We start from the raw sequence: 72,089 nt of genomic DNA, 5'->3' as shown, positions 1-72,089 counted from the left end.
AGAAATATTACTGACTTTGGCATCGGAGTGTCCCCGGCCGATCCCAACGGCGCCTCACAGGGAAGTGCTCCGATCAAGGATTTTTCCACAAGTTATCAATTATATAAAATCCTTCTTCATACTTGAACTTTTTTCAGATTTATGTGGGATTCTAAAACAAAACCTACATATTTTTTTCATATTTTTATATTTTTTTAATATTTATTTTACATTCGGCCAGTTTCGATTAACTACAGTTTTTGAAATATTAAAATTGTAACCATAACTATTAACCATTATTTTTAAAATTAAAAATCGTACACTAGTCCATTGGTTTCAGTTAACCTTATTTTCAGTTCAGTTCAGTTTTCTGGATTTTTATGTACACCCTTAGTAGTAGTTGTAAGCAAATAGACCTGTTATCATTACTTATAAAGGCATATCCTAACTAAATACTTTATCGCTAAGGAGACAAACATACTATAACCTGCATCATTATATTTACTGTTTTATCACTCTATAATTACTCTCTTTCCATTAAGGCTTATTTAATGCTTTGACATTTATGCTTTTATCCCCACGTTATCCCTATTTAGTTAGTTATAAGGTATAATCCTAGCGAGGGCTTTAATGTCTTTTGTCTTTATTTTAGGAAGGTATTAAACCCCAAACTTTGTAAGAATGTAAATGTTTATCAATAAAAAATATAATTTCTCTTTGAGAATAAGGTTTTATACATATATCTTGGGTTAACTCTACTAGTTTAGCTAGTGAAAAAATTCTTTGGTTGATTTAAGATGAAAATCAATATTATCGTCATGAATCTGTATCGCCTTTTATCAAAATCAAATGTGACCATTATTTCAAAATGAATGGAGTACTAGATAACGACATGGTACATATATCCCTTAGTTGAGACATTTAAGCGTGTAGCTTGAAACTCTCTCACTAGTGAACACACAACTGAATTTTAATAATGCCTACCACCCCTGTACGGATGGGAAAACTGAAATAATGGATTGTTCTCTAGGCAATTTGCTAAAGTGCTTGGTTGGGGAATATGTGAAAAGTTAGGATCTGAAGTTATGCCAAGCAGAGTTTGCTCATAATCATGCAGTTAGCCAGAGTAATGGATGTAGCACTTTTGCAGTAGTGGACTCTGTTGTTCCTAGAGGACCGTTTGATTTGCTGCTTACTGAACTAGACTCGAGTTCATGGGAGAGGAGAAACCTATGTGCAAATATTGCATGACATTCATCGGGCAGTCCATGATAACCTATTGAAGACAGCGAGCATGTATAAGTAAGCTGTTGATAAAAAGCGGCGTCATGTTGAGTTCGAATAGGAGATTATTATGTATGGGTTGTTCTTACTAAATAGAGAGTTTTGTAGGTGATTATAACAAGTTGTCGGCCAAGAAGATTGGGCCAATGCAAATCATTGAGAAGATTAATCCTAATGCATACTATTTATAGTTGTCGAGTCATATTTGCATATCGAATGTTTTTTTATCTCAAGTATTTGATTTCTTTTACACGTACTCTTCTAATGAAGAAAATTCGAGGGTGAATTCTATTCACTCTAGGGAAAATGATGCGGTTGAAAATCAAGCTTGCAAGTTTATGGAAAGATTTGATGCAATGGCAAATTAGTAATTTCTGTCAATTTTGAGATTACGGATTTTGGCGTTTTCGCATCTTATTTTCATAGAAATAGATCAATGTCAAAACTCGTCAGCTTTGGTCATAAACTACATGCCTTTTTGGTCAAATTCCATCGTTTAGGTCTCCAAACATATAATTTAATGTTTTTGCTTTATTTTCGTATTTTCCTTTATTGTCTTTCCTTTTCCGTTTAGGATTCGATTTTATTTTTACATTTAAGATTGTGCTTTAAGGTTTTGCTACTTAAGAGCTTGGTTTTTGTTGTAAAGATCAAGTTTTGATATTATTAATAGATCGATTCTATTTTTCAAAGATCTCTGAATTATGAAGGTTATTAATAGACAATCGTGTGCGATTCAACTATTAGTAACAAATTGTTTTATTATGTTACATCACTCCATAAGGAATAATAGGATATAAATTTTGTGCCTGAACCTATACAAACTTTAAGCTCTTGTCTTTGTACGGAAGAGGATAAGGGCATTGCTGGAAAAATCTTGATTTCCGATGGAATGCTTTCCATCATAAATCCTAGATGGAACTATGTTAGAAATCAAAACCGTAGTAATGCAAACGAAAATTATTGAGGGGATAGAAAGTTCGTGCAAATTATGGCGTAACATTCCCGTCACTTTTCAAACAAAATTTTCTCTCTAGAACTATTATTGATTTCCAATGGAAAATTCCCGTTTCCGTGAGCACCTTTTAGTGGAATTATTGACGAAATTATATACATACGCATTCTATGCTTACTTTGTTTTTTACAATTCACCATTGGATGATGGAGATGATGGAGTGTAAAATTAATCCAATGGTGAAAACACACAAAGTAATGCTTACTTTGTGTGGAACATCAGTTTGTCAAAAATAAAGTAACTGTATTTACAACACATGAAGACAATGGTTAGGATCTTGATCGAAGATCAATTTGTAGAGAATTTCTTTTTTTATGTTTCTAACACATCATCATATTGCCCGAGCTTAATATAAGATCTATGGTCTATGATTAACTAGTACAAAAATGGCCTTTTGCAACAGTTTTTCTTGGCTTTAGGGTCGGTGTTAAAACCGTTGCCAAAAGAGTGACGCCATTGCTGGCATCGGTTGTAAAATCGACACCAAAATATTACTTTTGGCAACGATTTTTAATTCATACCGTTGCCAAAGACTACCGATGGTATCAGTTTTTAGTAAAAATCGATACCAAAGGTAAGATCTTTGGCAACGGTTTAGGAAAAAACATATGCCAAAGATCTATGACATTTTAAAAACCGTTGCCAAAAGATAAGAACTTTGACAACGATTTAGGAAAAAACCGATGCCAAAGACCTAAAGCTTGTCGGAACGACATTATTATTATTTTTATTGAAGGGAACTAAATTATATTCATTAGCATCAGGAACAAAAAAAACAAAACTAAATAATCTTAACCCATGAATGATCATTAACTATTTGAAATTTCGAACAAATGACTACTCTAAAATAAAATAAAAATACTATATGTAAGAAACTTTGATTTTGTAATTTATTTCCTCAATCGCCCAAACTAATCTTTAACTCATGAATGACCATGCAATTATAAAGATATTCTTTAAATGTAAGTATAAATTCCTTTAATGAATCCTCAAATCATTTATCACACAAACCAATAGCAAATCTCGATAAATTTGGAGTGTAAATCAAAAGATAACGTAAGATCTAAAGGACTTACTATTCGGGATTCATGACCGTGAGAGGAAGCTTAACTGGAAATCACATGTACAAGGAAGGTGACGAAGAGCGAGAGCGAGAGCTTTACAATTCGTAATGTAGAAATAAACAAAGTGGAACCCTAAAACTGGAAGTGAGAGTTTTACACGTTCGTTTGAAAAAAAGTATTGGGATCAGTTTTTATAAAAAAAATGATGCTAATGGAAAATCATTGAGGTCGATTTCTTAACCAAAACCGACTCTGATGACAATTTAAATAAAACCAACGCCAAAGATCATTAGAGTCGGTTTTTTAAATAAATCGTTTTCAATAAAGCGTCACCAAAAGTCATTTCTGTACTAGAGATTGAGTTTTAACTATTAGCTTGAGTTTTTAGTTCAATTGTTATGGTATTATAGCCTCTTGAAATAAATAACAAATACCATTATAGTGTGCTGCCTATTCACTACAACATTTGGAGTAGAATAATGTCATAACATATAAAGATCTAATGGATTAATCTGGAATGTTCGCATGGACCTTAATGATCAAATGAATGTGGTTATATATTCACCGGTAAATCTAGGCTTATTAAATCTAAATTTTAGGATGCTTTGAATCTCCACCCTAAGTTTTAATAATAAGACTAATTTAATAGTGAATGACCAAATATACTATATGATCATTAAGGTCATGTGATCAAAACTGATGGACTAATAGTAATATCTCTATAAAAAGTTTCAATATTATTTTGATAGACAAATTTAAAATATGCAGGTACCCACACATTAACTTATAATGGGGCCAAACAGTTGAATATATTATATGTAAAATTTATTAAGAGATGAAAGGGTATGACAAATTATTCAACATCCATTACATAAGAAAACTTTGAAAAAAAAAATTCCTCTTTATTGAGATAGCCACATTAATTATTTAGTAGAGCAGCATACATAATAGAGCAAGAGCAGATTTGAATGGGGAAAGAGGTGATTAAGCCTTGTGATTGAGAATAAGTTCATCCACCTCCTTGAAGTTCTTAACCACAAAATCCTTAATGATATGTGGAACTTCAACTTCATCACTTGCCTTCTCATACTCACACATCCAACTAACCAAACATCCTTCTCCCTTTGGTACAACACTAATGTGACCCTTGAAAGTCTTGTAGTATTTGAGCAGATCACCTTCTATGACACTGTAACTCACTGTTTTCTTCTCATCATCTGCTGCATCTATCTTCTCTTTTGATGTCTTCACTAGTGGAGAACCTGCACATAATACATTTATTCAACCAATTCAACATTAATTAATTATAATCTGTAGTTAGTGTAATAATAATTACGTACCTTCAGCATAAGTGAAGAGACGAACAGAGCCAGCAGCCTTTCCATCGCCTTCAAGGACTTGAATGGACTTGTATTGATCTGGGAATTCTTTTGGGAAGAGAGATGTCGAATCCCTAATGCTGCTCCAGAACTTCTCTGCTGATGATTTTAGCTCTATTTCTACATCAAGCTTTCCACTGCCAGCCATTGCAATAAACAAATGAATTCTAGCTAGATTGTAATCTGTGAGTTGAGAGATGTTCAACTAAGCTTTCATATATAAGTGGGAGGAAAGCATAAGCCTTTCAATGACAACTTTAAATTCGTCTAATTAATGAAGTTCAACCGCTACTTTCTCTGCTATTAAACACCTCCAATCTTTTTTATTTTCTTTTCTTTTTTTCTTATCCTTAATTTATTACTGGTTGCAAATAAGGCCTAATCAAATAAAATAAATATGTGCAGAACAAGTTTGTAAAATTTGAAATGTTTCTCTTGAACCACAAAATTTATATTTGTAATTTAATTTTATAATAAAAGAAGGAGGGACAGTCTATCTTAATCTATGAGATTTTATGTCAAATTGATATACAAATTAAAGGATGTTAATGTAGGTATAAAATGTTATCGAAAATCTTTGAATAAGGAAGATGGGTGGGTCACCATGCCATGCTTGATAGTTGTACTGCAATTAATTTTCCCATCTACTCTTTTTATGAACCAAAATAATACAATAAAAACTAGAGAATAAAAAAAAAAAATTATACAATAAAAATGTAAACTAATAGTAAAATATAAATATAATTTTTCAAAGTAAAAATAAAAAAAAGGTTCACTTAAATTCATTCATTCATTCATTCTTTCATCCAAAATAGTCACTTTAAAAAAAATTATAAAAAAAGGAAACTAAAATTTCATCCAGAATAACTAAACAAAATAAAATTTTAAGGTTATAAGAATGTATTTTTTAAGTAAACTAATAAATCTAAAAAAATTAAATTGGCATTAGCAAATATTTTGTTATACAGTAAGCAAAACTATTATCTTATATAAGTTAGTACATAAAATTTAAAAACAATTATGATTTTTTTATATAGTTTATCCAATTTCTTAGATCGATGATCACCGAATACCTTTTAGGTAGATCCTCTTCCAAATTAAACTTTTTTTGCATATGCTAGGACTCGAACTCGATATAATAGTACATTTTTTTCATGATAGAATTAAATGAAATTACAACAATTTTGTTATACTTCTTTTGAGAAAATATTTATTATACTTGGTTCCTTGAAAAGAAAACATATAGACCGGAAGAAGAAGAATGGGAACTTTTATTATCAACACAAAACAGGTGTAATAATGGTACGCCCAAAGTAGTAACTACATTAATATTAATTAGATCCAGCTATTTGTAAATTGTATTTAGAGCAAAGAAACCAGAAGTTTCGGCCTTAATTATGTCAATCAAGGGCCGGTTCCCTCGCCTACAAATCGCCTTGTTTCCTTTTATAGCTCATCCATGTGAACTCAATTAATTAATTAATTAGGTTTAGGCCCATTCATTTCCATGTCCATCTCCAAAACTAACTTATATTTATATTATTACATATTTCTCTGTTTCAAATCATAACGTATAAACTTTAATCTACTCGATAGGAGCTAGATGAAAAAAAAAAACACTAACGGGGCGTTTGGTATTCTAGTGGGATAAAGATAAGGATAAAGATTGGGACAGGGATAGAGATAAATGGTTGGGATAGAGATAAAAATATGATAATCGAAAATTATTATTCAATGTTTGGTATGTAGGATAGGAATATGGATAAAATAATACATTTTACTATTTTAACCTTATTTAAACTATATAACATTAAATTGAGGGATAAGATGGACTTTTCTATCTTATTAAAATCGCAGGAGCTTATCCCACCTCCTTATACCACCCTCCTCTTGGGTATAGGATTTGAGGGATAAGAGGCTTATCCTCGTCTGTCTCACTTTTCTATCTCTCAAACAAATAAATGATCACTTATCTCGTGTTTTTTTATCTCTATCTCACCTCCTAAATCCCTTCTAACAAACGCCCTGTAATGGTACAAATTGAGTGTAATCTGAAGAAAGTTTAAGAAAGAATCTGTTTTTTTTTTATCCACAGTAGATGTCTTTCTAAAAAACTTTTTTTTCCATCATACATGACGTTTTGATTCAATTCATGCACATTATTTGACGTTTACCAACTATACCCTATTTAAATTGTCATTTTACTTTGGGAATAGATAAAAATTAATTAGTGGATGCAATTAATATAAGGATAACAAAGTTTTTAGTTAAAATTAATTGCATTTCTTATTCTTATGTCTTAATCTTAAAAAAAAACATCTATTATGGAACATAAAGAATATTCTAAGACTTTATTATTGATCTTCTCCGATTCTGATATGTATTCATTGAATTCTTACAATGTGTATGCTCTGAACGTTAGGTTGTAGTATTATTTCATTTCTTCTTGTTTTTTTATTTTATCTTTCAACTTTGGAGAAGATAGAAAGTTCACAAATAATAAGGTACATCTCGAAAGATCTTTATGGTTTTTTTAATTCTTTCAGGCTTATTTGAAACAATTTTCATTTTGGTTTTTTTATTACATGAATTTTTAAATTGATTTGAAAAACCATTCCCAACAATCATCATTTTCTAAGTCCATTATTCCAAATCTCAGTGGAAAGATCATATTTCCTTGACAATAATTTGTTAAAAAAAATATACATTAGTGTTTACATGATGTTATTTGTTTACATCTAGCGTACATGTTGTTATTAGTGTTCCACCATAGTATGGTTTGAGGAATGTGGAATTAACAATTACAACCAGTTGCAATGTTTTCATCCCTCTATTAAAGCAAAAAATGACGCAAATAGATAGAGGAACTTGTTTCCTAGGTATGAAGGTTGATTAATATTTTAGGATTTGGTTTTTTCAGCATAGGTAGGTAAGGAGAAAGCGTAGGGTATGGATATTAAAATATATATCATATTCTATTTTTATTATAGTATAAGCATTCAAAATTTCTATTATAGTATAAGCATTCAAAATCGAGTGGAATTTTAAAAAGACTCTTTTTTACTTATCCTTTTTTGTAATTTTGATAAGAAAGCGCTCTTAGTTCAGTTCGGTAGAACGTGGGTCTCCAAAACCCAATGTCGTAGGTTCAAATCCTACAGAGCGTGATTCTCTTTTTGGTTTGTTAGGTCAAAATTTATATGGAAAAATAGAGGAGCACTCTGAATTTGACCTCCTCCTTTCTTTAATCCGCAGGAGGTCAAAAAAAACACGGTATTATTTAATATTAATCAAAGGTCTAGCTGATCACCACGTCTATATTGTAAATATGCAGTTACGAATAATCCGGCCAAAGTAATAGGAATTAGCCCTAAGACAATTCCAAAGAGAAAAACTTCAATCATTTCAATTTTTGTTGCCTCGAATTATACTGAGTGCTTCTTATTTGGATATCCAGGCAATTTGGTAATTGATCTTTACTCGTGGTTTTTCTCTCGTATCATGCATTATATCTTTTACCGTGTTGAGCCTCAAAAAGTTATGTATAATCATTGTTGATATTACTTTCTTTTGGATTCTCTTATTATTGTGCCTGGTGTATAGGTTGCATGTGTTGTTAATATATTATTGTTCGATATATTAATATATTCTTGTTTGAAGCTTTGAATTTCTAATCATATTTATCATTAATAAATTTGAGGAAGTAACTTGTTGGACATGATCTTTTTATCTTGAATTGAACATTGTTATTTATCGCATAATGTATATGGTTGCTTATTTGAAGACTTACTTTTTTTTTTTTTTTTTTGGTACAAGTTTGTCCGTCATGAAATTCTTCTTGGTTGGGGTCTACAATTCTTGTTTCTTTCTATTGAGTATTATTGTAATAGCAGATTTTTCAGATAGTGTTTTTAGTGAAGGTTTTTATGTAAAATGTGGGGCCATGATGTTGGCATATGTAATTTGCATTCAAACTTGTTTAAACTCATGTGTAACATACTTATCAGCTGGTTGGTTAAACATGAGTAAAATCAAGTTCCATAATAGGTTAAACTGAGTGAAACTGATTTAAAGTTGTATAAAAAACATATTAAAAAATGTTCAAACCCATCCCTTTAAACCTTTCCATGATTTTTCCATCAGTTTAACATGAGTTAACTCCAACCTAACAATAGGTTAAACTAGATGAAACTAGTTTAAAGTGATGCCAAACTGCATGTTTAAACTCATATGTAACTTGAGGAATGTGAGAGTTGCTTTTTTACGTTATTGATTGTTGTAATATTCTTGAATTATGTTTTTCGAATCACATGTGATGTATAAAAGATACTCTATTAGGTAAGTTTATTACCTTTAGATGGAGGTATAATTTAATTGTCATGTCATTGTTGATTGTCATTGATTATTTCTTTTGATTTCTTTTTGTTGTTGATTTATTACATATTATGCTTGATTGTTGATTAAAAAAAAGGTTTAATAGGCACCCAACCTCCTAAACTTGTAACTTTTTTTCACCTGGCTCCCTCAACTTAAGGGACAACCTCTCAACCCTCTCAACTCTCCAAAAACATCACATACAGCCCCTTACACCCCTATGTTCGGTCAAAATATTGACCCGTGTAGAAAACGCACTTGACTGTTGACCTCACCAATGCCACGTGTCATTTTTTATTAAATTTTTCCATTGAGACCCCTACTCGGCGAGCAAGACCAATTGTGCTCGGCGAGCAACTACAAGAGATGGATTTCGATCAGAATTCTTATGGCAGAATGGAAAATTTTAATAAAAAAATGACGCGTGACATTGGTGTGGTTGTCAAGCGCGTTTTCTACACGGGTCAATATTTTGACCGATTATAGGGATGTAAGGGGTTGTATGTGATGTTTTTGGAGAGTTGAGGGGGTTGAGAGGTTGTCCCCTAAGTTGAGGGGGCCAGGTGAAAAAAAGTTACAAGTTTAGAGGGTCAGGTGTCTATTAGGCCCAGGGGCGGATGTAGGGGGGGTCAAAGGGGGCATTTGCCCCCCCCCCCCCCCCCCCCCCCCCTCTTCATCCCACTAAAAAAAAAAAAAATTTAAATCCAAAAATAAAGGTTAAAGTGCAAAAATACCCCTAATGTTTTGGGTCAGGATCAATTTTATCTCTAACGTCTAATATGGTACAATTTTATCCCTAATGTTGGAAGCCAAGAGCAATTTTACCCCTAACGTTGATAAATTGGGTCAATTTGAGAAATAATTCATCAAACTGTCTTCTCGGTCATGAATAATAGTGTCTGAAATTAATCCAATTTATCAACGTTAGAGGTAAAATTGGTGCAAATTTACAAAATTGATATGCAATTGGTGCAAAATAAAAAAAAAATGACTGTATTTTATAATAGTGTTTGAAATTGATCCAATTTATCAACGCTAGGGATAAAATTGCTTTTGGCTATAAACATTAGGGATAAAATTGCACCATTTTAGATGTTAGGGGTAAAATTGCACCTGACCCAAAACGTTAGGGATATTTGATGCGTAACAATCCGAGAATCCCGGAAATGGATGATTACGAGTCGGAAACATTATAATTTCCGTTTTTTATCAAAAAAAATCATGAAAATAATACATGACGATTGAACGATTTTGCATTTTTCGTCACCAAAAATTGAACAATTTTGCATTTTTTGTCATAAAAAATTGAACAATTTTACATTTTTTGTCTAAATTTTTTTTACGTAGAATTTTGCCCCCCGCTCCCTCAAATCCTGGATTCGCCACTGATTAGGCCTAAAAAAAAATAGTCAAATGTATATGTTCTTCAAATCAGAACTCCAATTGTTTATAGTTGATGAATCAGTTATGTTGATTCCTAACTACTTTTGTGAAGTATTAAAATTGTAATTTGTTCCATTCATGTGTTTTACTCTTGTTATTTCTGAATCATTGTTGTTTTTTCCGATTAAATTGCAGTTGTTCGTAATGGATATTGGTAAATTCAATTTGTTAGAAGCATTATTTTTTGTTCCATTGTGTTCAATCTCTTGAGTTGAATGTGAAATATGTTGAAGAATTTAGATGTGAGATTGGAATGTAGAGATCGGTAATGGAATGTTGCTATTTGAGTGAGCTGAAGAACTGTTATGAAAGAGATTTAAGAATGTTTGTTTGTATAATGCTTTATGTAGAATGTTGATTTTAACTTTCTGATATTTGAGAAATTTGTAACTTTTTTGATATTTTAGTAACAACTTTCTATTTTAATGGCAGTTAGGTGAAATCCTTTTATATATGAGGTCGGGGTTCCAACTTCCAAGCTTGGCAGGGCTCGAACCCAACCTAACCCATGTGTGAGCTACCAGACTGAGTTTATGCTACTCATTGCATATATATGTCAACCCAATCAAGACTGACCCAGTCCACCTAGCCAATAGTTGTGTTCTGCTTTCTCCTATCCTTCCATTTCCTATTTTATTCAAAGTATGTTTTTGTAATTTTAATTGTCATATATATTGATCGAAGAAGTTCCTCGTTTATTCTCCAAGCTTGGTGCTAATGCTAATCTCTGTTCTGTTTTGTAATCCTTTGGGTTGAATAGGGGGAAATGTCTAAATTCCTTTTTTTTATTTATTTTGGGTATAATACCCATTTGGCTCTCCAAACTAAGACTTCAAAATCAAATAGGACCTTAAACTATCAAAATCATCAATCAGGTCCCTAAACTAAGCAAAAATCATCAATTGAGTCTCTATTCTAAATAAAAATCATCAATTGAAACCTCATCGAAAATCATTGGGTTGAACAGTTTCACACCATCTTCTCCAAACTCATTTTGAACCAATATAATATTACAGTCTATATCAAATAGTCATAATTTCTAATTGTAGGATAGAATGGAGACTCAATTGATGATTTTGTTAAGTTCAAAACCCTAATTGATGATTTTGATAGTTTAGACCTAATTGATTTTAAAACTTTAGTTTAGGAAACCAAATGCGTGTAATACCTTTATTTTGTGTTAAATTATTACAAAATTCTGCCATGCTAAACGCCTGAATTCATGAAAGGAAACTTTATTGCTCGAATTCTAAATTATTATTATTATTATTGAAAACTCAGAAAGAAAATCAATTATGAATCCAAACAATGATAAATTATTAGTACATACAAACAAAATCAAGAGCTGGTTTTTTTCTTATTTATTTCTCTGTATAGTATTAATATTGAAGTCTTGCCTTGGCCGTTTAAAATAATAGCAGTAAACAGTTGCCAGTCTCTCTCATCCATCTCAAATATGAACTTCAAAATTTGAAAAACTTCAAATTATTTCGAATGATAATAAGCTTCCAAATTTATACCCTACATTGCCTTTTCAAATCACATTCAAAAATCAAATCAATTGAAACAGAACAGGACATGTTTTAATTAGGTAGTGAACAATAAATATTAGTATTGTTAATTAGCTCAATTTTCATTTCAAAATCAATATTAATTATTGATTAACTGTTCTCAACAATTTGATTTAAGGGGAAGGATTTGTTTCTTTCTTACAAATACAAACCCTTTTGTAAAGGAAATGTGGCATCTTACAGAGCAGGACAATCTAGCCTGAAATAAAGAAAGGGATCCTACTTTAAACCCACATCAATGCTCATCATCTTGTTGACATCTAATTCCTTTGTCACTTTCACAAAAAAGTTTGGGAGCTATAGAATTATATAAGCAAAATTATTAAGAACAAAAAGATTTAATACATCACCACCCTTGTACTTATTTCAAATAATCTGATTGGCCCTTGATCTTCGAAAATGCTCAATAGCCCCTAAACTTGTTTAAGATGACATAACTAACTCCTTAAATCATATATTGCAAAGCAAATAGAGATTTGGAGAAGTTGAAGCATCTATCTCTTTCAGTGGGTCAATAAGTTACTTTAACCAAGTTCAGGAGAGTTATTTGGCCAAGTACATGGACCCCAAGGTGTTAAGCCAAGAAATAAGGAAATGAATGAAAACAGCCTCTCAACGGCCACATCAGAAAGAAAAATGAAATTTGAAAATAGAGGGAGATGCTTCAGCTTGTATATCCTTTTCAAAACACCACCATACCTACTTTTCCTTTATCTTCAAGTATTTCTCTCTAAAACTCCCAACTTCAAGTAGTTGAAATATGCAGTTGAGTATTCTCCTAATCTACCTTACCTTGCTCAATGCCTACTCATAAAGCTCATTCTCCTTCTTCCAGACAATACTTTATAATCTTTTCCCATTTTTTTCTATTTCCTTTTCCTGTACTGAAAAATCTAGAGCTTATTTTAATCTGCATATTCAAAATACATCTCAAGAAACGTTGTTTCTTTTCTGTTCTACACAATACAACTCATTCCACTTCATCCAATCCTCAAACACAAGTTATATTCATCTAGGGAGGGAACAACCACTATGCCATTTGGATTAGTTTCTGCGTGGAACAAACGCAGGCGCAGCAAGTCCCAGGATCACTCGGATCCTTGTATGTTTTTTCTCTTCTTCACCCTTATCATTTGATAGCATAAAACAAGCCCCTTACTTGTATTCTGTTGTAATTTCACAGTTGAATCATGTATCCATGTTCTTTCCAGGGGTTTATAAGCCTGTGGAGTTCTGGCAACTTGAGGATCAGACTCCCCAGACCACAAAAAGACACCATGGATCTTCAGTTTTCACTCTCAAGGAAATGGAAGAGGCAACCTGCTCTTTTCGCGATGACAATTTCATCGGAAAAGGAGGATTTGGCAAAGTTTACAGGGGCATTTTACGGTCAGGAGAGGTATACTCTTAAGGATTTATTTTTTCAATATCAACAAAATCATAATAACACTGAGAGTTACCCTTCGATAGAGTCACATATCAAACTAAAACATCCCAAACATATCACTAATTGAATAAAGTTCTTGCTTATAGAAAAGAAAATATAGAAGAGTTGGTAATCATCAAAACTAATTCTTTGTCGACCAACAAACTTTGTTCTCTTCTACCATATGAAGGTTGTGGCAATTAAGAAAATGCAGTTGCCATCATTTAAAGAAGCTGAAGGAGAAAGAGAGTTTCGGGTGGAAGTCGATATCCTCAGCAGACTTGCTCACCCAAATCTGGTTTCCTTGATAGGATATTGTGCTGATGGAAAGCAAAGGTTTCTAGTGTATGAATATCTGAAAAATGGGAATCTACAAGATCACTTAAACGGTTGGTATCACTCAAAATCCTATTCTAGACTCAAACTTATTACATTGTCAAATATAGTATTTGAAGCTGTTTTGTAGGAATTGGGGAAGCAAAAATGGATTGGCCAGTACGGCTGAAAGTTGCGATTGGAGCAGCAAGGGGACTAGCTTATCTCCATTCAAGTTGTGCTGTTGGGATACCAATTGTTCACAGAGATTTTAAATCTACCAATATTCTCCTAAGTACTAATTTTGATGCAAAGGTAGAAACAAAACTTGAGGTTTTTTTTATGATTTTTACTCGTATATTTGAATGTTGACTAGCATATGATTAAACTAGAGATCTCTCCTCAAAATTACAACTAACCAATAATTATAAGAAATAGCATAATGATGATCTATAACTATACTTCTTACTCTTTACAGATATCTGATTTTGGACTAGCCAAGTTGATGCCAGAGGGCCAGGATATGTTCGTGACAGCTAGGGTTCTTGGCACATTTGGCTATTTCGATCCAGAGTACACATCGGTAAGACAAATATTCTTGACTTCCTCATCACCATATGCTTTAAGAGCAGCAGGAATCATTGTTGCTTTGCTAACGATAACATAAATTCGTGGAATTGTAAGTAGGATATGCCTTGACAATTTAATATATGAGAAATAAAGTTGGCAAAAACTGAACATAGAATTCCAACAGATCAGTTTGTGTGTTTCTAAAATCCATAAAGCAGAATCCAACAAGATTATTACACTGCAAGTACTTCAACCTGTCAAGATATTCTAAATTCCACTTAAGCTTTCATTATGGTGGACTTGCAACTGCAATCTCAATGTTGCATGAACTTTATTAGCGTTCATTAGTTTCCAACAACGAAAAAAGTTGACTTTCGTTGCTCCACTGACCCTATTTTGAACCTAGCTAGAGACATAAATGATAATCATCCAACTTTTAAGCCATTAAAAACAATGCAAAACATATAATGCTGTTCTAAACAGATTAGTATATACTATAAAAAGGGCGGCCCGGTTCACTACGCGTCCCCGCTAAGCGAGTGACCTCTCGGTCACACGACAACAACTTTATCGTTGCGCCAAGGCTTGCCCTCAGATTAGTATATACTATATATTAAAAAAATCAAGCTAGTTCATTGTCGAATAGAAATAAGAAACTCAGAATTTATAACTACTAGCAACCATAGTTTATCACTTATATCACACCATGAGTATGCATGCGCCTTCGATCAAGTAAAAGTAGCATGTAGAATTTTTTTCGGATCCTAAATTTTTTACTTCTAGTTTGTGTAGAAAATGAGATGTAACTTTATGCTGATCTCTTTATGACAGACAGGGAAACTCACTTTACAAAGTGATGTATATGCATTTGGCGTGGTTCTTCTTGAGCTTTTGACAGGACGAAGAGCAGTGGACTTAAGCCAGGGTCCAGCTGATCAAAACCTTGTACTACAGGTAGGCGACAAAGTTTTCTTTTCAGGTTCAACGATATCGGAAGACTAAGGATGAAATTGACAGAGCTGTAAGTGAATGATTTTGTTTTCAGGTTAGACATATATTGAATGATCGGAAGAAGTTACGTAAGATAATAGATCCAGATCTAAGTAGGAATTCATTCACAATGGAATCAATAGCCATGTTTGCACATCTGGCGTCGCGGTGCGTCCGAATTGAAAGCAGTGAGAGACCCTCTATGATTGAATGTGTAAAGGAACTCCAAATGATAATATATACAAATTCAAAAGCCTTGGGAATGGGACTGCATTCATTCAAAATGACCCAATAGAGTTTGATGAGTTATCAGCGGACACAAACTGTATTACTGAAAAATAAGTGCTTTATTTATATTTTGTCGTTGAACTCTAGTACTACCATCATCAGTGATGATTTAGGAGGGTGATATGACGGCAAAGAACTTGAACCTCCAAAGAAGAAACTAAACATAGTTGGAAAGAAACATTCATTTGTATGTAACAGCCCAGTGTAGCATCAACATTTTTAAATCAGGATATACATTTTGGCTTTGAAAATTTATGTATTATATACTACTTAAAAGGAGATCTTTCTTTCCTTTTTTTAATTAAAAACAATGGTAATCTTCTCCCTGTGTGTTTTCGGCACCTAGTTTCAGAATACTTTTTTTCTTTTATTCTCTTCTCTTTGGAATTTATTTTCAAAGAGCTCTTGCTAGAATATTTCTGTTAAACCATATACATATACATGTACCGTGAAGTTTTCAGTGTCAATGAATGTAAGAAGTGAAAGTACCTGATGCAGATACCTGTAACACAAGAGGTCCTACAACAATAATGGAAAATTACAAGCTTGGTGACATCATACGATCAGAAGAACTTCCTAGCCATCATCAATCTGATTCTATGATCAACTTAACTGATCTGACAATATCCTGAAAAGTTGAAACCACCATTTTCAGTTAAAATAAGGAAATGAAACAGGCAAGATTCTGTCAGAAGTAGGAATTTCCGACGTTAGAATTGAGTACAGAATTAGGTTTAGGAAGAATTTAGAAGAAGAAGAGAGAGAAAATAGTACAGACTTTGAGAGGGAAAATAGTTGTTTGATAATATTTCATTAGTTCCCCACATTCCTTAAACATGACCTTAATATGCCATGTACAAACAGCTGGCACAATTTCCACTAAAAGACAAATTAAGGTTTCACCTAAAGTAACGATGACGCTAAAGGAAAGGAATTTAACAGAAAGCAATAACAGAATCAATCTAACACAAACAACAGCTTTAATCCTTCTACTTGTTTCTCTTATTTCTCCTGGTATACGTAACAGATTCATGTGTTCCTAAATGCAAAACAAAGAAATTATGACTTTCAAGAAGTGAATGAGAAAGGAGTGAATGGATATATACACATATAGTGGATGAGAGAAACTGCTAAGGCATGACATCTATGTATCCAATTGTGACGAAGTTTCCCTGTCAGAGCCCAAAAAATCAAGTTCTGAATAGCTTTTCAAGACTGGAAGTTTCTTGGACATCAAATGTTTGCGTCTCTGCAACATCAGTAGAACCAATATGCTATCTGTCTTAACGACACTGTATCCTGCTTTAGTATACATGTTAAAAGGGGCCAAATCAATCATTCTGCAATGCAGGTACACCTCTCTTGTGCAACCCATCTGAGAAATTAACTCCTCACTTGCCTTCAGAAGATTCCATCCAATGCCCTTCCTGGGAGTTCCACAGGCATACATACACACTCAGAAACGGATTCCAATTCAATAGATTTTACAGAAATGCTTTATGTTTGAAAGCCAGAACAGTATCCTAGATTCTTCTCACATAACAGTAAGTTACATATTACAAAAAAGTCAAACTAATGAAGCTGAATGATGATGATTATGGGTTGATAACAGTACCAAGTGCATACCATCTAGCCATAAAGGCCATCAACAGTTAATCAAGCTCTTATACTCACAAATTCTCTCATTTAGGCATATGAAGCTCTTAGGAGTTTCTCCAGACTAGATTCATTATTTGTCAGCATAGTTGGTTATTTGGTTTGAATCTCTATTGCCTCAGTTCATTTATGGTAATTGGGATAGGAAACAGAACAGAAATGAATTTAGAAAAATATGGTGAACCAAATTTAGAACCAGCGCCAGCATATCTACTTCAGATTCGAGATTTAAAATTGCCCTTCCATAAAAAAAAAAAGTAGCATAAAGTTGATTGTCATTTGACATTCTTAGCTTGCAACTACTTGGATAAACAGTTATTAAGAAACAGAAAAGGTTCTACCTCAAAAGAGAACTGTGAATTTAAACAATTCAATCGGCAATAAAATGACTCATTATGCACAAATTCAAGCGGAATATATATAAAAAAGAGAAAGACAAACCTACGAAGTGAGTCCTTAACAGTCATATTGCAAATGTAAGGAGAATTTTTGGGAGGAGTTGGTGTAGGAGGAGAAGCATTAGCACCTCTTTTATCAAAACAAACCTCGACGGTCCCAGCCAGACCCCCATCCTCTTCTTCATTTCCATTTTCCTCATCTTTCCCTCTGTAAAACCCAACAAGTGTAACAGCATAAGGCATCATACCTCTCCTCTCAATCAAGTACTGCTTCACCAAAAACCTCAACAAAGATACATATCCAACAGGAAGAAACATCGACTCGGCAAATGACTCGGCTAGCAATTTCACAGTGACATCGATCTCTTCGGACCTCATTACCCGAATAGACAAGGACCCAGTATCCAGTTGTTGATCATATTTAAAATTTTGGAGGGTATTAAGCTTTTGAAGCTCTTCGTTGGTCAAAAACTTGCGAGTTCTAAAAGATTCCTCGAGATTAGAATAGATATCTGAAGAAGTGATTTCTGATGTTGAAGGAGAAGTGTGAGAGGAGGAAAAGGACTTAACAAAGAAACTATTAGATTTGTGGAGAGGAAGTACTGTGTGAGTTTTATTTGAAGATGATAAAATGAAGGGTAGTCTTTGAGGATCTGAGTAGAGACTCAGAGAGAAAGTGAGTGCAGCAGCCATGGAAAGATTGGTTCCCTGTTCATTAGTTATCCCTTTAGTTTAGACTTTTTAGTTGCAGCGGTGGACAATAATTTCATGTTTTATTTTAGGGAAATTACAATCAAACGGAGACCTTTATATATTTAGACCAATTATTCAGATCATTACATCTATTTATTTGTGACTTTTTCAAAATGTCTTATATATATATAACAATTTAGAAATTTATTACTCTTTTTTTTTTTCTCTTCGTTTCTTTCTTAGTTTGCGAATTTAACACTCCGTTTTTAATTATCAACTCATATATACATAAAATCTTTCTTCCCTAGTGTGCTTCTAGGACATTTTGGAGGAATGATTAGCAAAATGTTCTAGAAGCACACTTCCTCCCTAATATGCTTCTAGGACATTTGGGAGAAAGTGTGCTTCCAGAACATTTGTTAAGAAGTTCATAAGCAAAAGGAACTACAACATTTGGTTTTCACCATCTTCATCACATCTCAATCACCCCTCACTGTGATTGATGTCTTTGTATTCAAGATAAACAAATCACTATGATTGATGTTTTGTATTCAACTTTCACAAAAATTAAGTCATTTTAGGAAAATAATGAAAAAAAGCTTCACAAAAGGCGAAACTGCAAAGTTTGCGAAGAGAAATACACCTGCAAAATGATGATTTTGCTTTGCAGAAAGAGAAACTGTGAAGTCTGCAAAGAGAAATATACCTAAAAATGATTATTTTGCTTCGCCAGAAAGCGAATCTGCAAAGTTTGTGAAGATAAATACAAGCTAAAAATGATGATTTTGCTTCGCAGGCTTCGTAAAATGTGAAGTAAAATTATTTTGTGAAATTTTCTGGAGAAAATACTACTTCAGAATATGATTTTGCTTCACAAAATGTGAAGCAAACTCGTTATACGAAGCCATTTTCTTGAAAGAGAAGAAGATGAAACATGGGAATATAGTAGATACTTACCTTATTTCTGTCTTTTGCCATTAAAATCAACAATAAACATATGATAAACGCAAAAGAACGTCGAATAACGATTCATTGGATTCGCACAAGAAGAAAGAAACAAAGACCCGAAAAAGAAACAAGAAGATGAAGAACCATGTCTTCACAAAAATAGAGAGACAAAGAGAGGAAGAAGAGACAGGATGATGAAAAATGGAGGTGATTCGCATAATATAAAAGAAGGGTGAAGATGAAGCGATGGACATGGAGAGGGAAGATGAAACGATGAAACCGATAGAAAGGAATGGAGAAATGAAATGTTTGGATATTTCGAGAAAATCGTAAATAAATAGTCTAAATATATAATAGTTTGGATAATTGGTCTAAATATATAAATCCACCGTCCATTTCACTCAATTTTATAATTTTTCCTTTATTTGAAGCGTAATACATCTCTTACACAAGTACTTATCTAATCACATTCCTTTACTCCATATGTCTCACTGGAATTTATTGGATATGTATAAATAGAGAGACTAGTTTTGTTACGTGTCAAACTACTCCCCACCTATAAAAAAAATGTGAGTGGTTTATTCAATATAACTGGATAATAATATGTGTTATGAAATGCCAATTGGACATAAATATAATGTCATTTTAAACTTTTAAAATTTTTGAACCAAGTAAGAGACAACACATGCATTAAACTTTTATTTTACTACTTATGCTTTACATTCATGGTTGTAAAAATCGGATCGGTTAAAGATTTGAAATAGATAAAGTATCAAAAATTTAAGTTTTAATTAATAAAATTTAAGGTATTTCGAAAGTACTATACGTGACCATAAAATCGTTTGGTGTTGTTATATCAAGTCACCAATTCCCACCCCTAGCCCCATGAAATGACAAAACTGCCCTTATTAGTTTTGATCTTTATAAATTTTTTTTCTCTCTACGAAACACGGGCGTATGGCTATCACATGCCTCACCACGTGGTGGAGCATGTGAACATCATGTCTCATCACGTCTCACGACGTGATGTTCACATGCCCACGTGTGATTTTTTTTTCAATTTTACATTTTAATTATTATTATTCTAAATAATTATAATTATTATAATTATTCTAAAAAATTCCAAATATTATAATTATTAACATTATAATTAAATAATCTGAGGCGTGATGTTCACATTCCCACGTGTGGATTTTTTTTTCCAGTTTTACATTTTGATTATTATTTTTCTAAACAATTATAAATATTATAATTATTCTAAAAAATTCTAAATATTATAATTATTAACATTATAAGTAAATAATATACGTGAAGTATCAAACATGTATTAAAATTGTCACACCCGACCCTAGACGACCTCAATCGGCATCGGACGTGAAATAGAAAGATCACAATCGACACTTATGAGTCTCCAATTTATCCCAATGTCATAATATCATATTATATTACAATTGAAATACCAAAGTTCTAACCATAATTCTAACAATAAGCAGTCAGCTTCCAAACCTCGCCTAAACGATCGATAACCTTCTCTATATCATGTACTTTCTCACCTAAAAACATTAAAACATTTAAAAAGGTGAGACAAAAATCTCAATAAGAAACTATCAGCTATAAAAACCAACTTTACTTAACATAGCTACATATATACATTTATAAAGGGATTTAATCAAAACCTTATAAAATATACTCAAAACTTTAAATGTTTTTATCAAACCAACTTGTAATCAAATAAGTGTTTTATCAAACCAACTCATATTTAATCAAACGTAAAACCTTATATCAAAATCAATCATAACCGAAAACATAATCCAAATAAACTTAAAACATTGTATCCATCCTCGAGTTTCTCCCCTTAAGTATCAATCCATAACCACATAAATAATCGAGACGTCTCTTAACATTGCCTATCTCATATGGTCTTACCCAACACTTCGCTGCCATACCCAATAGGTCTTAAAACTGTGTACACATGCCATGTCCCTCACTGAACATGGTCTTCAAATATAAAACCACCGATCCGGATAACTCTCGATGGATATAAAATCATAAAATCATAACGTACCAAATTTCCTTTCACAATCAAATTCCAAACTATTTCATAACCATAAATTATTTGGCTTCAATTAGCCCTTTTATACCATAAAAAATCATATTTGGACTTCAATCCAAAATAATAACAACAATAACCGCAACAGATTTCTCAATCCAAAAACAATTCGTAAGAAATCATCAAATTCATTTTGTTCAATATGGATATATATTGAAACCAAAAACATATATGTATATATGTAAATCAACCAAATTAAATCTTAAATCAACATAATCAAGTAAAATCTAAAATTCACATAGAAGCATAGTCAATAGCTTCATTTGAACCATAATTTCACAATAAAAAGTAAAATCGTGAAAAACCCCAATTTTATAAAATACTTGTATAACCTTAAAATATCAATTTTTGAAACTTCATTGATTACATTGATTATATATATATCTGTATATATAAAACTCAAAATATAGTTGATAGTTACTTACCTTGGCTGCTAATCGAAGAAAATACATCCGATCGATTCGCCGCTAAATTCTGTCTAAGACGTTTCCCTCCAAATACTTCCGAAACTCAAAAACTCTTTGGTTAGGACTTAGATCTATATATAAGGATGCTATGGTTCCAATTTCGAGTGATTCGGACGGTCGAATCTCCGTAAATCAAAGAAACGATGGAGAAACGGTTCAGAGAAACGGATAATAAATATAAATTAAAAAAAAGGAAAAAGAAAAAGAAAGAAAATTGATAATGATCACCGCCTCGTATTTGATTGAGATATATATCTCAAACTTGGCGAATATCCCGTTTGATCCTTTATCTTTATATAATCTTTTAAAATTATCCTAAACTTTTAATTTACACATAAAAACATCGACTTAACTCCAAACTTTTCCTATAGCACCAAATTAATATCATATACCCAATAATTATAATATATACTAATATCAAGATATAAATTCTAGAAATTTAGACACGGACGTGACAAAAATGTGTTAAAAACAATAAGTTCTAAAGAATTCTAAATATTAACAAATTACAACAAGCCAATTCGTTCGGTTCCATTACTCAATGAATCGGTGTGTGATAGATTTAAGAAAGACTGTTCACATGCTCACGTGTGAATTTATTTTTCCAATTTTACATTTTAATTATTATTATTCCATGGAACCGGACGAATTGACTTGTTGTAATTTTTTAATATTTAGAATTGTTTAGAACTTATTGTTTTTAGGGTTAAGGTGCAAAAATACCCCTAACATTTTGAGTCAGGAGCAATTTTACCCCTAACGTCTAAAATGGTACAATTTTGTCCATAATGTTGGAAGCCAAGAACAATTTTACCCCTAACGTTGATAAATTGGGTCAATTTGAGAAATAATTCATCAAAGTATTTTCTCGGTCATGAATTTTGTCATCTACACTTCACACATGCGTTATTTTATCAGTAACAAATCACAAACATATGTTGGGATGTGAAAAAAATAAGAAAAAAATATTCAAAATATACTATCTTTTATACGAATTAGAGTAAAAAATTTAAAAAATTCACCGAATTTATAAATATTAATCTCCAATTTTATTATTAAATTATAAAAAACATTATATCATTTTTTTAGAACAAATTGATATGCAATTGGTGCAAAATAAAGAAAAAAATGATTGTATTTTATAATAGTGTCTGAAATTGATCCAATTTATCAATGCTACGGGTAAAATTGCTCCTGGCTACAAACATTAGGGGTAAAATTGTACCATTTTAGACGTTAGGGGTAAAATTGCTCATGATCCAAAACGTTAGGGGTATTTTTACACTTTAACCCTTGTTTTTAACACATTTTAATACATATTTGATACTTCATATATATTATTTAATTATAATGTTAATAATTATAATATTTAGAATTTTTTAGAATAATTATAATTGTTTAGAATAATAATAATTAAAATATAAAATTGGAAAAAAAAATTCATACGTGGGCATGTGAACAATATGCCTCCACCAGTGGTGGAGGCATAATGTTCACATGCCCCGATACTGAAAATTTGATATTTTAAAAATCATTCGATTTTACTATAAACAACCATAAATAAATAAAAATTCGAACAAAATTACGTATCATTAGTCATTTCCCATGTTTTTTCTTTACCAAATTAGTCCGGATTAGATTTTAGAGAATTTTGAGGTTTTGGAAATTTGAGAGGATTTGGGAATTTGAAAAAATTAGTGAATTTGTTGCAAGGGTAATTTCATCTTTTCATGGGGCTATGGGGTGGGAAATCATGGCTTGTTTTACTAATCCACAAAAAAAAAACCATGAAAAATTCAAAAAATCCGACCTGCCGGATTCGAACCAGCGACCTAAGGATTACATCCAGGTTATACACCTACTACAGTCCTCCGCTCTACCAACTGAGCTAAGGTCGGTTGATGTATTTTATAATAGTGTCTGAAATTGATCCAATTTATCAATGTTAGGGGTAAAATTGCTCCTGGCTACAAACATTAGGGGTAAAATTGCACCATTTTAGATGTTAGGGGTAAAATTGCTCATGATCCAAAATGTTAGGGGTATTTTTACACTTTAACTCTTGTTTTTAACACATTTTAATACATATTTGATACTTCATATAAATTATTTAATTATAATGTTAATAATTATAATATTTAGAATTTTTTAGAATAATTATAACAATTATAATTGTTTAGAATAATAATAATTAAAATATAAAATTGGAAAAAAAATTCATACGTGGGCATGTGAACAATATGCCTCCACCACTAGTGGAGGCGTATGAACATCATGTTGAAACACTTTTCCACATAATTTTGATTTGACAAAATTGTTTAAGTACAATTGAAATACATATTCTAAACACACTAAGTTTAAATGTTTTGATTTATTCTACTAATGTGTTTGTTCAAATGTTGAGTTAAATTGTTTATAAGACACAAGAATTAAAAGGCCCAACCCAATACAAGTGTCAAAGCCCAAGTCAAACAACTCAGTACAAGTCGGCCCGCGTTTGTCAAAACGTTGTCGTTTTGGACAAAACGCAACTCAGTGAAAGAAGGATCTAGAAGACCTTCGGGAACAACTTCAAGATGAAGCTGCTGAGTAGACTCGACAAACGTACAAGACAGCAGCTGGCTAAGGAAAACTTCCAGACAAAGTATTTCCTCTTTGGGTAAAGATCAGACGACACAGTATGCTGTCCAGTTGACTTTACCATAAAAGGAGAGACAGTCTGCTGAGCTGACCGAAAACAGAAGATACACTAATCTGATTGGCCGAGAGTTCTGAGCAAGTCAGGATGACAACGACAGGAAGCCGTTTCCCTCCAACGGTTATTTCGAAATTCGAAATGACCGATGCCCAGACGTCTCTATAAATAGAGTGCCATCAGAAGCTTTCAACTTACAGAACTTGATCAAGCCATTACGCTGACCAAATCTCTACGCAAAGTTCTGCAAGCAAAAAGCAAAGCAATCTTACACTACATTCAATATCTTTTGTGTAAAAGTCTAGAGTGATTATTTAATCATCTAAGGTGTCTTAGCAAATCATTGTTTAGGACAAACACTTATCATTTCTAGAGATTAGAAAGGAGAGGCTGAGTACTCGGTTATAGTACTCAGCAAGAGATTAGGATTGAGTAGAGGTATAGAGGAAGGTACTCTTGTTATACTCAGTTGCTAAGATTGTAAAAGGTTTGAGGCTCTACCTTTAAAGAGCTCAGTAGAAGATTTGAAATCTCGGAACGTGTTCCGGGGATAGGACGTAGGCTTAGAAGAAGCCGAACTTGGATAAATCTGCTGAGTAACGTATTTCTTACCTTAAACTCCTTATATATATTGCTTGCTTAAATAACCAAAACTGACCAAGTAAAAAAGGTCAAGCTGAGTTGTGCGCATCGAACATCTGAGCTCAAGAATAGACTTTAAGTGCTATCTCCTGACTCAAGTCAAGAAACTGACCTAGTCACCAGTTGACTAACCCAGTATCTTACTGATCACTCAGCGCCGCTGTTAAAAGCTTTTCTCTTAAGAAAAGAAGTTTGCCCAAACTTAAGAAAAAGTTTAAATAGTTCCTAACCCCCCCCCCCCTTGGAACTATACTTGCACTGTTATAAGGGACCAACAAGTGGTATCAGAGCCTAAAAGCTCTCTGTAAAAGGTCTAACAACCTTAAGCTGATCCCTACCATGGGCGAAAATAGTACTCGGTTTCTCCCAGGAAACCAAACAACTCAAATACTGCCTGAGGGGCTGTCCATCACTCGGCCTCCCCTATTCTTCGGGTCTAACTATACCTTCTGGAAGAATAGGATGAAAAATTTCATTCAGGCTACAAATATGAGTGCCTGGCTATCTATAGTTCAAGGCTCATTTGTATCTGTCGAAGTTGTGGCTGGCCAAACAGTTGTAAAAGCTGAGGCCAAATGGACAGAGGATGATCTTAAGAAGCTTCAAAATCACGCTTCGGCTATCAATATGCTTCACTGTGCGCTCGATGCTGTAGAATATAATAAAATCTCAGGTTGTGAGTCGGTGCAATAGATCTGGAAAAAGCTGGAAGTCACCTACGAGGGAACCAATAAAGTAAAGGAGTCAAAAGTGAATCAGCAGATGAGACTGTACGAGCTGTTTGAGATGAACAATGATGAGGGCATCTCAGACATGAATGCAAGGTTTACCAACATCATTAATGAGCTCAAGAGACTTGGGAAAATCTTCACTGAGGAAGAACAAGTCAAAAAGATACTCAGGAGTCTTCCTAAAGACTAGCAAGCAAAGAAGACAGCTGTTGAGGAAGCTCAGGATTTAACCACCTACAAATATGACGAACTCATCGGCTCGTTGCTGACCCATGAGATATCTATGAAAAACTTCGAGGTGAAGGAAAAATCTGAAGACAAGAAGCAGAAATCTCTTGTTATGAAAGCTGACTCCACTGACGGGAGCTCAACTGATGATGAGGAGATGGCTATGTTCACAAGGAAGATGAAAAGGCTGTTCAGGAAGAATGACAAATATTCTAAGAAGCCTTACAGAAAGTTTGATAAGTATAAGGCTGACTCAAGCGACAGGAAATACAAAAAGGACAGCTCAAAGCCCATTACATGCTTTGAGTGCCATCAAACCGGCCATATTAAGTCAAGCTGCCCCACACTGAGGAAAGACAAGAAGAGTGGCAAAAAGGCAATGGTGGCTACATGGAACGACAGTGATGAGTCTTCATCTACAGAAACTGAAGCCACCGAGTCAGTGAAGATATGCTTCATGGCTGACGAACTTGCTGAGCCGTGCGGTTCTGAGCATGCTGACCTATCCATCGCATCAGATGACGAGGAGCAATCAAATGAGGTAATTACTCTTCCCCAGCTCAGAAACGATATGGTTAATGCCCTGAGTGATCTCTACACACTTGTCAAGAAGTGTAATAAGAAAGTTAGAGCACTCAGCAGGCGCTGTGATGAAGTGGAAGAGGTCAAACTGAGTGACCTCAGATTCCTTCTTCAGGACAATTCAACTCTGCATGATAACATGAAGATCATACATGAGTCTGTCTCTGAAGTCCAATCAGTTTCAAAGAAACTGAGAAAGGACGTCACAACCATCCAGAACCAACTAATGGTTGCAAATAAAAGAAACATCCCTCTGAGAACTCAGTACCAAGGTACTCGGCAGAGATGGAATCCCCAGCGAAAAGTCCAGTGTGACTTTTGTGGGAAGAAAGGACACACCACTAAGGTGTGCTGGCACGCTCAGCACTGGGGTGCTGACAAGTCAGTGAAACATCCTAAACAGAAGGTCAGCTGTGACTTCTGTGGAAAGAATGGCCATACTGTCCAAGTATGTCGCCATAAAATAAAATATGATGCTTTACCTGTTGCACCTAACAAGCAAGGACCCAAAAAGAATTGGGTACCTAAAAGTAACTAGTTACAATGCAGGTAAGCCTGAGATGTGCCGAGAAGTCAAAGATGTGGTATATTGACAGCGTATGCTCGAGGCATATGACTGGTGATGAAACTCAGTTCATCACGTTTGAGCGTAAACGAGGAGGAAGTGTAAGTTTTGGAGACAACAAGAAGGGTAAGATAGTAGGGTCAGGAACCATTGGAGGTAATCCTACTATTGAATCTGTCTCCCTAGTCAGCGGACTCAAATATAACTTACTCAGCGTAGCTCAGCTATGTGACAATGGGAGAAAAGTTATATTTGATGCTTCTGGATGTAAAATATACGAGGGTAAAACAAATGAGTTAATCTTAACTGCCCCTCGCATAGATAATGTCTTTATGCTAGACTTAGAGAAAAAGTTTTCAAAAACTGTGTGCTTAGTATGAAAGGAAGAGAATTCCTGGCTATGGCACAAGAGACTTGGTCATGTAAGCATGGACCTCCTGGCCAAACTAGCAAGAAAGCAATTGGTTGAGGGACTGCCTGAACTTAAATTTGAAAAAGATCAATTATGCCACGCTTGCCAAGCTGGAAAACAAACCAAACAATCTTTTCACAGCAAAAATATTGTCTCAACTAAGCGTCCGTTAGAGTTACTACACTTGGATCTTTTCTGTCCAGTCCAGCCACTGAGTCTGGGTGGAAGAAGATTTTCCTTGGTCATTGTAGATGACTTCTCTCGGTACACGTGGGTTATCTTGCTGACCAGCAAGGATGAGACCTTTGAGACATTTTCAAATTTGGTTAGAAAAATTGAAAATGATAAAGACCTAAAATTAGCTCACATCCGTAGCGATAATGGTGGAGAATTCAAAAACCAAAAGTTTATTGAATTCTGTGAAGCCAGCGGCATTGACCATAATTTTTCTGCTCCTAGAACACCTCAACAAAATGGGGTTGTTGAAAGGAAGAACAGAACTCTGGTTGAAATAGCCAGGACAATGCTGGATGAGCATAGGCTTCCAAAGTATTTTTGGGGAGAGGTTGTTAACACAGCGTGCTATATTCTTAATAGGGCTCCAGTTAGACCTATATTAAAGAAAACCCCCTATGAACTTTGGAAAGGACGAAAGCCCAACATTGGATACTTTCGTGCCTTTGGCTGTAAATGTTTTATTTTAAATACCAAAGATAGCTTAGCAAAGTTTGACTCAAAAGCTGATGAGGCTATCTTTTTGGGCTACTCAACAAACAGCAAAGCATACAGAGTTTTTAATAAGCGAACTCAAGTTCTAGAAGAGTCAGTACATGTGGAGTTCGACGAAACTAACCCTGCAGGTAGATACCAGCCGCTGACCGAAGATGATCCACACTCAGTAACCGCTGACCAAGAACCAGCTACTGAGTCATTCACGAAAAGGCTGACCAAGAGTAAGAGTGAACCTAAGATTACTTTTACTGACCCATCTACTTCTGCAGAGATTGTTGAAACACAGACAGCACAAGACATAAATCTACCTAAAGAGATAAGGATTCTAAGAGGGCACTCAGAAAGTGCAATCCTTGATTCTGCTGGGAATACCCTGGTGATGAGGAATCAACTTAGGAAGTACCTCAGCAATGTAGCCTTCGTCTCAGTATAGGAACCTAAGAACTTCGCTGATGCTGAGGAAGATGAATTATGGATGAACGCAATACAAGAGGATCTCGATCAATTCAGAAGAAACGATGTATGGGAGCTAGTGCCTCATCCAAAGAGTCAAAAGACCATTGGAACAAGATGGGTCTTCAGGAACAAGATGGATGAACAAGGGAATGTAGTCAGGAACAAAGCAAGGCTTGTAGCTCAGGGCTACAGTCAGCAAGAAGGTATTGACTACGGTGAGACCTTTGCCCCCAGTGGCAAGGCTAGAAGCTATTAGGATATTATGTGCATATGCATCTTACATGAACTTTAAATTATTCCAAATGGATGTCAAAAGTGCATTTCTTAATGGAGTTATAAACGAGGAGGTTTATGTTAATCAACCTCCAGGTTTTGAGGACCCTAAATTCCCAAACTATGTTTACAAACTCAAAAAGGCTATGTACGGCCTCAAGCAAGCACCACGTGCTTGGTATGAGAGGCTGACCAGTTTCCTGCTGACTAGAAATTATGTCAGGGGCAAAGCTGATACAACCTTATTCATTAAGAGAAAGGGTAAAGATACCCTGCTGGCCCAAATTTATGTTGATGATATAATATTTGGTGCAACTAATGAATCAATATGCAAGGAGTTTAGCAAACAAATGCAGACTGAGTTTGAAATATCCATGATGGGAGAACTCAACTTCTTCCTCGGTCTTCAAATTAAACAAGGAAAGAATGGCATCTTCATCAGTCAAGCCAAATATGCCAAGGAGATATTAAAGAAATATGATTTGGAAAATTGCAAGCCAATATCCACTCCTATGGGCACTGACACTGTCCTATGCGCTGACGAGAATGGTAAGTCAGTAGACAGCAAATTATATCGAGGTATGATAGGCTCTCTACTTTACTTAACAGCAAGCAGACCGGATATTCAGTTCTCAGTATGCTACTGTGCTAGATATCAATCTAACACTAAGGAATCTCATTACATTGCTGTAAAAAGAATCCTTAGATATTTGCAAAGCTCAGTGAACGCAGGTTTATGGTATCCCAATACTCATGATTTCACACTCATCGGATACACTGACGCTGACTATGGACGGGATAAGCTAGAACGTAAAAGCACCTCTGGAGGATGTCACTTCTTAAGAAGCTGTCTTGTATCCTGGTTCAGCAAAAAGCAGGCGTCAGTAGCCTTGTCTACCACTGAAGCTGAGTACATTGCTGCTGGTCACTGTGTTGCTCAAGTCCTATGGATTAAGCAACAGCTTGAAGACTATGGTGTTCAAACAAAGACAATTGAAGTCAAATATGACAACAAAAGTGCAATTGATCTTTCAAAGAACCCAATTCAACACAGCAGAATGAAGCATGTCAGCATCAGACATCACTTCATTAGAGACCATGTACTCAAAGGTGAGATAAAGCTAACCTTTGTCCCAACGGACGAGCAGCTTGCGGATATCTTCACGAAGCCACTGGCCCGTGAGCAGTTCAGCATACTGAGAGAAGTTGTTGGTATGTTTAATCCTCTTCAGTAAATTCCTGAACTAAATGAATATGCATGCTGAGTGAATTACTATGCTGAATGATTGTTTTTGTTGTGTGCTCATTGAAATTAATTGAACAGCAAATACTGAGTAAACCTGCACACTGAGTAAGTTAGTTTTAAACTTAGAAATCATTCGTTTATGCAATACTGGCCACTCAGAATATCAAACGCTTAGTATTCTAAATGCTGAGTGTTAGATCCATTAGAATAAATGCAATAGCACGCGTATAGCCTCTAGGATGACGTATACGCCGTATGTGTCATAAATGCCAGGATCTTTGTCGGTTGACAATCCCAAGGCAAAACTGACACATGGATTCGATAAAATCCACACCACACCTCACCTCTATAAATAATGGGTAATTCCCCATTTTTTATTCTTTACGATTATCGAATCACTAAGGCAAAGAAAGCTTTCTCACCAAACACTCTCTCTCTCTAAGATTTCCATACCTTCTTCTCCAAAACTATGACTAAAGTTACCTTCAACATCTCTGGTGCTGGTCACTCTAAGCCCAGCTCCGATGAAACTTCCAAGCAAACCTCTGTGCCAGAATCCACCAAGGTCACCTCGCCGAGCAAAGGAAAAACTGGCCAAACCTCCTCTGGTAAAGGAAAGCCTGAAAAAGTCAGGACCTACTCAAAGGTCTTTGAAAACGTTCGAGAATGGAAGGTTGAACCCTCAAGATGGGTATCTGAAGCTTTCGTCCAATCTGAACAACCTTTCTGTGAGTGGATTTCCCAAAATGGATGGACTGACCTATTTTCAATTAGGGATCACACCTATCCTGACCTGGTAAAGGAGTTTTACCACAACCTTCGCGTTGCCAATGATAACCAGGACTACCTGGTAACCGTGGTGAAAAAGAAAACCATCTTCATCAACCCTCTCTACCTAGGGAATTTGCTCAAGTTAAAAACTGAGGGAGCAAGGCTAAGGAGATTTGGAGATCAGGATGGTACTGGGTACGAGGTCAACTTCTGCAAACCTGAGGGCCACTCAGGAGAAGTCTCAGCTTCATCTATGGGTCAGCACCAGAAGATGGCTCATTATCTACTGAGTTACTTTATCTATCCGAAGATCAACTGCACTACCTCAGCAACGAACTTCGAACAATGCTTTATCTGGCATATGCTGACGTACAAACCGATCAACATGCCAGTATTCCTTATCGTTGGCTTCCAACGTAGTACTGGCACGCTGAGGCTAGGATCACTCATCACCAGGATCCTCATTGATCATCAGGTAGACCTGACCGATGAAGAAATAGCTAGAGGATCTGAGATCACAGCAGCTTCACTGAGAGCGTTGAAGTTCGGTCAGCCTTTGAAGAAAGGTAAAGTTGCTGCTGAGGGAACTGCTGTCCCACAGAAAGGAAGAAGGACTAAGGCCCCAGCTTCCCGAAAAAGAAAAGCTGCTGAGACTACCTCACATGATGCTGAGTCTCCAGCTAAGAGGCAGAAGTCAGCTGCTAAGTCAGCTGAGAAAAGGAGCAGGCAAGATGAGCCTGAAACTGAGGACACTAATGAGAAATCTCAGAAGAAGCACAAGTCCTCCACACTGACTCCCCTTGATGCTATCCCTACTAACATTGTTGTGTCTGGTGACTCTCACTACACACAGTGTTTAGGAACTGTGTCTGAAGAACAGGGAGAAGAGGTACAACTGGATGATCAGTTCATCTCCCAAGTAGAGGAAGAACTAGATGGTGACAGTTCAGAAGAAGACGAAGAAGACGAGACCAGCGGTCAGGATGACGCTGAGGACAATGAGGAAACAACCAGTGAGGTTACAGCTGAGCACACCAATACTGGGTTGGCTGCTGGAGAAGAGCAAGAACTTGACCAACACACTGTTGATCAAGTCCAAGAGCAAACTGATCTCCCTCATCATGATCAGGAAGAAACCTCTCCTTCTCACTCAGGAGAGTCTATTCAAGCTGACAATCCTCCTACTCCTCTTTGAAGAAGAAAACTCATCAAGGCAAGTCAGAAAGAAGTCAGTGAGAATCTCCTACCTTTGCCGTTCAACAACCAACGAAAGACCCTTCTGCCCTAAAACTCAAATTTGTTGGTAGAAAGCCTGCGGCATCCATCGAAAAGCAAGCCTCTGTTTCTTCTCAACAGGAACATGCCGACTTAAGTGCTTCCGCAAACTCAACCAGTCAAGTTGAGCCGATTACTGTAAATGATATTATTCCAAGCATGGTGCTGACTCCAAACATATCCGCCCCCGTCAGCACTGATAGTATTCGCGTTGCTACTTCTCCAACTCATCTATCTGCCGATGCCTCAGTTCTACCAGAATCTCAAGTGCAGATTGGAACAAAACTTCCAGTCACTGACCATGTCATTCCTTTGACTCCTCTTCCTACCGGTCACACTGATGTCACTGAAGGCTCTCAAAGCTATCTGAATGCCACTGAGTCCGGCAAAAGGATAATTGACTCAGTGTAAGCATTGATCAAAGACCTTCAACAATCCACTCCTCTTGCTGCTGGGTCTTCATCTATTGAGACTACTCAGCTTTCCCAGGTCACTCAGCTTCTCAACGAAGTTAAGGGATTCAAGGACTTGTTGAACGTCATCATCACTTATCAAACACAGCAAGCTAAGCAGGACGCCATCGCCAAGCTGGCTGAGATCCAGCTGACAACCGTTCAACACTTGAATTCTCTACAACAACAGGTTCAAAACTTGTCAGCTGCGAACCAAGTCTATGCAACCTCTGCTGAGGTCAAGATGCTCTTTGCTCAGCTTCACACCGAGCAACTCAAGACCAATGAGCAAATGGTCTCTTACTCTTAGTGCTTAGTGGAGCAAATTGGTGAAGCTGTTCGATTGCTAAATCTGAACAAGCAGGAGATGGACACTGACCAAATGAAACAAAACGAGATGCTGTCTATCACAAGGCAAACCTTCAATCACATCCGTCACACAAATGTTCAGTGTCAGTACTTTGACACCTACCTTCTCAAAACCTTTCATCAAGTCATTGCTGGACTGACTGATGCACTTATATGGATTGGTAAGTCTGAAGCTTTCATAGTAAGTATGATCAGCGCTGCCGAGCTCAATATACCCGATGAAGTCTCCGGACAGGGAGTTGCCATTTTTGATGGTGTAAATGAAAGCGCTGACCGCCTTAAAACGCTGTCCAACGAACTGACCAGGGCTGTCTTAACCGACAGCTTTAGGATTCCTCCTCCCGATGCTGACAAAATGGGGGAGAAAAAACAAGCGAGAACACCAGCAAGAACGCAGCATGGGTCTAGTCAGTCCCAACAAAAGAAAAGGAAATAGAAATAGGCTAGCTCAGTATAGACTAAGTACGATGTAATCTATATGCCTTGTCTTTAAGTTTTTGTTGTAAACACTGACTACCGATATCAATATATCATATCTGCATCCTTCATTCTATTCCTGAGTTATGATATATATTGCTATGTACTGAGTCATTATGTATCTTCAATTAAATCAGCTATGTTTAACACTTATGAAACTTATTGATTGAATCAAATGCTGATAACATGTTTGACATTGACCTATGTGTTTATAAAACATTGTCTTTTAAGAACTCATTGAACAATAAATTACTCAGCGCACTCTAAATGTTTAAACCTTCCGCTTTATACTGAGTAAATAGAATATGCTATATAAGCTGACCTATATTTGAAAATTGACCTTAGACTTACTCGATTAAACCTGTAAATGTTTAGAGTAAAACTAAGTCAGTAGCTCAACCCTTACGGGGGAGTTTGCTAGGTATAATAGGTCAACTATCATGGGGGAGCTCAATACTGAGTTCCTCGCTGAATAGTTTTGCCAACATCAAAATGGGGGAGTTTGTTGAAACACATTTCCACATAATTTTGATTTGACAAAATTGTTTAAGTACAATTGAAATACATATTCTAAACACACTAAGTTTAAATGCTTTGATTTATTCTACTAATGTGTTTGTTCAAATGTTGAGTTAAATTGTTTATAAGACACAAGAATTAAAAGGTCCAAGCCCAATACAAGTGTCAAAGCCCAAGTCAAACAACTCAGTACAAGTCGGCCCGCGTTTGTCAAAACGTTGTCGTTTTGGACAAAACGCAACTCAGCGAAAGAAGGATCTAGAAGACCTTCGGGAACAACTTCAAGATGAAGCTGCTGAGTAGACTCGACAAACGTACAAGACAGCAGCTGGCTAAGGAAAACTTCCAGACAAAGTATTTCCTCTTTGGGTAAAGATCAGACGACACAGTATGCTGTCCAGTTGACTTTACCATAAAAGGAGAGACAGTCTGCTGAGCTGACCGAAAACAGAAGATATACTAATCTGATTGGCCGAGAGTTCTGAGCAAGTCAGGATGACAACAACAGGAAGCCGTTTCCCTCCAACGGTTATTTCGAAATTCGAAATGACCGATGCCCAGACGTCTCTATAAATAGAGTGCCATCAGAAGCTTTCAACTTACAGAACTTGATCAAGCCATTACGCTGACCAAATCTCTATGCAAAGTTCTGCAAGCAAAAAGCAAAGCAATCTTACACTACATTCAATATCTTTTGTGTAAAAGTCTAGAGTGATTATTTAATCATCTAAGGTGTCTTAGCAAATCATTGTTTAGGACAAACACTTATCATTTCTAGAGATTAGAAAGGAGAGGCTGAGTACTCGGTTATAGTACTCAGCAAGAGATTAGGATTGAGTAGAGGTATAGAGGAAGGTACTCTTGTTATACTCAGTTGCTAAGATTGTAAAAGGTTTGAGGCTTTACCTTTAAAGAGCTCAGTAGAGGATTTGAAATCTCGGAACGTGTTCCGGGGACAGGACGTAGGCTTAGAAGAAGCCGAACCTGGATAAATCTGCTGAGTAACGTATTTCTTACCTTAAAATCCTTATATATATTGCTTGCTTAAATAACCAAAACTGACCAAGTAAAAAAGGTCAAGCTGAGTTGTGCGCATCGAACATCTGAGCTCAGGAATAGACTTTAAGTGCTATCTCCTGACTCAAGTCAAGAAACTGACCTAGTCACCAGTTGACTAAGCCAGTATCTTACTGATCACTCAGCGCCGCTGTTAAAAGCTTTTCTCTTAAGAAAAGAAGTTTGCCCAAACTTAAGAAAAAGTTTAAATAGTTCCTAACCCCCCCTTGGAACTATACTTGCACTGTTATAAGGGACCAACACATCACACTCCACCACTGATGGAGGCATATGAACAATATGCCTCCACCAGTGGTGGAGTGTGATGTTCATATGCCTCTACTAGTGGTGGAGGCATATTGTTCACATGTCCCGATACTGAAAAATTGATATTTTAAAAATTATTCGATTTTACTATAAACAACCGTAAATAAAACATATTTTCGAACAAAATTACGTATCATTAGTCATTTCCCATTTTTTTTCTTTACCAAATTAGTCCGGATTAGATTTTAGAGAGTTTTGAGGTTTTGAGAGGTTTTGGGAATTTGAAAAAATTAGTAAATTTATTGCAAGGGTAATTTCGTCTTTTCATAGGGCTAGGGGTAGAAAATCATGGCTTGGTTTAGTAATCCACAAGATTTTGTGTAAAGAAAAAATGTATATATGTAGCATTAATTGACTCATTAAATGTATTACTCTCGAACTACTTAGCAAAATTTCTCAATTAAAATCCAATCCAACTTCAAAAAATACTTAAAAACTAACACTTTTCTTTATGAGAAATAAAAATTAGCACTTTTACTTTTTTTTTTAATCTTATAATATAGTAAAAATGAATAATATTAATAAAAGTTATACTACTAATTATTGTAATAAAAATTTTAATAGCAAAAAAATAATTAATATAATTATAAAAGACTAATTAGTAATTATGTTATTAATATATATTTTTAAGAATAATTAATGTAATTATAAAAAAACTAATTAGTAAGTATGGAGTTCCGATTACATGGACCTTAAGATCTATTTGTATTTGGTCATTTATCATTGGATGAAACTCTATAATCCAATGATTCACAGATAACTAATATATTTATAGGGTAATTCACTACCATTCTATATATTTAAGACAAAAAAAAATCCCTAAAATAAAGGGGTAACTGATGTTCTTAGTATATAGAAAGAAAAAACAAAGAGAGACAAAGAGAAACAACCCTATTTGGTCGGACTGGGTTTATAATCAGAAAGATAATTCTAGATAAAAAAAAAGGTAACCTAGAAAGGCTAAGGAAAGAATAAAAGAAGCCATTAAATTCATTCAAAATAATTCATTTTAGCAAAAAAAAAAAAATCATCAATAGCTTGTTTTAAACACTCTAAAGTAGTTTCACTAATATGTACTACTCTAATAAACCTTTCGATCACCTCTCCAAGGTTATTCACATATTTTAAACCAATAGTCATTTGCTCCTTTACTGAACAATCTCGGACCTCATCAACCAAAAGAGAAAAGAATTTATCCCCAATCTCATTGAGAATACGTTTTCTCATCTCAGTTGCACAAGCTTCTATAACTTCCTTTTGAATTGAAAGAGAAGTCAGATGATTATTTCTTAGAGCATTTAAATCTACTACCTTCCTTACCTCTTCACTAAGGTCACTAGTATATTTGAGAAGTCCAAGAAAATGACCCTGACGTATTGAGTTTACAGACTCATCATGTCCTCGAAAAGGAAAACCTTCCTCCAAAAGATGTTGAATGGAACGTACAACTGTTGTTAACCAAAAACGATAATCAACCTCTATTGCCGAACATTTTGATGATAACACATAATTGATATTCTCCCTTTTATTTTGGTATTGCAACCACTATTGTTTAACATAACCGTGTGTACTATTCTGATCTCCTTCGTTACCAACAAAATTTTCTAAGGCTTTTTTCCCGTTAGTATAACACGTCTGTGTAAATGCACTATCCCCATATTTTTACCACCGGCAAAAAAATAGCAACATAAACAATATGTAATATCCTTAAATACATTATATTCTGTCACTTATATTTTCAAACCATTTACTTTGAAATTTCCTATTATGCCCGCCAATGGAAGTTGATGGAAAATTATGCTCGAATGGTTAATAAGGGCTTTTAGCCACATACCGTCTCCTCAATGTATCTCTGATATCACTATGGTAAGTATCAATTTGTTTATGCAATCCCGGATTACCAAATATCACTTTCTTACTAGTGCTTTTATCACTTTCTTGCTCAATAGGTCTGAAATTAATATTGGAAGAGGATGACTCAATCAGATTTTTATTAGGCACTAATGTAGAAAAATGTTTCTTCATCTTTAAGATTCCTAACGTGTAAACAAATTATGTTTAATCAAATCACCAATTTTTTTTGTAGCAAAGGAAAAGAAAAAACAAAAACAAAAAACCGCTCAACCCGGGATCAGCCTAGGAAAACTGACCCCCACCACATCCTCCAAGATCAAAGAAGAGATGAAGACCGGTGGGGAAGAGAAGATAGAAAGACCCAACACACTAGAGTGCCCTTCCATCACAAGACGGTCCGCAACACAGTTCTGCTCCCTATAAATATGAGCAAACCTAATAGACTCAAAGGAGGATCCAATCCTCTTAATGCTTTTAATAATGTTCAGGTTATTCCGTCAAACAGCGTTGCCCTCAGAAATCATTTTAATCGCTTCTTGGTTATCCAATTCAACAAGAAGCTTCTTCACCCCAAGCTCCTTAGTAAGTTTCAAGCCCGAGAAAATCCCCCAAAGCTCTGCAGAAAAGGAAGATCCAATACCCAAATTCTGAGAGAAGCCAGAAACCCACCTGCCACCATCATCTCTAAGGACCCCTCCTGCGGTAATTCTCCCGTCTCTTAGACAAGAACCATCAGTGTTGAGTTTAACCACCCCTTCCCTCGGCTTACACCAGCCTAAAAGATTGACCTCCCTCCTCTGAACATCCCTAGGTAAGGGGTCATCAACAAAACTCTCAACCAAGGTACTAATCTTCTTAGAAAAGAACTTAAGGACATTAGGCTGAGACACCACTCCTCCTCCAAAGATCTCCTCGTTCCTCCATTTCCAAATCTAATGGCAGACCACCACAAAAAGAAGGACACCTTGATTTTCAGGCAGAAGAATCCCTTTAATTCCATCAACAAACCAATCATTTTCAGAATGGACTAAAAAGGAAGGTAGCACATCCCTAGGGAGAATTCTCCTCAAAACCTCCTTACTTCTCTCACAATCCCTGAGAGCATGACACAAAGTTTCCTCAAACCCTCTACATCTGCCACAGGCTCCAGAATCCACCAGGTGCCTCCTTTTTCTATCCGAATTAGTAAGCAATCTATTCCTAGTCCCCAACCACAGGAAACTTCTAATACGGTACGATACTTTTAAGGCCCAAATCGTTTTCCACACCCCAAGGGATGGGGAATCCAAATCCTGATAGAACGTCTGAAAAGCAGATTTACACGAATAGGCCCCATTGTTAGTCAGCGCCCAACAGTAACTATCCTTGTCCTTAATTTGATTACTAATGCGAACACCTATGATAATAAGGAGCGATTCCAGACTGAGGTAGGACTCAAATTTATCCCAAATCCACTCACCCTCAGAATCCACCACATCAGCAATCCTCCAGTCCTGAATGTCCATCGGAGGCAAGGAAGTACAAATCTCCAATAAAGGCTTCTTACCTACCCAAATATCCTTCCAAAATCTGATGGACCTGCCATTTCCCACATTCCACCCAATCCCAGAACAAAATTCAGCAAAAACTGCACTAATGCCTTTCCATAGAAAGGAACAATTAGCCACTCTATCCTTAGGCCCCCCAAACACCTTATCCTTCCGGTATTTCCCGCATAAGAGTTGGACCCACAGAGCTGAAGGAGACTGCCACATCCGCCACAGGAGTTTCATTAATAAGACTTTATTATTATCTTTGGCTTTCCTAATGCCCAGCCCTCCCAAATCTTTAGGCTGACAAACCTCACTCCAAGGAACAAGATGAATCTTTCTCCCCTCCACAGCTTCCCCCCACAGGAACCTACGGTTAATTTTATCAAGATCTTTAAGCACAGGTTCAGGAAGATGACAATTTATAACAAGTATATAATATAAAATCCTTAGTTTATCAAATACGCAATCAAAGTTCTAGATCAAATCGCCAATTTACCAAATACTCAATCAAAGTATTTAAATTCTAGATCAAAATACATAAAGTTCATAATAATTTAATAAATACTAACTAAAAGAGACAAAAAAAAAAACTAACCTCAATTTGGAATCTTGCCTTGAGAGAGAGAAAAAAATTAAAGAAAAAAAGCCGTTGTGAAAAAAAGTCAAAGAAGATAAAAGGGAGGTTGCTCAAGAATAAATTAAAAGGAAAGGTTGATGTGTACATGTGTGACTTTTGCGGATTTTTTTGGTCTGTTAAGGACCAAAACGTCATTGTTTTGGTCCTTAACGGATTAAGAAAAATTGGTAAAGAATTGGTCTAAGTTTTGGCCCATCCTGGGCCAAATCAATATGAATTGAGGCAACCCATTCAACTGCCTCAATTAGCACCTCACTTAATCAAATTTTGTGAAGACAGGGATAGATTAGTTGGGTTGTTCTCAGTTGCATTTAAAGAAGTAGGATTAGTCCTAAAAAGAGTTTATATCGTTGGGTTGATCTCGGCAGAATTATTAGCGTTATCATTAACATCGGGACACTATTGTAAACAATGTTTAATAGAGTGTATGTTATTTTGTAGATTTACAAGGATACAATAATTAGTCGTAAGGCTCCTCCCACGATCCAAAACTTCTTCCTTTTTTTCTATCCATCCTTGTTAGATATCCCTTTTCTAGCTTTGCTTTGTTACTATTTAGGTCCAGTCACATTATTTGTTGCTTTTATTTTCTTTTAGCTAAATTTAGTTTGTTCTGTTATATTTCAATTTTACATACTCGTCTATCGATGTCAATTATTTAGATAATTTTGATATTGGATTTTAAAACGATACACATTTTTAGAGATGCTATTATACTCACAAAATAGCTATTTCTCCTCCAATTGTCTCTTGATAACCAAATCTTTAAAAAAGTTGCCTTGGATCCTTTGGAATGTGAGCCTTTTAGCCTAAGAAATGGTCCCCCTCACTCAACTCATAGATTAAAAAGAGAAAGCTTTTTTGTTTGACTTTGAGAGTAGCGGTGTTTTTTTTTCTCACTTTAATTGTAATTTTATTATGGTTCCATTCCATGTGGATAATTAAGTAAAAGATGAAGACTTGTTGTGTGTTAGTTGAGTTGAGTAGTTGAAGACTTGTGAAGAAGCTCGCAATGAAGGAAAACTCCCAAGCTAACCAGATTGAATATCAATTCAAGTGATGTTTGTGTATTCAAGAAACACACATTTCCAACAAAGAAAAGATTGGATAATATGCTAAATGAATGTTATGAAAATATGTACACATACAAACAGACAAAAACACAAAGAACTAAAATTGTAGGGAATGCAGTCAAATTCTCATTTATATCATTTATACATTTCAATCAAAACAAAAAATCAGTATCCTTGGCACCATTTACCCTCTTGTCTTCTGTCTCCCTCCGTTTTGTCTTTCTTAAAGAGCAATAAGCACCACTCAATTTTATTCTTCTCTTAATGATTGATGATTCTTCTGCCATCTCTTAATCATCTCCAGTAATATCTCATTCCAAGTATCTATTGGACCTGGCAAGCACCAGTGTACACAATCATTCTGCACACGCTCAGTTACACCATTTGCAAAAGGAAATGGATACATATAAGGTCCAGGATGACCATCTGCTCTCATTACTGATAATTTAGTAACATCTAATGCCTCTAATCTCACCTTATCAAATTGCAGTGACTTTATCTTTGCAGCTTCAATTTGTTCAATCTCAATTTGTCTCATCTCTGCATCCATTCCTTCAACTGATTTCTCTCCTTCCTTATAAGGTTCTGTTTTTGGACAAGCACCAAATTTATCCCAATCACCTTCAAAATGTGATGGTGAAAAACTAGTAAGAACTACATCAATCCTCTTCCCAATACTTCCTCTTCTTTCGGTTACAGTATTGAGTGTAGTTTTTACTGCCTTCCTTAACACATCATAAAATCCAATTTCTGTGTGGTTAAGACCAGGACAGTAATGGCAACCTAGTATAGAATCTCCTTCATAGTATACTGCTGGATGTAAGAACCAATGCCCAATTGACAGCACAATCATATCAAATCCATTCATATCACTTGCCCATCTCTCATCAATTTGGTCTAAATACAATTCATTATGATTTGGACCAGAATTTGATTTTTCAACACCTTTTACTAGAAATGGTGACCAATAGATTGATATATTGATATTATGAGTTGCAAAATACCATCTCCTGAATTTGTTGTCTTCACCATCTCTATACACGAGTTTAGGAGGAGAGGCAGTAGCTAGCATGCAAAGAAGTGATTCTAATTGATTCCTAGCCATGGAATCACCGACAAATGCCAAATGCTTATTGCTAAATAGTTGAAGAAATTTGATAGGATCAAACCTTGGAAGTTTGCACTGTTTTGGTTCCCATCTCCAGTAAAGATAGCCCAAGTCCGGTCTGCCATGGGCGAGGCAGTTCTGGCCTTCTTTGATTGTGCCACAGCTTGTGCCATTGTATAAAGGACCTTCCTTTTCAGGTACCCATTTTCCATCTGTGTAGTCACAAGCAGTTTCCTCCGCAATTTCCCTTTCTGGAATTGAAAACAAAAAATGAAATTACATGAAATTGCAAAAAATATGATCATATTTGGAAGTTGAGAATGAATATGTACCTAGAGAAGGAGAAACAGAGAGCGAAGAGGGAGAGGAGATGATGATGTGATCAGAGTGAAGAAAAGGGCATGAATAAAAATACAAGCGAAATAAAACAAAGAAGATAATAGCATAAAAAGTCCATGGAAGGAGCTTCTTGGTAAGAGAAGGATAAGAAGAATGGTCTTTATACGGACCCATAGTGCCCATTTCTACAAATCTTTCTCAGAAATGGCTGCAACTAGACAGAGAAGAAGAAGAAGAAAGTGAAAGTAAGTGGAGAGAGAGATGAGAGCATTAAAAAAAGAGGTTAATGGAGTAAAAAGTGTTTTTCCCACATCGAGAATATCATTATCATTGTGGGTTCTGTTTGGCCACCTAATATTGGAAGCAGTAACTTGTTTGTCTTAGTCTCAATTGGAATCGAACATCAATTTGACAATTTCTCTAATCTATGAGCAATATGCCTTATTTTAATTGGGTGCTCTGCTGGCTGATCTTGTGAAACCTGTGACCTTCCATCTAACTCATAACTGTTTAATTATTAAATTAATAAGGAAGGAGCCAGATGAACAATGATTATGTACATGGAATGGAAGAAAGAGAGGCCTACAAAAATATTGTAATCCTTTATAAAAAAAAAAAAAAAAGCACAAAGATTTTGAGTCTTCCCACCGAAAAAAGGGGACCTGTTCGATGATTATTGGGTTGTGTTGTGTGCTTTAAGTTTAACGACCTCAATAATGGCTGAAAAGGAAGGACGTTTTTCTTCTTCATTCATTTATTGCCCATAATATCTCTCTATTTCTTTCTGCACCAACTAGCGTTGCTTTTTCCTCCTTTAAGTAGGTAACATTAAACTGCACAAAATCTCCAATCAAATCCCTTAAACCAATTTTAATGGTTGCAAGTAAGGATTCACTTGTAATTTAGGTCAATTGAAAGCAGGGAGCAAACCATTAAGTAGAGAGAAAAAAAAAACTGCTTTAAGTTGATAAGTCGTTGGGATGAAAGAAAGAAAAATGGCCTAATGCTTCCCCGGCCCCTTAACTTGTCAAAATTGGTCATTTTACCTTGTCAACTCATCGAATGTCCTATTTATCTCCTTAACTCTATAAAAGTGGTATTTCTCACCCCCTCAACTTGTCCATTTATCTCCCCAACTCATAAAATGTTCTATTTACCCCCTTAACTCCATAAAAGTGGTATTTTTCACCTCTTACAATTCATTATCGAAGCCTAAATTGATAACTTTTTGTAAACGTTAAACCTATATTTATGCTATTTTGTAAGTGGAACCTAAATTGATACTTCCCCAAAAATCATAGGCTTATTTTGATACATTATCCCTACATATAATGTATTTAACTTGTTTATATTAATGTTCTTGTTATTTGTATTTTTTATTCGTTCTTTCTCTTTTCAACTTTTTTTTACTACTATAAAGGGATAAGAAATACCATTTTTATGGAGTTAAGAGGGTAAATATGATCATAAGTGGTGAGAAATACCACTTTTATGGAGTTAATGGGGTAAATAGGATATTCGATTAGTTGAGAATGGGTGAAATGACAAATTTGGACAAGTTAAGGGGGTGAGAAATACCATTTTTATGGAGTTAAGGGGGGTAAATAGGACATTAGATGAGTTGGAGGGGTAAAATGACCAATTTGTACAAGTTAGGGGGCTGGAGAAGCATTAAGCCAAGAAAAATATTACTCCGTTTTGTTAGGGGTGTTTGGTTGCTCCTTTTCATGTTCTTTTTTGTCTTTTCACTTTAAAATTGAGAGTTTTAAGTGTTTGGTTAGTGACCTCATGTTTACCTTTTACATCTTAAAAGCAGCATTATGTGTTTGGTTAGTGATCTCTTGTTTGCCTTTTACATCCAAAAATCAGCCTTTTACAAAAACAGAGAATCTTTGCTTTTTGAAAAACCAGCTTTTTCCAACAGCAAACAACAACAGCAAATCGTAACAGTAAACAGCAAACCGTAACAGCAACCAGCAACAACAAACAGTAGATAAAACAAACGGGTCCTTAATATCCTTTGAAGTTTTTTTTTCAAAACCAATACAATATTAATAAGACTATTAAAATGATTAAATTACTCTTAAGTATCGTTTGGTTCGCGGAATGCAATGGAATGGAATAGAATGACTATTCCAGATGAATAAAATAACAAAGAATGAAAAAGAAATTCCTTAGAAATAGTTATTTCTATATTTGGTTGGTGGAATAAAATAGAATGGAATAGATAATTTTTTCATTCAAAAGACAACATTATCCTCAAATATATTACTATAAATTTTTCAAATATTTCATATATATTATTTTAAGAAATATATAAAAAAAACAAAAAAATGGGAACATGAAAGACGGAAAAACACAAAAAAATAGAAAAAACATTAAAAATGAAAAACAATATAAACATGAAAAACGAAAAAATTGTAAAAACACAAAAAAAGATAGGTGGAAAACAGTAAAAATACAAAAAAAAATACAAAAACAAAAACAAAAAATGAAATAAAAGTGGAAAATGGTGAAAATGCCAAAAACATATAAAGAGGTTAATATAAAAAAAACACGCAAAAAATGAAAAAAAACAAAAAAGAATATGCAAATGGTAACACGATAAAAAAGTAGAGACATGGAAAGCTGTGAAAAAACAAAAATAGAAAAAACGCATGAAAATAAGAAAATGTAAAAAAACACAAAAACACAAAAAACGTGAAAAGATGTGGAAAATACGAAAATGTAAAAAACGTTAAAAATACGCCTAAAAAATATGGAAAACAGAAAAACGTAAAAACACACAAAAAAACGTGAAAATTTGTTAAAAACACGAAAACGTGAAAACACAAAAAATGCGAAAATCACAAAAAATAAAAAATGTTAAAACACGAAAATGTGAAAAAAAGCGAAAAACGTTAAAAACACAAAAATGTGAAAAAAAATTAATTTAAAAAACACGAAAATGTGAAAAATGTGTTTATAACGTTTTTTGATATTTTCATGTTTTTGGAATTTTTTTACGTTTTTTCTTGTTTTTCACGTTTGTTCATATTTTCCTATTTTTCACATTCTGTCATGTTTTTATGTTATTCACGTTATTTTGTTCTTTTGTATTTTTTCGTTTTTTCGCATTTTCACGTTTTAGTTTTTTTCTTTTTTACGTTTTCGCATTTTTTTATTTTTTCGTGTTATTCACGTTTTTTCATGTTTTCGTACTTTTTAATGTTTTAATGTTTTTCTATGTTTTTGTGTTTTTTACGTTTTCGTGTTTTGTTTTCATATTTATCGTGTTTTTCATGTATTGTCATGTTTTTGTGTTTTAGCATTTTTTGCGTTTTTGCATTCTCGTGTTTTTTTGTATTTTTCACATTTTTGTATATTTCGTGTTTTGCCACTTTTTTTGCGTTGTTCATGTTTTGTGTTTTTTTGCATTGTTCACGTTTTCAGTTTTTTTGCTGTTTTTTCATATTCTCGTGTTTGTAACGTTTTTAAATTATTCACATTTTTCGTGTTTCATATTTTTCATGTTTTATATGATATAAATTATGGATTCGTCAAAACTTATAGGATTTGAAAATTGGCTAGAGAGAAAGCTGAGAATTTAATTGAGGGTAATTTTGTAAATTGCAAAAAATACAATGTTAGGAATAGCTATTCCATGAAATTAAGGAATAGAGATTCCATGGAATAACTATTCCATCCAAAAATTTGAATCAAATGTGGGAATAACTATTCTTTAAGAATAGTTATTCTATTCCTAGCTATTCTATTCCTACTCTATTTTGCGAACCAAACGAGCCCGAAAGGAATAGAATAGCTATTCCTAAGGAATTCCTATTCCAATATTTGGTTTTTTTTGTGTGGAATAATCATTGCATGGAATGTGTATTCCAAAACGTATGGATTTCTTGATTCAACCTACGAATAACTATTCAAAATCAATATCATCATTCATTTCTAAAATTATTTTCTAACAAATTTCTCAAATCTTATCAATTTTACCAAACTCATAATTTATATCTTAAAAAAAAAACCTGAAAATGGATAGAAACAGATAAATTAAGAAATGAAAAAAATAGCGAAAAATATGAAAACACGAAAAAGTGAATAACACGACAACGTTACAAACCACAAAAACGCAACACACGAGAAAACAAAAAAACGTGAATAAACGAAAAATACAAATGAAAAAATGTGAAAAACAAACGTGACAAAACACGATAAACATGAAAATGCAAAAAACATGAAAAACATAAAAAAACGGGAAAAACGAAAAACATAAAAATGTGAAACCCGCAAAAATGCGAAAAAACACAAAAATCCGAAAACTTCAAAAACGCAAAAAACATAAAAATGTGAAAAACGCGAAAATGCGAAAAATACGAAAACATGAACAAACAAGAAAACGTGAAAAACACGAAAAGCATGAAAAAGTGTGTTTTTAACATTTATTTTTTTCACATCTTCGTTTTTTTAATGTTTTTCACATTTTTTTCATGTTTTCGTGTTTTAGCGTCTTTTCACATTATTTGTGTTTTTAACATTTTCTTATGTTTTCGTGTTTTTTACATTTTTCCCTTTTTGGGGTTTTCACGTTTTCGTGTTTTTAACAGTTTCATGTTTTGTTGTTTCCACATTTTTTCAGGTTTCTGTGTTTTTAACGTTTTCGTGTTTTTCACATTTTTTCACATTTTTTGTGTTTTAGCGTTTTTTGTGTTTTCGAGTTTTTTCTACATTTTTATTCTATTTTTTGCATTTTTATAAATTTTCATGTTTTCACAGCTTTCCATGTCTCTACGTTTTTTTTTGCGTTTTACCATTTCGTACCCTTTTTTGCGTGTTCATGTTTTGCGTGTTTTTTCGTGTTAATGCGTTTATATATTTTTCACGTTTTTACCCTTTTCCGCTTTTATTTTATTTTTTTCGTTTTTTATTTTTTTCGTATTCTTTTCCTTTTTCATATTTGCCCTGAACCAATATATGTATTTGAATAATTTATTATCACAATTAAAAGTTTAAAATAACTAAGAAATTACACTTGAGGGCGATAATGTATTTTGACTTACAAAACTAGTTATTGCAAGTTATTTCGTTCTTTTAACCAAACATAGGAATAGTTATTCTTAAGGAACATCTATTCTATTCTTAAGGAATAGTTATTCTATTCCATTCCGTGAACCAAACGACACCTCAATCTCTAGGAAGTCGCTAGAATTGGTGACTTGCTAGAGATGAAAAAATGAAAAATAAAGTCTCAAGCGTGAAGAAGAATTGAGGGACACAGAGCTGAGTTGGTGAGATCTAACTTATGCATGTCTGACAAACTCGGAGTGAGGCGCATATACTTCTTCAACATTTGTGAGAATCAGTAGTATTCACATGGACTTTGATTACCAAATGAATTTGGTCACTCACCGTTAGATCTAGGCTGATTAAAATTCTAGGGTGGAGATTCAAAGTATCTTAAGGCTTAGATTTAATCAGCCTAGATCTAACGGTGAATGACCAAATTCATTTGGTCATTAGGATCCATGTGAACATTACTGTATTACTTAAACGACATAAGCATTGATCAGTATCCTCCGGAGGGATACAAATCTGTCGAATATCAGTCGAGATGTCGAAAGGAATTAGAAAACCATCAACCCATGTATTATTAATTGTGATGTCCGAAACGTTGCCTATTAAATGTAGTTATTCGTTCGCAGGGATATGTACCTGATTCGCGATCGTGGGATTGATCCATTCTCATGTCCAAAAACTAAGAATAGAGTTAGTGTGAGGGACCCAAAATGATTTATCTTTTACAACCCGAAGATTGTGTTTAAGCGAGTGCCAGAGCATTAATGAGGGGCCTGAACCACGAGGGAAGCCCGTTTGAGCGATGAATTTGCTATGGAGGAGGGTTGTGATAAAATGATCGCTTTGCAAAATATTTCAAATCATTTTCTACAGCATTGCATCATTCATTATATCAATTTTGTGCAGTCCAATGCATCATTCACTGATCGGATTGCATTAGGATTTCCATGAAGCAATGATGAGTTTGCAGCTTGACATATTTCCTGACCAAATAAAGTTTCTCATTGCTATGTTCAATTTATCAATCAGCGAGAGAGGCCACTTGTAGATTGCGGAGGAATGCAATAAAGAGTTGGAAATAACAAACTTGACTAGGGTTAGACGACCGACCATCGATATGAAGTCCCTCTTCCAAGCCCTTATTATACCACAAATTTTATCTACAATAGGTTGCAACCATCGCCGTTTAGGGCTGCCACAAGAATAGATAAATGGGATGGCAAATGTGTTGATACCAAGAATGTGATTGAGTTTTGTCGCGCTTCGATTGGGCATGGAAGATCCCACATAAAATTTGGACTTTGATTTGTTCATAATTTGGCCTGATAGCTTCCCATAAAGATTAAAAATATTGTCCACCTCTCTAGCATTACGCTTCGTAGCACAGAAGAACATAATAATGTCATCGGCATATAAAAAATGAGAAGGAAAAGTTACAGATAGGATCAAAGCATGAGTTGTCCCTGATCAATTTTAGCATATATTAACCTACTAACAAAATCCTCAACGATACAAAATAGAATTAGGAAAAGTGAATCTCCCTTGACAAACTCCTTGAGAGCAAGGAAAATATCCTTTATCTACATTGTTTATCACAATTGATAATTTGGCAGAGGAAAACAAAATCTTAATCCACTATCTGAATTGATTAGTAAAATCGAAGGAACAAAGAACATACATAAGGAACCCTCAGTCCATAATATCAAATGCCTTACGGATGTCAACTTTCACAGCCATGTTACCACCAAAACAACATTTGTTGAAAAGGTAAATACTCTCTGAGGCCCCGACAATACAGTATGAGATAACTCTATCTTATTTAGAATTCCTAATTAGAATAAAACTAAACTATTCTAATTAAGATAAAGGGATTCTAGAATCTTCATCTAGAGATTTGGTCTGGCTAATGAGATCTTGTCTAACTTGTCCCGTAAACCGAACCAAAATATTTTCGAATATTATCATTTTTTCTGGACCAAAAATACTAGATTTATCTACTTGTAAATTCGTGAAACAATTACTTTTCATTAAAATTCTGAAAATTCATATTTTCATGAACAATGTTAGATATGAAACATGTTCATATGTGTATATATATGCATGAGTTAAGGGCTATTTATCCCATTTTGCCAATTTGAGATTGCAATTTATTGATTTATTTATGATAACTTGTGAAAATTTCCTTTGGTTGGAATCTCCTCATGTGAGGTGCCGTTGGGTTCGACGGGGACGCTCCGGTGCCAAAGTTAGTGAAAACTTTAAAGAATTAGAATAAACTTAAAAGCTTTAGAATCTGTATATGAATGTGTGCATTTAGTTCCTATGGTTCTGGTATTTATATAGCTTTCCTATAACTTCCATCATTAAAGCTAAGGGGATAGAAACAAATTTAACCGTCTCGTTCCTTCAATGTCTTTTAATAGCTCTCCAGACATTTATAGATTTTGACGCGGAGCATCTCCCTCGAGGGTCGAGTCCGGGTGAGGGAAGTCGGAGGAGGAACGAGGCATGGACGATCAAGCGAGAAAAGGGGCCAAAACAGCCCACACGATGTGCCAATCGTTCCACACACCGTGTGGAGTATGATCTGATCCGGGGGAGCTGGCACGAAGAAATCTCACTCATAGAGTCAGAAACTGACCCACATGCGTGCCGATCAATCCCCACGCCGTGTGGAGCATGATCTGATACGAAGGAGCGGCACGAGGAGCTGGCACGGAGAAAATACACTTATAGAGTCAGAAACTGGTCCACACAGCGTGCCATTTAAGTGACACGCTGCCCAAAATGGGTGAGCTCTAAGCTCTCTGCAACAGTAGCTCCATCTTTGGTGAGGACGCGATTCGTTTCAGTGACAGAATGTTGATTTTCAGCGACATGATATTGATCTTTAGCAACATGAATCAGCTTTTCAGACCAAGAAGAAAAGACACCCAAAGTTATGGGACAATGAGACCAAGGCTGCCACAATTACTTACATCCCTTAATTACTAGTGTGTCATTTTAATCTTATTGTTTGTACTCTCCTTTTATTTGCCTAAATGCCATTTTGGCATTCCTTTCCCATTCTACCTTTTAACACTCTTGTTTATTAGTAACCCTAATTAGGCTTTTTAGTCTTTTGCCTTTTATTTTGTTGAGCTATATAAGCTCCTATTATTGTAAGGATATTCAACTTTTATCAATACAAATTATATCATCTTCTTCATTGAAGTTTGTTAAAGTTCCCAACCTTCAACAATGGGGGATCTTTGATTTCCTACGGTTTAGTCCATAAAACCCGGGATATACTCTTTCTAGTTTATCTAGAGAAGAATATATTTGTTAGTTTACGATTAAAATTAACCCGTCCCGATTTAATCTATATCAGCTTTGCTTGGGATGTTTATTTGGTTACACCTTTCTATCCAGCTATAACAATCAAGACTTCTTAATGAGGGGTTATTGACGTTCTGTGGGCGAACCTCTATGGCTTCATATCTGCCCATATGGTATTTCTTTAGGCGAATCTCCATGGCGTACGTATCCTTGCACATCACATTCTCCACGTGTCTGGCTAAGATACCATCGTCTCCTTTATTACTGGGAGTTTTACTCTTTAAGTCCTTTGATAACATTTCGGATATTATCAGTCCATTAAAAAAAAAAAAAAAAAGCTGTTTTACCCTATTTATTGATGCATGTGAAGTTTGAATTGAAATTGAAGTTGTATCCTACGAAGAAAAAGAGTAGCTTGGTGCACATGAAATATAGAGTGAAGAGAAGAGACAAGATATACCCAAATTTGATAGTGTTAAGCTCCCTAGCCACATGAAATACATAGTGAATGATTTGATTTTCTATTCGAGTATTTGTATTAATAAATGTTGTGTTGTCCTTTCTCTTCGCACCTTACATTATAATTATAGTACTATTTTTATTGACTCACAGCCTGTCTTTTGTTACAATAATATTGGGTTTGTATTGAGCTACTATTTACCGTAATATTTTTTCCACCTACCGCACTTTTTTGACAATTTTGCCCTTCTCATAATTTAAACTCAAAAAATCAAAACTCTTAAATCCTCTCTAGCTTTTTGGATTTTCAAAAAACCCGACCTAAAACGACATGCCGCCAAAGGCATGAGCGGGTAAAGGCTTCATGAATGCTCCAGTAAGGTTTTTTTTTTAAAAATTACTCCAAAATCACGGGTTTCGCCTCCGAAACGGAGGCGGAATCCGTATGAATTTAGCCTAAATGGACGGGACGTGCCGTTTCCACCACGGGTGGAATGGACGAACTGCCCGTTCCACCCGTGGTGGAAATGGCACGCGCCGTTCGTTCCACCGTACGGTGGAACGAACGGCGCTCCCGTTCCACCGTACGGTGGAACGAACGGCATGCTCGTTCCACCGTACGGTGGAACGGGAGCGCCGTTCATTCCACCGTACGGTGGAACGGTGCGCGCTGCCCGTTTAGGCCAAATCCATTTTAAAAAAAATTCAAAAAGAGAGAAAAAAAAGTTTTGGTTTTTGAGAAAAAATTATGAAAAGGGCATAAATGTCAAAAAGAGTGCGGTAGGTGGAAAAGATATTGCGGTAAATAGCATTACCCTTTGTATTAATCTATAGTATTTATTCAACTTATTATGAGATGCAATAATTGTTTCTCCAAACATTAATGGCTTCAGATCTAAATCTGCAAATAGGATGCTCACATGCTCCACCGACGTTATACTCGCAATTTCTATCAACTTTCTTCAAGTTCTAATTGCAATTAGAAAAATATTATAACTTCTGTACTGTTACTGTATCATAAGTTCTTATTATATTATTGATACAAAACCTAATCACTTTGAAATCGTTATATCAAAACTTTTATTGGGGGCTTAAAATTTGGCACATTTGTTGTTTTCCTCTATGTACTTTTTTTTTTATAGATCATTTACACACCTCATCTAATTGCTATACTATCCTTAATTTTTGTCTTGATTGCACCCTTTAGAGTGTGAATGCCACATATGTCTAACAAACAAGTGTGGACAGGACCGGTTCATTATCGTTTGAAGCTCTAAGTGATATATGAATTGTACTTTTTATATATAAATAAAATTTAAAAATAACATTTGATAAAAAAAATATCTTTTTTTCCCTTCATGGATCTTATATTGGTTTTTAATTTGTACTTATGTGAGATTTTACTTTTTACTATTTTTCTTACTTTAGTTGTACTTTTTTTCTAATGGAATGATATAAGCATTTTTGTAAAAAAAAATATCTTATAACTTTAATATTTGAAAAAAAATTATTCATAGAAATATAAAAATATTATTATTTTCTAGCATTTTTAAACAAAAAATCACTAATTAAAATTTATATTTAATGTTCTTTCAATTTTTTATTTATTTTTTGACAAATAATACAACAATTCCATAAAATATTAATGATATATTCGGGAAATTTTATTATATGAGTCCATATTTTTTTAGGGTCCTACGCAATGTTTTGAAAACCGGATCGGACGTTGAACCGGTGAGACAACTGGTTCAAGGTTCAATAGGTTCAACCGGATAAAAAAAATATATATATAAAAAATAAAATGATGTTTCATTGAACATAAAATTAAAAATTTCATACATATAATAAACAATTCTTAAGTTAACATATTAATTAAAAATTAAAAATCATACAGCTAATATAAAAGTTCACAAATCGGTAACCAATCCTTAATTTAACACATTAATTAAAAATTCACACATCTAAAATCAAACTCATAGTTTAACATAATATTAAGATTAAAATTAAATTAATTAACACCAATTATTAAAGAGATTGTTCTTTACCTAATTTTTAAATTTTTTCCTTAATTCAATATTTTTTTTCAAAAAATGGCAAAAAACCAGGGTCAATCCGGTTCACTGGTTCAACACCGGTTCGCGGTTCAACCCCGGTTTGATGCGGTTTAATATAGTTGAACCTGTATAGCTAAAACCGGACCGGACACTTGACTGGTTCGCGGTTTGACCGATCGGTCCGGTCCGGTTTTCAAAAGACTGGTCCTACGCGACCGTCTCTATTGCTTGAGGGCAGAATCAGCCTTGAGTGTGGATAATGTATAAAAATTTAAAACTGAGATATGTAAAGAGTCCTCGAAAATTTGGTGTGCCAAATGAAAAGTATTGTAAATTTTTATATTGAAATCTCTTGTGAAGAATCAAGAAGAATTTTTATTTTTATTTTTAATTTTTTTATAAGGAAAGAAGGTTCAACACTCCCAAAAATAAAAAAAAATCTTGATGCTTACAGATAGCACATCACACTCGTGATAACCTAAGGAACAATTTCCTGTAAAAAAAAACCCATCTAATCCGCTACCTTATTACCTTTTCGATAAGAATGGAGCACTATGACCTCTCAATCTCTATCTTTCATCTGGTGACACTCATCCAACAACCAGAAGATCTAATGTGGAGAAGAACTTCTCTCACTAAAAAGACGAAGGATAGTAAGAAAATCTAACGCAATAATCACATGCCTAAAGCCCCCTTCCAGCCCCGCTCGAGACCAAAGTACAAACTTCAAAACTCGCCAAGAACAGTTGCATCCTCATAGACCAAATTAGTCTGCTCACTAATTGATAACTTGTTACATGAACTTAGTTACGTGGTTCGACTGTGACGATGATCTGACGTTGTATTAGAGCCAGTAAAACAGTAAGCAAGTTAGAAGGGGTCGGAGTCCGGCAAACCTGCTTTAATGCCTAAGTCAGTTTATGATCAAGGATCGAATGGAAGGGAATAGACTAGTTTAGTGATAATAGTTAACGTACCGAACCTTGTGCTTATACATGTGTATTTATAGTGCATGGTTAGGTTTAAGGTTTGTCACATCTTTAGGAATCCTTACAAGTTTAGGTGTCACACCCGACCCTAAACGACCTCAATCGGCATCGGACGTGAAATAGAAAGATCAGAATCAATACCTATAAGTCTCCAAATTATCCAAATATTATAAATTTCAAACTTTTCCAGAATTCCTCTTAAGTACATTTAGACTATATACATATTTCTATTACATTTAAGTGTCACCAACATAACCAAATCTCCAAATTACTGCAAAGATAATTGTCATAACTAATGACCAAACTGATGACTTGATACTTCAACATTGTTTATCAACCAGTGACTTCTCCTATACATTGCTCTTTCTCGCCTAAAACATTAAAACATTTAAAAACAGTGAGACAAAAATCTCAGTAAGCAATTATCAACTACATAAAATACTTATACTCAAAATAGCTATATCTATAGTTTAATTTTGAAAATGCATCGTATAAAATTCATATTCTTCAAAATGAACATTTTATGGATTAAACCATAATAAAATACTCAAAATAGTACGTTTAACCAAATATGCAATTTAAAATATCAAACTTTCTATCCTTTCTCAAAATACCACACATAGTCAAAACGTAAATCACTGTATTAAAACACTTAATACAAAACCCATGTCCAAAATAGCTATATATATTTATTTGTTTAAAATCTCAACTATACGAAATAAATAGGTTTGCAATTAACCATTTACTCGAATCAACCGTAAATCAATAAATATTTGATAAATTGTATTTTGATAAATACTTCATAAACTGTATCTCGATAAATACTTCATAAATCATATGTCAATAAATACTTCATAAACTGTATCTCGATAAATACTTCATAAATCGTATATCAATAAATACTTCATAAACTGTATATCAATAAATATTTCACAAATCGTATCCATTCGAGAGATAATCCCCGTATGTATCAATCTCCACAATATAATATAATCGAGATATCTCATAATTTGCCTAGCCCGCATGGTCTTACTCAACACTTCTTTGCCATACCCGATAGGTCTTTCAACTGTGTACACAAGCCGTATTTCTCACTAAATACGGACTTTAATAAAAACCACCTATCCGGATTACTCTTGATGGATACTAAAAATATTATAATTTCATAATATAATTTAAAATCAGAAATATATATATATATCTCTCATAAATCAACATCATCTCAATCAATTTCCAAAATATTAAATCATAAATCATTATGGTACTAAAATAACCAATAAACAATTTAAAAATATACTTATCAATAACTTCAATTTCTTAAAAATACACATAAATCATCATATATAAACTTTATTTCAATAAATCACAAATTCGTCAAAATTACTACTTTAACAAACTTTAATTAAAACTAAAATAAACTTTAAGAAATAAACTTATAGAAAATCACTTAATATATACATATACCATTGTTCATAAATCAATCATCAATAAAGTTTCTCAACACATTTTTCTTTAAATTCTACTTCTCAATATATCAAATCCTTCACAACTATTAATCAAATATACTAAGTTCATCAAAATAAAACTCAAATCATGTATACATTGATATATATTATAGGTTAAAATTAACATGCAAATACGTATATAATTACTTTGAACTTACTTAACTTTAAGCTCATGTTAAAAACTAATTCATAGAAACTCCAATTAATCAAATGCATGTTAAAAATCACCACAAAAATTCAATTTTCTGGAAAATATAGAGTTATATATATATATATATATATATACATAAAAACTCAAAAGGGTAGTTGATAATTACTTACTTTAGCAGTAATTGAGAAAATTAGCACATTAAACCTCAAATTTGCCCCTCTAATCAGTGTAGGTCGAACCCATGATAGAAATTTCCAAATCAAAATCACACCGTCCACAATGTGTATTAGGATGTCTAGAACCTACGGTAAAAAAAAATCGGCTCAATCGGACCATGGAAACTCAAGATATCACAAGATTACTGAAATTGGGTAATTTGAGTCTTTGAATGGAGATAATGAGATGAATATGTTTGGGAATTCTTCCAAAACCAAATGCCTTGAAATGTGATGAACGAAATGCATGTCTTGAACATTGAGATTTATGTTCCCAATAAGGGAAAATCTCCCTTTAGGTCCCTCTAAACTTTAACTTCTTTTAAAACTTACTCTAAACTTTTAATTTTACACTTAAACTATGAAATTGGCCTCCAAACTATATCCATAATACTCAATTAACTCTTCAATCAATAAATAAATATAATGTAACATAATATTAGAGCATAATAACTAAAATTAGGGATACAGATGTGACATTAGGATTCTGTATGCCTCAAGGATTTCAGATCCTGAGAGGAACCGTTTGTCTCGTAGGATTCTAGAAGGTCCTTTGATGTATTGAAGCTTGGAGCCTTGGTGATTGGTGATGGGATGCCGCTTGCTTGGGCTTGGGCCGCATCAATGATTTCTGCCCTGTCAGGACCTGTTGGGCTTTTGTTACGCATGGGCTTGGGCTGCAATGAGAGTAGTGATGGTGTCAGGCGTGTGAGATCATTTAGCCTGATATCAGATGTCCCCGACCATCTACTCTTTAAGGCATTCTTTCAGGATTCTGCAATAAACCCTTAAGTAGGGGTGTACTTTGTTTTTTTTGCCTTCCAATTTGTATTTTTTCGAAATCTTCATAAAGCCTTTTCTGTTTGCGATGATGTGTCAGCTGGGGGATGGCTCTAGGATCTTTTGTTTTTGGCTGCTTTTTTAATGGTTGTTGCTTATTTCTTCGAGGGAAACGCTTCAGTTGCTTCTTGAGTCTTTTGGTTTGCCTCATTTTCTTTTTATCTTCTTTTTTCTTCGTCATTTCATTTTTATCTTTGACAGTTCTTATTCTGTCCAGTTTCTCCAAGCTTCTCGTCATTCCTTTGTAAATATATTTTAATTTATTTAATATAATAATTTTTCATATAAAAAAATTATATATACATTATCTGTAATCTCCTCGTTTCATCTTTAATTTCCTCCATATGAGAGGGAGGAGAGTTTGCAATGGCTTCATATGAAGCCACTGCCATCGATGTAGGAATCTCCACAAAAGGGATTCCGACAATAAATTCACCTCATTACGACGCTTTAGAGGTAAGGTATTTTTTTTTCATTACGGTTTATAAAGCACTGTAATCAGATTATTTCTTTTTTAATGAAAAGTAATAGGACTACTTTTAAGTAAGGGTTAAAAGCAGCATCTTACGTGGAAATAATTCTTAACCATTCTTAGAATGAGAATTATTTCTCCAATTAGCACCGTTTAATTGTTTAACTCCTTTTTTTAAGAGAGAACAAAGAAAGAAGAACCCGTGAAACATGTTAAGAGTTCATTAATCCTAATTATATTTATATATATGTTAAGAAGAAATCATACAACATGTTAAAAATTCATTAAGTCCGGAGCCGACTCCAGGGGAGCCGGGCTAGGTGTTCGCCTAGAGCCTCCAATTGAAGGGGGCACCGATCTAAATTATATTTTAATTAGGACCTTTGATTTAATGGGCCCTTCAATTCTAAATATAATTCAATTACACATTACAATGGTTTAAAAATTATATATATAAGTAATTATTATCCTCTATCTGAATTTAATAATTATCATATCTAGGAGTGTTCACATGAACCTTAATGTTCAAATGAATTTGGTCATTTACCGTTAGATCTAGGTTTGTTAAATTTAAAGTTTAGGATACTTTGAATCTCCACCCTAAGATTCTAACAAGTCTGGATCTGACGGTGAATGACAAAATACTACACAGTCATTAAGGTGAATGTGATCAAAACTGATATCATATATAGAAAATTGGAATGCAATCAACTAAAATGAAATTGAAAATCAATAAAATGGCACATTGTCATTTTTTCAACCACCGTCTCTCAACAAGGATAATACAATAGGAGCCATTCGAAATTAATTTCACAATTTCTCTCTTAATATTAAGGGTAACGTATAAATAAAAACTTGTAGTTTACCCGATTTGCAAACATGGTTTAAAAACCTATAAACAAAGATTTGTGGTTTTTGTAGTTTGTAGCTAAGAGATTTGTGAGTCAATTTTTGTGATAAAAAAATTACGATTTAGTTAATTTATAAAATTTGGCTTTATATATGAGTTAATTTGTAAAATTAGACTCTTTCATTTGTCCAAATCGCTCTATTTTGAGTAAATAGTCATGATAAAAAAAAATTAACCAAGTCTATATTTGCAAGAGGTCAAACTACGTTATTTTTATTTATACTTTGCCATAACAGTATAACATTCAAAATGGTTCGTTCTCTATAATTATTCCAAAGGTTTCACCTTTATTTGTTTTTTTAATTCCATCAAAAATTAATTAAATTTTAATTTATAAACATATAGAATATAAAACTTAACCGTGTAATATCTCTAAAATGCGGGAGCCGCAACTTGCTCTCTATTTCTGCTTATCTTGTTCACTACTTCCTATAGTGCAATGCACTGACGCAGGATTTGAAATTTGAGGGGCTAATTTTAGTTATGCAGTTTGTGGTAATTTTTTAAAGCTCAATCTGTTAGTATTTGTCATTTTTTTTTTTAAGATTCCAGCATGATAAAACTGCTTTATTTTGTCCAAAGTGAAAAACGTAAACATATTTAATTTTCTATATGTTCAATGTTGATTTTCTAAACTAAGACACCTAAAATTTCGTCGTTTTGTTATGTTGAATGTTAAACGGAAAAGAAGTAGAAATATTTAATATTTTATAAATCCAACATTAATTTCTTAAAAATTATATTTGGAAATTTTTTTTAAAAGAGTCATAGAAAAAAAATCAATTAGATAAATAAAAACCAAAAAATGAGGTTCAAGAGGTTTGAACTTATGATCTTTTACAACCAAATTTTTTTCTGTATGTTCAATATTGATTTCCTAAACTAAGGCACCTAAAATTTCATCGTTTTGTTATATTGAATGCTAAAAAATTAAAAGTGCTAAACGGAAAAGAAGTAGAAATGTTTAATGATTTCTTAAAAATTATATTTGGATTTTTTTTAAGAATTATATTTACGATAAATATATGTTTCATTGTTGTTTTGTGTTTTTTTATGTCTTTATAGACTTTTTTACTCTTTATAGTCGTTTTAGTCTCTTTGTAGACTTTGTAAGGTTTGATTCCTTACTGTTGTATTCTTGCTGTACTTATTTTATTTTATTCTAATGAAGTTATACACATTTTCATCAAAAAAAAAAAAAAAATTTATTAATTAATTAAAATTACTATTCAATTGACTTATTCATATAATAAATTTTTAATTAAATATAAAATAAAATTATTTTATAATGGATGTAAATAAATTAATATAAAGAAAAAATTTATATTTTTTCTTTGTAACGAAGCATGAAAAATAATTGACTATTAAACATGAAAAAGAAAATTGACTATTAAACATTACTGCATTACAGAATTGACTATTAAACATGATTTTTTTTTACTATTAAACATTACTGTATAAAAGAATTTAGTACATGAATATCATAAATAACGATAATATTATAACTAAATCTTATTATCAAATTTAATTTTAAATATATTATTACTTTTTATATATAATAAATAAAATATATTTTTACATTTTAATTTTAAAAATTTAAATTCCAATTGATACATCTTAAACTCTAAATATTATATCTTGAAATCTATAAACTCTACTCCTTAAAATATATTAAAAAATAATAATTTTATTAGTTTAATATAATTCAAAATTATAATGCGACGTAATTATTTTCTTCGTAAAAGAATATATTTTCGTTGCAATTATCTTTATGAAAAGACGAAAAAATTTCTGTTTCCTATTGGCCCAACCCAACGAAAATGGGCTAAAGCTTTTTTCTTTCCTTTGATAGAAAAAATGGGCTAAAGCTAGATATATGAACATAGTTTCATAAACATAAAACACAAATGATAATAATAGTGATTGAATTTGAATGTAAAGATTGTTAGAGGGCAGCCATGGAAGCTAGCAACAGTGAGGACTTTGCAGTGGGCTGCTTGCTCTCAATCAAAACTACTCTAGGTGACGAATTCCAAGGCCAAGTCATCACCTTCGACCGCCCCTCCAACATTCTTGTTCTTCATATCCTTCTTTTTCAACTTTCATTTTGCTTCCTATTTTTTGTTTTTGTTTATCTAACCCTAATTTTTTGGATTGCTGCTGTTCTTTGTTTTTGTGTTTGACATTCCTTAACTATTTTAATTCACAAGAGGGATCAAAAGCTGGGACTAGGAGAAATATAAGATTTTTGAAAGCTAATTATATCAAAGAGTTTTCATTTCTCGGTCAAGCCGATGATCCACTTGATTTCAAGAAGTGTTATATTGATCTTCAGAGCCTTCAAGCTAGAGAGGAATTGGCCTTAAGGTGATTTCAGTAATTGGTATAAACCTACTTTCGGATCTGATATTGCCCCTTTTCTTCAGTGTTTTTGTTTTTATGCGTGACTGATTTTGGGATCGATTGGGTCACAGGCAGGCTGAAGCAGAAGCGGAAAGGATTGGAGTGGGTGTCACCCCTGAAGCTCAGAACATTTTTGATGCCTTATCTAAGACGTATGTTTCTTATCCCTATTCTATGCTTTCATTCCTTTTCCTAGACGTATTGGATTTCCCTTCTCATTCTATTTTAACTATGCAATCCAGCAAGTTACGCATTAATTTTCAGTTTGTCTAATATTTAGTGTTGCATATGTAAATCAATTAGCGGAGTTGAGTTTCAACTTATCTAATTATGGGATATTTACTATAGTTTGTTGAAGAATTTGATTTTCTAGTGTTGCTAATAACAAGTAATAACAGGTTGGGGCTTGTTGCCTTATAACATGAAATCAAAGGTGCACCTCCAATATATAATTTAAACTATCTTGATGTGATCCTATAATGGATATGGATTTTGTTGGCTTGAACAAGTTATTTTTTGAGGATGTGCGTTCACTTGGAGGCTTCCATGGGTTTGATACTTAGCAGACCTTAATATGACTTAGGAGACCGTATATTATATTATTAGGACTTTAGGAAGATTTTTTGTCCAAAGCCACAGACTAAGCGGATGGTTGGAGATAAAATGGATGTTGGGAAGCTTGCAAATATTATATATTCTTTGTAGGATGTGATTGTTGAAACAGATGTTTCGATTGTCTTTCTGCTGTCTTGACAAAAGATGGTCTACAAACGCTTGGAAGTTAGTAACTGTACTATTTTTAGCATAGTATTATAAAGTATTCAGGGAGAAACTAGTAGACGATACAGATGTGTGATAGCACAAGGAAATTCAATGATCCTACATGTATGTGTCACTTAACTTTTAATTTGGGCATTTCAGTTAAAACTAAAATGAGAATGTGCAAATTGTTTTCTGTGGTGGTGTGATGGCAAAAGGTCTGCCAAGTGTAAGATGATATGCTGCAGTTTTTGGCGTGAGATGGCAGAGAAGTATTCATATATGCAGTTATTTAGTGTTTTATTATGATTTTAGTAGATGATCTGAAAATTATTTGGGAGCTAGAGCTCAAAGTTTATGCATCTGGTGTGATGAATTTGGAGAATACTAGCGCAAGGAGGGTCTTGGATGTCATTGAGTTGCTAGGAACAATAGTCCAAAATCCTTTTAGAAGCAGAAATTGGAAAACAATAGAAAGAGGAGCAAGGAGTCTCACTCTCACACTGGCATTCGTGCGTTTAAACGACAAAGCTGAAAATTTAGGATTGTCTTGTCAGAAGTACAAGGAGAATTTATTACCTATCTCTTGACAGCCACTGTTTTGCACTTTCTAGTTCTTGTAGAGCTTGTAGTATTAAGATAACTATTTTGACTCCAAAAGACTTTCCTGGGTTCAAATAAAGCAGGCATAAGACTCTCAGATTTCCTAGGTCTTCACTGCCAAAAACTTAAACCATACCACTGCTACATAATTTTCAAATTGAACAGTAATTTAATTATAAATTTGTAAATTCTGATCTCAAAACCATAATACTGATAATCAAAATTCACTGTTAGGTACATGCATAACAACATCAAGCCTTACTCCTGAGTAGTTGGAGTCGGCTATATGGATTCTCTTTTCTATTCATTCACTGGTAGGTTCAGGCCTAGATTGGATAGAATTCCTAAATCTCTTCTAGCTGATTACAGAGTCAAAATTTGCATAGAAAATCCTCAGCTCATACCTCTATCAGTTTTCTTGGAATGTATTGATAATTTCTTATGTTCGTGCTGTTTGAATCTTCTGCTCCAAGTGAAACTTTGCAACTTATATAATTATGGGTTCATTGTCTCTACTATGAAGAATTGTTCAGGAATTATGAGCTCCATTTGATTGATTAATAAACAACTCATATCATCTCTTTCCTCATACTGTTGAACTACACGTCGCACATAACTCTAAGCTTTCAAACAGAGTATGAGTTATGTACTATGGAATTTATTTTTCTAAGTAGGGCTACATTTCCTTCAACGAGCAGTTATCAGATCTTATACACAATCTTATTGCTTATAAACCAGGCTTCCAGTGCGCTGGGAGAAGACTACAATAGTGGTTATGAAAGAAGTGCGAGTTACAAGTCCGTATCTCCCAGAATGTGTAATTGGAGGAACACCTGCTGCTAATGAAAGGGTGAAGAAAGTGGTAAGCCGTTCATTCAACAAAATGAATTTTTTTTATAAGAAGTTAGTAATTTAAGTGTTGATTGTATTGATCCCTTTTCAGCTGGTGTTGGAAAGGAAGAGGTTGCATTCTCGTGGTGGGAGTCAGTAATAGTAACGCATCCTATGCGATCAGGAAAGTAGTTGAAGGAATGCAGCTTACCGCCCTCAAACCTTAGCATGAACTTTCACAGCAAAAACATATAATTCCATGCTAAGACAGTTTTCAAGTTGTGTTGCTGAAGAAACAGTTTCCAGCATAGGATGAATTAGTAGCTGTTTTTTTCACTCTACTGCCTCTGGCTTTTCATTCAGCAAAATCAATGGCAGGCTATCCAGTTTTCGATAGCTGTCTGCTGCATGCCCTCGCGGTTTTCGTATGCCAAATAATACTCTCAAAAAATTGTTCACTCTTCTCATTATTGAATTGTTACTAATTTATAATTGAGTATGCATCGAGTGGCTACTTAGCAAATTAATTTTTCCGTCATTTGCAATGTAGATGATGCTCATTTTCACAATTACAGTGTTTGAGCCTCTGCTTTCTTTATTTTTGGAAGGTGGAATCAACCTAGAGAGAAACAAAGAATCAATCTTTTTTCCTTCTATATATATATTGAGAACAATTCGGGAAAGAAGGGAGATAGGTGGAGGCAAGGGGTGGCTGAGGGTACCGGTGCACCCCAATTGCCGGGAAGCTCTCCTGTATCGCTGAGATTTATCTAATATCAGCCTCAAAATTCAATAATCTAAATATTTTTTTCAAATGAAAGAAGGAAAACACATAAGCTCTCTTTCTCTCTCTGCCTGCTGAAGTCTCTTTCTGGCAGAGCAAAAAACAATTCTCGGAACTTTTTTGATAGTATCAGTTATGTGTAGGAAAATAGTACCAACGGAAGAAATTAAAAGGAGGAGACCTGCAAAGCACAAGTTCAGGAAACACAAAGCATAAATCAAGGGAGAAATTTAAAAAATAAAATAAGGCAATACCTTCTTTAATGGCAAAAAAATAAATAGTAGGAGAGAGAAGCACTTTGAAATTCATTGCTGTAGAGAGGAAGAATATAAAGAGAGGAGAGAGAAAGAGGGAAAAGGTTAAGGACATACTGATAATTTGAAATGCATTACTATTGAGTTACATTGATAAGGTAAGTAAAAGGAGATATTCAAGTGATAAAAAATAAAGATATATATTTTTTTTTTTTTTTTTTTTTTTTTTTTTGGATAAAGGCAGATTTATACTTTATTTATCTACCATATGGTAGAAATTTGAATCTAATGTGTCCAAGTAAGAGAAAATTTAGCCATTAAGTTATCAAAAATTTGAAATAACTAGGTTTAATTGTTACATTGAATCTGTCAAATAAGTTTATCAATAAATTGAATTGGGTTAAGGTGTAAAAATACTCCTAACGTTTCGAGCCGGAGCAATTTTACCCCTAACGTCTAAAATGGTGCAATTTTACCCCTAATGTTGGAAGTCAATAGCAATTCTACCCCTAACCTTAATAAATTGGATCAATTTGAGAAATAATTCATCAAACTATCTTCTCGGTCATGAATCTTGTTATCTACATTTCATACGTGTGTCATTCTATCAGTAACAAATCACAAACATTCATTGGGATGTGAAAAAAAATAAAAAAAATACTGTTTTTTTGTACGGATTAGACAAAAAAAATTCAAAAAATCCACCGAATTTATAAATATTAATCTCAAATTCTATAATTAAATTATAAAAAACATGAAATCCTTTTTTTTAGAACGAATTATTATTTTTCAGTTGATGCAGAATAATGAACAAAAATATCTGTATTTTATAATAGTGTCTGGTAAAATTGCTCTTGGCTTCCAACGTTAGGGGTAAAATTGCACCATTTTAGACGTTAATGATAAAATTGCTTCTGGTCCAAAACGTTAGGGGTATTTTTGCACCTTAACCCAATTGAATTAGTTTTTTTACTTTTTTTTTTGTTATTTGTAATTATATTATTAACATAATAAAAAAAATTTAAACACATTAACAAAATAAATCTATAATTAACTTATTTGTGATAGATTTAATTATTAGCATATGTATTTTTTTAATTGTGTTAGTATATTTATTACTTTACTCATTTATAAATTAAAAATATATTTCACTAACCTATTTACTATATAAAAATATGTTTAATTACCTGTCAAATATATTACCTAAATCATTTACTAACTAAAAATATAATTATCTACAAATATACAACCAAATATATATAAATTATACATTTGTAAATAAATAAATTTACATACTTTATTTGTTGGAAGATCCTTTAATGTTCTTTCACACTAAAATCATTGAAGCATAATAAATAGGAGGAAATACAAAAATAAACTATCTGGCTTGAATCATTTTCAAACATAAATTATGTGGTTTAAAAGTTGACAAAAAGGTATTTTGAGGTTGATTGCGTTAGCAAACATAATCTAAATTGACTAACAGTGTTAAAAAAGTTTAAAATCAAATGAAAAAGAGTTAATTTCGTTTTTATATTTATTTATTTATACAAGCTGTGGTACGGGGCGGAGTAAATAGACTTGAAAGAGAGAGACTTGAAGAGAAAGAAATGAGAGAGATAGTAAGTTTGAATTTTTATTTTTGTTTTGTGGGTTGTTTGTGACAATTAGATAATAAAGAGTTTAATTTCTAAAATAAATAAATACAAAGACAAGATTAACTCTTTTTCTTTTGACTTTTGATTTTTTTTTTAATACCGTTAGTCAATTTGGATTGTATTTGTTAACGAAATCAACCTCAAAATACATTTTTGCCAACTTTTAAACCACATAGTTTATGTTTGAAAATGGTCAATTTTTGTACTTTCTCCTAATAAATAAAATAAAACAACAATATCACTTAGTTAAGTAAAATTAAGTATAAAAAAATGTTAGAATTTGTAATTATCATACCTTAATTGTTATAAAGAAGCGAAAAGAGTAAGAAGAAGAATGAATAGTGTAAGAAGAAGAATGTCAAATGGTAAGTAGAAGAAGGTATAAAAAGAGTGTAAATGTAAAAGAATTTATCTTTGTAAGAAGAAGGTAAGAAGAGTTTAACTATAAAGTATGTGAAAGTTTAATTGTTTACATCAAATAAATAAAAAGGAGTAGGGTTTAAACAACATTTGTACCGAGCACTACTGACTGGCTTGTTGACTCTGGAGCCACTCATCATCTAGCTGCGGACCTAGGGAATCTCACTGTTCATTCAGAATATGATGGCCCTGAAGAAGTTACAGTTGGCAATGGTAATACAATTCCTATCTCTCACATTGGTCATTCTAAATTACGTCTTTTTGATTCCTCTGTTCAATTTCGAAATATACTTCGTGTCCCTAAAACTGTTCACAATTTACTGTCTGTTTCCTCTCTAACCCAATCTAATCCCATCTCCGTTGAGTTCTTTGCTAATCACTTTGTTTTGAAGGATTTGGAGACAAAGAAGGAAATCTACAAAGGACAAAATAAAGATGGTCTATACACCATGTCCCTTCCGCCGACCGTACCTCATAGAGTTCGAGCCTTTAATGTCTCTCTTTCGCAATGGCATTCTAAATTAGGCGATGCAAATTTTCCAATTATTAAGAAAGCACATTGTTTGAATAATATTCCTTTCAATAATAATAAAGATCATGCTCTATGTGATTCCTGTGTTAGAAATCTTAGATTTCATCATAATATTAGACAAACATAATTGCCCAGATGTTTGAATAAGATGATTTTCACAAACACTTAATAACAGTCAGAAGAGCGTACCTTGATCCATGATAATTATAATCGAGTTCTTCTGGAATCACGAGAATTGTGTTTCTCTCACTTAACCCTTTAGACTTTACAGATTTTCTAGATGGAGAGAAAACGACTTTTAGATAAGTTAGAGAGAGGACCAATTCTGATTTATGTTCTATAAATATACCTTCCATCAAGGTATCTCTTCATCCATAAGGTACCTTTTCATTAATGAACCAATAGGATTCAACGTACCCTTTGGTTAATCAAACATGATGATTGATCGTACCCTTACGTGAACTGACCAATAGCATTTATTGTTTTATTTTATCAAACTACATAAGTATATAATATACTAGGACCATATTCTAACTTGATATAAATTATGGAAAATCCAACATTCTCCCACTTGGTCCGTGTGAAATTATATATATACAGTTTAATAACAAACATAAGGCGCGCATTAAAAAATAAACCCATTACCATACTGGTCAAACATAAAGTCATTGTTAAGCAATAAGACTAATAAGGATCATAGCGGTTGTATGTCAGTTCATCGACATAGTCCCTTCCATGTATCACAATATAAATCTTATACTCAAAATAAATTATAATAAGTTTTTCATGATGGTCCAACAATAATGTCTTTGTTAGAGACTATATCCTGTTTAATGCCCATTATGCATTCATGTATATATACTATTTATAAGAAACAAGATATAAAAATTTATATCAGAAACAATATGTAAATGAGCTCAGAGTGTCAAATACATTATATCATAAAATATAATTATAACATCATCATTAATGATATTTGATAATCCCCATTCTTTCAACATGTTCACTAAACACCTTAGGGGATAATCCTTTTGTCAACGGATCCGCAACCATAACATTTGTGCTAATGTGTTCTATTGACACTCTTTGTTTCTGAACTTCTTCTTTAACAACAAGGTATTTAATTTCCATATGCTTAGCACCTTGAGAATACTTGTCGTTTTTAGAAAATAAGACTGCTGCAGAATTATCACAATAAATTTTCAGTGGCTTGACAATACTATCAAAAATTCCAAGTCCTGAAATAAAGTTCTGCAACCATATGAATCGTGGCCTCAAAGCATGCCACGAAGAATCCTTTTAATATATGCTTTCTGAGACAATCCCAATAATCTTTGTGATATGTCATGAAATATTTCTATTCCAATCACATAGAATGTCTCACCCATATCTTTCATTTCAAATTTCTTTGGTTTGACGTAATAAACCAAGATCGTTAGTTGCAAGTAAGATATCATCAACATACAGAACTAGAAATATAAACTTACTCCCACTGATCTTCAGATATATACATCGATCAACAATATTTTCCTTAAATCCAAAAGATGTGATGGTATCATTGAACTTAAGATACCATTTCGGGGAGCTTATTTTAGTCCATATATTGACTTTTTAAGTTTACACACCATATTTTCATTTCCTTCAACCACAGATCTTTCTGGTTGAACCATATAGTTCATATGAAATGGACCATACTCGGGAGGTAAGGAATTAAGAACAAACGTTATTAGGAAATTTTCATTCACTTCCATTCCCATAGACTTTAGTCTTGTAGAAATATTAGACATTTCAATAATATCTTGATGCATGGTACAAGAACCATCAAACTTAATAGTGGTTAAAGTACCCATTAGTGTCCCAGCAAGAGACTTATCAGCATACTTAGACTGGGAACATTCTTCCACAAATTTCATAAATTCCCTAACACTTTCTGTTTTATTTATTGTGGACGGTTCGACAATTGGACGTTTCCAATGCATTTTTACATGGTGAGCTTGATGATGTTATTTATATGCAGCAGCCCCTAGGCTTTGTCAATCCTCAATTTCCATCTCATGTTTGTCGATTAAAGAAGAGTTTGTACGGGTTAAAATAAGCTCTTCGTATCTGGCATCGTAGTCTCACTCAAGCTTTAGTGTCTCTCGGTTTTGTGTGATCCAAAGTCGTTTCATCTCTTTATTCCTTTAATCATCGAGGTGTTAAGTTGTTTTGTTTATTGTATGTTGACGACATACTTATTATGGATTCTCACACTACTGCAATTCAGAAGCTTGTTTCTCAAATCCAGTCTCAGTTTCCCATCCGTGATCTTGGGTTACTAAACTATTTTCTTGGTCTAGAGGCTTCATAGGGACAACTTCAGGTCTCCATCTTAATCAACATAAATACATACAGAATCTCCTTACCAAGGCTCAGATGACAGGTGCCAATGGTATCTCTACCCCGTCGTGTCCGTCAAGTAAATTAACTATTATCGGTGGTGAACCATTTTATGATCCCGGATTATATCGTAGTATTGTGGGTGGCTTGCAATATACCACTATTACTCGACCAAATATTAGTTTTGCAGTCAACAAAGTAAGCCAATTTATGCATTGCCCCACCTTAGAGCATTGGAAAGCAGTCAAGCAAATTCTTCGCTATTTACACTCCATATCGACACATGGTATGCATTTTCACCATGGTCATACCTTTGATGTCACACCCGACCCTGAACGACCTCAATCGGCATTAGGTGTGAAATAAAAAGATCTCAATCAACACTTAGTAGTCTCCAAATTATCCAAATATCATAAATTTCAAACTTTTCAAAGTATTCCTCTTAAATGTATATTCTAAACAAATCCATATTCCTATTACATTAAAACCTCAACATATTTACCAACTTCATCATATTACAGTTAAATACTAAAGTTCTAATAATAATTCTAACAATAAGCAACAACTTCCGATTCTTGCCTAATCGGTCGGTAACCTTCTCTCTATCCTGTACGTTCTCACTTAAAAACATTAAAACATTTAAAAATGTGTGATAAAAATCTCAGTAAGTAATTATCAACTACATAAAATACTTATACTCAAAATAACTATATATATATTAATTTCCAAAATACATTATATAAAATTCATATTCTTAAAATAATAAAATACTCGAAATAGTACTTATTCTCAAAATACCAATCATAGTCAAAACGCAAATCAATGTATTAAATTACTTAAGATAAAACTCGTGTTCAAAATAGCTATATACATTTATTTGGTTAAAATCACAACTATACAAAATAAATAGGTTTGCAATTAACCATTTGCTAAAATCAACCGTAAATCAATAAATACTTCATAAATCGTATTTCGATAAATACTTCATAAATCGTATTTCGATAAATACTTCATAAATCGTATTTCGATAAATACTTCATAAAATGTACCTCAATAAATACTTCACAAATCGTATATCAATAAATACTTCATAAACTGTATATCAATAAATATTTCGCAAATCGTATCCATCCGAGAGATAATCTTCGTATGTATCAATCCCCACAATATAATATAATTGAGATATCTCATTATTTTGCCTAACCCGCATAGTCTTACTCAACACTTCTTTGCCATACCCGATAGGTCTTTCAACTGTGTACACATGCCGTATTTCTTACCAAATACGGACTTTAATTAAAGCCACCAGTAGACACCGAGTCGGAGGACCTGTGACGAAAACCCATAACAAGACGGTTGAAGCGGTTCATTCCGATAATTTAAACAATAAAAATCACGAAAGGGTCCGTAAGGATTGCGTGTCGTCAAGTGGACGGCTCGCGAGTGCTCAGCGGCGTTGGACGAGCGCCTAGCGGCGATCGGCGCACGCCCGACGGCAGTTGGGCGCGCGCCCAGCAGTGTAGGGCGCATGCCCAGCAGCAGCTGGGCGCACGTGCCCAACCTACGTTGGGCGCACGCCCAACATCCGTTGGGCGAACGCCCAACGTCTGTTGGGCGCGCGTGCCCAACGTTGGTTGGGCGCGCGTGCCCAACAGAAGTTGGGCGTTCGCCCAACCAAAGTTGGGCGTCCGCCCAACCTGTTTTGGGCGTCGCCCAACTCTCGTCGGGTGATGCCCAACTCTCGTCGGGCGACGCCCAAAACTTTTGGGGATCCGTGCCTATAAAAGGCACGGATCCCCATGCATTCAAGAGGAGGATTTTTGGGGAGCTTCTCACTCTAGACATTTTTAGAGAGAGAAAGTTAATTTTTTGGGAGAAAACATTTTTTTCCTAAAAAATCCAAATTTCCTAAAAGTTAAATATTTTACCAAAACACCGAAAAATCATAATTCGTGGAATCAACCGACTTCAGCTGTCAATACCGATCTTGAGGTATTATCCGAGGACTAGACTCGTTTTATTTTATTTATTTTCTTCATTTATTTATTTTTAGGATGTAGTTTTATTTATTTATTTAGTTATTTATTTATCACATTTATTTATTTTTCCGTATTTATTTAAAATTCCGTCACGTATTAAATAAACGTTTGGTTTTGTTTTGAAATAAAAAACCTCGTCTTAAGTCCCCAATACGAACCGTGATCCCGTTTGAGGGTAGTTCGGGATTAAAACGTTGTATATATATAAATTTTAGAAAAATCCTTTTTAATTAACGTTTTAAAATAAAACATCGATTAGGGAGGTTTCGTTGTAGACTATGACCCGATTTGGGGTAGTTCGGAGGCCCAAAATGATAGAATAGAGTAGATTTAAAGCCTTCTAATGAATCTGGAAAGTATAAGGACTGCTGTTGATATTCTTCCATTTCTGTCACTAACAGCAGATTAGCGACGGATTTACCGTCGGTAATATGCTGGAATCCGAAAATTCCTCTTTTAACCCTCTTTTCTCAACTTTTTGATATTTATACTTGTATACATATGTATTTAATTATGAAATATATTTATAAAAATTATTTTTGAGTCCTATAACTATTAATTACGTATTATGTAGCTATATATTTTATATTTGGAACTTAATTCATTTTGATTTGGTTTTGTAAAGTATTATATTTGTATATATATATATATATATATATAGTTTTTGGCTCATTTAAGTTATATTAGTCATTATTTAGGATGGAAGTTATTTTCTATATATTTATTACTTAAAACTAGTTTGAACCAAATGTTATTCTTCACATTTATGAACTTTGTTCATTGTTTTACATGTTTTGAATTAGAATAAGAATGCATTATATTTAGTATTTTTCATTTTCTTTATTATACCATATAGTATCTTTTACTCGTTTTTATCTATAGATATATCCTTATTTTTAGATAAAAATGTGTATATATATGTATTTTCACTCTATTTTTGTATATATGTGTATATTTCAAATGTATTTGGTTGGGTGAATTTGGCCTTGATTTGTTAATTGTTGTGATTATGAAGGTTAAAGAGAGTGAAAATGGGGAAAATAAGCCACAAAAGGATTTCAATTCAATTGTGTAAATTAAAGGCATTTGGAGACTTTCAAAATGTAAATAAGAGTTTTTGATTTTT

At 33.8% G+C, this 72,089-nt stretch overlaps 5 protein-coding genes and 2 non-coding genes across 10 annotated transcripts; 3 read left to right on the top strand and 4 right to left on the bottom strand.

The window, feature by feature from the left end:
* Positions 1-4,145: 4,145 nt before the first annotated feature.
* Positions 4,146-4,930, bottom strand: LOC136218150 (MLP-like protein 423). Its single transcript, XM_066004912.1, has 2 exons — positions 4,683-4,930; positions 4,146-4,604 (listed from the first exon to the last, which is right to left on the bottom strand). Exons 1-2 carry the CDS (start codon positions 4,867-4,869, stop codon positions 4,327-4,329), a joined length of 465 nt encoding a protein of 154 aa, XP_065860984.1. The 5' UTR covers positions 4,870-4,930; the 3' UTR covers positions 4,146-4,326.
* A 2,884-nt stretch (positions 4,931-7,814) lies between these two features.
* On the top strand, positions 7,815-7,888 carry TRNAW-CCA (transfer RNA tryptophan (anticodon CCA)). The gene has a single exon. It is a non-coding gene; the product is annotated as a tRNA-Trp (tRNA).
* Positions 7,889-12,838: 4,950 nt separating this feature from the next.
* LOC136218148 (probable serine/threonine-protein kinase PBL28) lies at positions 12,839-16,028 on the top strand. 3 transcript variants are annotated; one of them, XR_010683649.1, is made up of 7 exons: positions 12,839-13,211; positions 13,321-13,508; positions 13,726-13,924; positions 14,002-14,165; positions 14,329-14,433; positions 15,256-15,374; positions 15,466-15,603. XR_010683649.1 is itself a non-coding variant. In XM_066004908.1 (7 exons), the coding sequence occupies exons 1-7, from the start codon at positions 13,142-13,144 to the stop codon at positions 15,703-15,705; spliced, it is 1,089 nt and encodes a 362-aa protein (XP_065860980.1). In that variant the 5' UTR covers positions 12,842-13,141; the 3' UTR covers positions 15,706-16,028. The 3 variants fall into 3 exon arrangements, 2 of the variants coding, with proteins under 2 accessions (XP_065860980.1, XP_065860981.1); XM_066004908.1 differs by having other exon boundaries at positions 12,842-13,211; positions 15,252-15,374; positions 15,466-16,028; XM_066004909.1 differs by having other exon boundaries at positions 12,842-13,211; positions 13,293-13,508; positions 15,252-15,374; positions 15,466-16,028.
* Positions 16,029-16,044: 16 nt separating this feature from the next.
* LOC136218149 (GCN5-related N-acetyltransferase 5, chloroplastic) lies at positions 16,045-18,515 on the bottom strand. Of its 2 annotated transcripts, XM_066004910.1 has the most exons (3): positions 17,796-18,514; positions 16,805-17,125; positions 16,045-16,326 (listed from the first exon to the last, which is right to left on the bottom strand). In XM_066004910.1, the coding sequence occupies exons 1-2, from the start codon at positions 18,443-18,445 to the stop codon at positions 16,843-16,845; spliced, it is 933 nt and encodes a 310-aa protein (XP_065860982.1). In that variant the 5' UTR covers positions 18,446-18,514; the 3' UTR covers positions 16,045-16,326; positions 16,805-16,842. The 2 variants fall into 2 exon arrangements, with proteins under 2 accessions (XP_065860982.1, XP_065860983.1); XM_066004911.1 differs by lacking the exon at positions 16,805-17,125 and having other exon boundaries at positions 17,796-18,515.
* Positions 18,516-23,774: 5,259 nt separating this feature from the next.
* Positions 23,775-23,868, bottom strand: TRNAY-GUA (transfer RNA tyrosine (anticodon GUA)). The gene is made up of 2 exons: positions 23,832-23,868; positions 23,775-23,810 (listed from the first exon to the last, which is right to left on the bottom strand). It is a non-coding gene; the product is annotated as a tRNA-Tyr (tRNA).
* A 17,109-nt stretch (positions 23,869-40,977) lies between these two features.
* On the bottom strand, positions 40,978-42,776 carry LOC136218147 (xyloglucan O-acetyltransferase 1). Its single transcript, XM_066004907.1, has 2 exons — positions 42,315-42,776; positions 40,978-42,233 (listed from the first exon to the last, which is right to left on the bottom strand). The coding sequence occupies exons 1-2, from the start codon at positions 42,502-42,504 to the stop codon at positions 41,125-41,127; spliced, it is 1,299 nt and encodes a 432-aa protein (XP_065860979.1). The 5' UTR covers positions 42,505-42,776; the 3' UTR covers positions 40,978-41,124.
* Positions 42,777-60,202: 17,426 nt separating this feature from the next.
* LOC136218146 (uncharacterized) lies at positions 60,203-63,430 on the top strand. Its single transcript, XM_066004905.1, has 5 exons — positions 60,203-60,384; positions 60,510-60,668; positions 60,776-60,856; positions 62,805-62,928; positions 63,010-63,430. The coding sequence occupies exons 1-5, from the start codon at positions 60,260-60,262 to the stop codon at positions 63,055-63,057; spliced, it is 537 nt and encodes a 178-aa protein (XP_065860977.1). The 5' UTR covers positions 60,203-60,259; the 3' UTR covers positions 63,058-63,430.
* The last annotated feature ends 8,659 nt before the right edge of the window (positions 63,431-72,089 follow it).

Source organism: Euphorbia lathyris, chromosome 2, assembly GCF_963576675.1.
Source record: "Euphorbia lathyris chromosome 2, ddEupLath1.1, whole genome shotgun sequence".
Lineage (NCBI taxonomy): Eukaryota > Viridiplantae > Streptophyta > Magnoliopsida > Malpighiales > Euphorbiaceae > Euphorbia > Euphorbia lathyris.
The sequence above is the reverse complement of the archived record's forward strand: the minus strand, read 5'-3'. Positions and strand labels throughout refer to the sequence as shown.

Excerpts from the sequence above, each read along its gene's own strand:
- LOC136218150 (XM_066004912.1), bottom strand. The coding sequence starts at position 4,869 with ATGGCTGGCAGTGGAAAGCTTGATGTAGAAATAGAGCTAAAATCATCA. Across the intron at positions 4,605-4,682 it reads TCTCTTCACTTATGCTGAAG|GTTCTCCACTAGTGAAGACA; the intron begins GTACGTAATTAT and ends TATTATGTGCAG.
- LOC136218148 (XM_066004908.1), top strand. The coding sequence starts at position 13,142 with ATGCCATTTGGATTAGTTTCTGCGTGGAACAAACGCAGGCGCAGCAAG. Across the intron at positions 13,925-14,001 it reads TCTACAAGATCACTTAAACG|GAATTGGGGAAGCAAAAATG; the intron begins GTTGGTATCACT and ends GCTGTTTTGTAG. Across the intron at positions 15,375-15,465 it reads ATCAAAACCTTGTACTACAG|GTTAGACATATATTGAATGA; the intron begins GTAGGCGACAAA and ends TTTTGTTTTCAG.
- LOC136218149 (XM_066004910.1), bottom strand. The coding sequence starts at position 18,445 with ATGGCTGCTGCACTCACTTTCTCTCTGAGTCTCTACTCAGATCCTCAA. Across the intron at positions 17,126-17,795 it reads GTTAAGGACTCACTTCGTAG|GAAGGGCATTGGATGGAATC; the intron begins GTTTGTCTTTCT and ends TGGAACTCCCAG.
- LOC136218147 (XM_066004907.1), bottom strand. The coding sequence starts at position 42,504 with ATGGGCACTATGGGTCCGTATAAAGACCATTCTTCTTATCCTTCTCTT. Across the intron at positions 42,234-42,314 it reads CTCTGTTTCTCCTTCTCTAG|AAAGGGAAATTGCGGAGGAA; the intron begins GTACATATTCAT and ends TTTCAATTCCAG.
- LOC136218146 (XM_066004905.1), top strand. The coding sequence starts at position 60,260 with ATGGAAGCTAGCAACAGTGAGGACTTTGCAGTGGGCTGCTTGCTCTCA. Across the intron at positions 60,385-60,509 it reads TCCAACATTCTTGTTCTTCA|AGAGGGATCAAAAGCTGGGA; the intron begins TATCCTTCTTTT and ends TTTTAATTCACA. Across the intron at positions 60,857-62,804 it reads TTTGATGCCTTATCTAAGAC|GCTTCCAGTGCGCTGGGAGA; the intron begins GTATGTTTCTTA and ends CTTATAAACCAG.